General features: G+C 45.5%; 2 protein-coding genes and 4 long non-coding RNA genes across 6 annotated transcripts in view; 4 read left to right on the top strand and 2 right to left on the bottom strand.

The window, feature by feature from the left end:
- Positions 1-27,092: 27,092 nt before the first annotated feature.
- LOC135377103 (uncharacterized) lies at positions 27,093-28,873 on the top strand. The gene is made up of 3 exons (XR_010418032.1): positions 27,093-27,264; positions 27,339-27,486; positions 27,627-28,873. It is a non-coding gene; the product is annotated as an uncharacterized LOC135377103 (long non-coding RNA).
- On the bottom strand, positions 27,184-29,676 carry LOC135377104 (uncharacterized). Its single transcript, XR_010418033.1, has 3 exons — positions 29,304-29,676; positions 28,181-28,302; positions 27,184-27,765 (listed from the first exon to the last, which is right to left on the bottom strand). It is a non-coding gene; the product is annotated as an uncharacterized LOC135377104 (long non-coding RNA).
- A 7,650-nt stretch (positions 29,677-37,326) lies between these two features.
- On the top strand, positions 37,327-39,082 carry LOC135377105 (uncharacterized). Its single transcript, XR_010418034.1, has 4 exons — positions 37,327-37,466; positions 37,604-37,698; positions 37,823-37,940; positions 38,947-39,082. It is a non-coding gene; the product is annotated as an uncharacterized LOC135377105 (long non-coding RNA).
- Positions 39,083-42,737: 3,655 nt separating this feature from the next.
- On the bottom strand, positions 42,738-46,248 carry LOC135377106 (ankyrin-3-like). Its single transcript, XM_064609424.1, has one exon. The coding sequence runs from the start codon at positions 45,921-45,923 to the stop codon at positions 42,846-42,848; it is 3,078 nt and encodes a 1,025-aa protein (XP_064465494.1). The 5' UTR covers positions 45,924-46,248; the 3' UTR covers positions 42,738-42,845.
- Positions 46,249-51,187: 4,939 nt separating this feature from the next.
- On the top strand, positions 51,188-66,198 carry LOC135377107 (uncharacterized). The gene is made up of 3 exons (XR_010418035.1): positions 51,188-51,336; positions 62,762-62,836; positions 66,163-66,198. It is a non-coding gene; the product is annotated as an uncharacterized LOC135377107 (long non-coding RNA).
- A 1,985-nt stretch (positions 66,199-68,183) lies between these two features.
- Positions 68,184-72,089, top strand: part of LOC135395624 (death-associated inhibitor of apoptosis 1-like) — a 9,718-nt gene continuing 5,812 nt past the window's right edge. Inside the window, exon 1 of the mRNA XM_064626724.1 lies at positions 68,184-68,436. Within this exon, the coding sequence (XP_064482794.1) occupies positions 68,184-68,436 (253 nt within the window). The remainder of the gene's footprint in view (positions 68,437-72,089) is intronic.

Raw genomic sequence — 72,089 nt, forward strand, 5'->3', positions numbered from 1 at the left:
CGGCAGAACTCCTGTCACGCATGACGGAGTTGTGCTCGTTGGTGGTTCAACGCCTCGATGCCGGGTCGGTTTCGCCGTCGCAGGCACAAGCACCTCTACGACTCAACTTACCGGTGCCTACCTTCTCAGGTTACACCGATAAGAAGTCTGTTGCCGATTTCCTGGATGACCTCACCGCCTATCAGACGGGTATGGGAATTTCGGATGAAGTCCTAATCCAACGCATCCTGCAGGTTGCTTTGGTCGGAGACGCCGCCCGCTGGCTTCGGTTGCAATCGGAGTTTACGTCCTTGCAGGACTTCCAGCAGCGGTTCAAAAACGAATTTCTTCCCCCGGATTACGAATACCGTGTCCTAGAGGAATTGCATAAGCGTACTCAACATCCTGAGGAAAGCTTATCTGAATTCGTCCGGGCATTGCAGGATCTGTACAGCAGAGCGGATCCCACTGCTACGGAAGAGGAGCGCGTCGCACGGGCGATCCGTCAGTGCCACCCGCGCTTCCGGCCCTACTTAAGAGCCCATCGCTTTGAAACACTTGAGGCGTTGGCCCAGGAGGCTCGCTCAATACAAGGCGACCTCCTGGCAGAGCTTCAATACCGGCCCCCTCCGCCCCCGGAGCTAGCGTTGGAACCGCGCTGCGCGTGGTCGGGAGGAGCCGCCTCGGTCGAACGCCTGCATGCAACAGGTTTGGGTGACAACCCCCGTAATTCATACAATGCGGAGTCATCCCACCGATCCCTAGATCCGTTCCTCTATGACCAGAGGATGATCCCCGCAGGAACGAGCCTTGACAGACCCGTCCCGCCCCGAAGTCGCGGTCAACCTGGCCTATCAGCTAGCGAAACCCCACGGCAGCGGGAGCGGCATCGTCCTGCGCCCCCGCAGCCACGAGCGCCCAACGGCTGTTGGAATTGCGGCAGCCCTGACCATTTTCGTCGGGAATACCCGCGACAAAGACCAAACACCCGTAATGTGCCATCGGGAAACGGTCGCAGCCGGCGTCCATGAATGCTCGCTCGACGACGTCGGCTAGTTGCGAAGAAAGCGAGCAGACGGTACTATCCGTGGCCTTGATCAGTCAAAAACTAGCTTTGCAAGCGGTAAGATAACGCAAAGAGATGCTTTGGCGCCTCTTGCTTTTTCTGTCCGAGATTACATCGAGGATAAGGAACCAAACATCGCCGTTCGAATTTTGGGTAAAGATTACATCGCCCTTATCGACACGGGAGCTATGCTTTCCCTTATCGGGGACTGTGTTTACGAACATTGCGTATCACGACATGTGGAATTGCAATCCACAGATGCCACTCTTGGTCTTGCTTCCAATGACGCCATTCCAGCACAGGCTGCAGTTGTGCTCTGGGTACGTTTGGATGGGAGACGACGAAAGCAGCGCTTCGTGCACCTTCCTGGCCTGGCGGTTCCTGTTATCCTGGGCAGAGACTTCATCATCCGGCAGAAGTTGGTGCTGGACCTGCCCAATGGAGGATACGTGTACCACGGCTCGTCGGGATTTTTCCGCTTCGCCGCAGCACGGGAACACTGCACAGCACAGCAAGCTGTGGCAGCGTCCGTTGAAACGTCTGGGCTGCCGACTGTCTTGGGGTCATTCCATGGTCCCGAGGAGCAACGCCGTCAGCTTGAACAAGTACTGCGGCAGTTTGACGGAATCTTTACTGAAAAACCGGGTAAGTCGTCTGTGTTACAGCATAGCATAGACACCGGTAACGCTAGACCCTGGCGTTGTAATCCCAGACCATTGAGTGTGCATAAGCGTGCTTTATTAGACGCTGCCATTAACGAAATGCTCCAAGCCGGTGCAGTTCGAAGGTCCCAGAGTCCTTGGGAATTTCCTGTTGTTCTGGCTCCGAAACGTGATGGTACGGCTAGGTTATGCGTCGACTACCGTCGACTTAACGCAGTAACTGTAAGGGACTCTTACCCCTTCCCGTCCATTGAGTCAATCTTGTATTCCCTGGGCAATGCAACTGTGTTCTCAACGCTTGATTGTAGTAGAGGATTTTTGCAAATCCAAGTTGCCCCGGAGGATGTCCCAAAAACAGCCTTTACGTGTCATAGAGGTTTGTTTGAAATTGTACGAATGCCTTTCGGACTGCCTAATTCACCCGCCAGTTTCCAGCGGTTGATGGGTACAGTGTTGGGAGATGCGAAGTACAATTTCGCAATGGCATACATGGATGATGTCGTAGTGTTTTCTAGAAATTTTCAGGAACACTTGGAACACCTGTCAATCGTCCTTGCAAGGATGAACGAAGCGGACATAACGATCAGCCCCCGCAAGGTGCAGCTGGCATCGTCTAGGATCAGCCTTCTCGGCTTTCTGGTGGACGGAGGGACCGTTCGTCCTAACGACGACAAGCTAAAGGCGATCACGGACTTTCCGGTTCCCGATAACGTCAAAGCCTTGCAGCGCTTCCTGGGTATGGTTGGTTTTTACAGACAGTTCATTCCTAATTGTGCTGAGCTAACGCAGCCGCTTAACCAGTTGTTGCGCAAGGACACGCGCTGGAATTGGGGAGAAGAGCAGGAACGATCATTTCGCGCTCTATCACATGCAATCGCTGATACGGCTAGGCTTTATCTGCCCGACCTTAACAAACCATTTGTTGTGCAAATAGATGCAAGCGATTACGGTGTTGGCGCAGTTCTCTTGCAGGAGCATGACGCTACTCTTTGTCCAGTGGCTTTTGCAAGCCGCACGCTGAATCCGGCAGAACGGAACTACTCCCTCACGGAAAAGGAGTGCTTGGCGATCATCTTCGCTTTCAGGAAGTTCGACCTTTACCTGGACGGCAGTACCTTCACTGTCCAGACTGACTACCAGTCACTTTCTTGGCTGCAGCGGCTCCATAACCCGTCTGGACGACTTGCCAGGTGAGCCCTGATGCTACAAGGCTACTCCTTCAACGTGGAGTACAGGCGGGGCTCAACGAACGTGGTAGCAGACGCACTGTCCCGCGCGCCTCTATCGGAGGGGGAAGAGGAAGGCACCGAGGCGCCTTCTCAACTTCTGGCAGCAGCACAGGTGGCACGAGACGAATCTTCGCCTTGGGGCACGGTCGTGAGCAGAGAGCAGCTCCTAGACGCTCAGTGAGCGGACGGCCTTTGTCAGCGGGTGTCGCAGTGGATAGCTGAGCAAGACTCGGCGGACACCGGAACGACTGACGGATGGCACGACTCCTATCTGCTGGGCGAGGATGGCATCCTGTTCAGATACATACCCCAGGCGGATGAGGACGACGGCTCATCCCCGTTCAGAGTCGTGGTGCCACGGAAGTTGCGTAAGTCTTTCATACGTTACTTTCATGACTCGGCCTTGGCAGGTCACAGCAGCGGCAGGAAAACTTATGAAAAGTTATGTCGTGTTGCGACATGGCCAGGAATGAGGCAGGATGTATCAAAGTATGTTCGTACTTGTCCCGTATGCCAGAGAGCAAAACCTCGTGGTGGTTTACCCCCTGGGCGCTTACAGCCTGTTCAGAGCAATAGACCCTGGCAGATAGTTGCTTGTGATGTGATGGGACCATTTCCCCGTAGTCCTAGAGGTAACCAGTATTTGTTCGTGGTTACTGATCATTTCACGAAATGGGTTGAGCTGTTTCCTCTCAGGACACTGACTTCCCAGAGAGTGTGGGAAAAACTACTCGACACCTTTTGCCGGTTCGGGTTTCCCGCACAGCTGATCACCGACACCGCAACCTACTTTACAAGTAAGGTGTTCTCAGATTCTTGCGCTGTCTTAGGCATTCAGCATAAGAAGACTTCCCCGTATCACCCTCAGGCTAACATTACCGAACGTGTTAATCGGAACCTGAAAATAATGTTTGTTGCTTTTACTAGCCAGCGCCACCGTGATTGGGATCTTCGCCTGGCCGAGCTGGCGTTCGCTACACGGACGACGGTCAACAGGTCTACAGGTTTCACCCCGGCGTTCCTGAACTTGGAACGAGAGGCCCCTTTTCCAGTGGAGAATGCTCTGGGCCTCCAGGATGGTGCTACCCGGCCTCCTTATTCAACGTTTGCTGATGACCTCCGGAGTCGACTGGACGATGCAGCACGGACGGCTCGGGAGAACCTGGACGTCGCAAGGTTGGACCAGGCTCGCCAGTACAACCGTGGACGTCGGAACCTCACCTACAGCGTCGGTGGCCTCGTCCTTCGACGGACTCACCCGCTTAGTGATGCGTCACGAGGCTTTGCAGCTTCACTCGCAGATAGGTGGGATGGCCCCTTCGAGGTAAGTGCGTGCTCCTCCGGCCTCACTTACAGGCTTCGTCGCTGCGACTCCGGCGAAGAGACTGGGCCAGTTCACATCTCGGACCTGAAGTCTTACCATCTCCGAGACCCTGACGAAGAGGAGCCCGATTTGCAACCTGCCTCCCTCCAGGACCTGGACCCGGATCCCGTTCCCGGACCTGCGTCCAGTCGCTACGATTTGCGTCCCCGCAGGCGGCGCACGTAGCTGCCACTATCTCCATCGCTAAGCCTAGTGCTCGTGATATAGTGCTTTATTAGTGTGATTTCTGTTGCACAGTTTTCCGCTGGTTGTCTTAGGGAGTGCCCTTTCGGCGCTCGCGGATTGGGGATTCCCCCTTACCGTTTCCCCTTCTTCTCGCAGATGCAACGACGCAACCAGCAGTCCGCCCGCCGTGCACCTTCCCGCTCCCGTTCCCGCTGAAAGCCGCCAGGATCCGGGTCCACCCCAGCACCACTCCGTGGCCACATGGACAGTTGTGTCCCACGGACAGCCGGTTTCCTGGGCATCCCGCACGCGGTGGGCTCACCAGCCCAGTCCCCTCCGGGGGGCGTCCCCCCGGAGGGGCCTGGGCTGGTGAGCCCACCGTGTGCGGGACCCCACTCAGACTCCGGCTCCGTTTCGCGGTCTGACGCTCACCGACCGCCACCCGGCCGATCCCATACAGCCCCTCACTGCGGAGGAGAAGCGGATCCTGTGCCTGCTCTGCTTGGTCCCCGAACTGCACCGTCCGACACACCGCCGGGGCCCACTTCACCAAGCCCGAACGGAGGCCGCCCGGACAGCCAACGACGTAACAACAGCCCTGTCCACCCTCAGGCGGCTCAGACCCGAACTTCTGGTGGAGACCAGGCCTCCCCCTCCTCCACCGCCTGCCCCCTCTTCAGCCATGGACGACGCCGTACTAGACCTGTCGGACGACCTCATGACCCTGTAAGGGAGGGGGGTGTGGCGATAAGAGGGCGCCACGGGTTACGGCGATAGGGGGCAGCCGTGCTCCAGGGGGGCGTACCCCACGCACAGGGATAAAAGCGGTGATGCGCTGGATAAGGCCCCATTGCGTTGTGCGGTTTTTCGCTGGATGCAAGCTGTTCTGAACGGAGAATAAACCTGGTATGTTTGATTGAATCTGTTGTGCTGCTTGCTTCCTCGCGCACGGAACGGACGGGCTGACGCCCCGAGGTTGTGGGAACTCGGGTTTCCACAGGTTCAAGAACTCACCTCTTTTTACTGTACCTCTGAGTCTGAATTTTCACTTAGGTCAGTTGAGTGCAACTGAACCTTATTCAAAACGAAGCTTAACACCCTCACAGAAAAGTACGTCTCTAGAGTTATCATCAAAATGCAGGAATCCGTGGTTCAACCACAGTCACCTTCGTCTTGGGAATAAAAAAAGAAGCGCTTGTACCGGAAAGCCAGGTTATCTAACGCTCCTAGAACTTGGGAAGCCTATCGGACTGCCGCTAAAATATACTCCAGGGCTGTGACCAGGTCCAAGCGTTTCTTTTTTAGAACCACATTACCTGCACTACTCTCGAGCAATCCTCGTCAATTCTGGAAAGTCATCAACCCAAAGGAGGAACCTGGCACCTATCTCTGTACCACTTCTGCTGATTTCCTCCCTGACGAATCATGTGCATCAGCATTCAACTCCATCTTTCTGTCTGCTTCCACCAGGAATTCCTCGTCACGTCCACCAAGCATACCCGTATGGAACTTTCCTCCCATGGAAAATATCACTGTTAACGCTGGCGGCAATGAAAAGTTGGTCGATTACTTGAAAACATCCTCATATTGAGGATTAGACAATATCCACTCAAAAATCTTGAAAAACACTCCCTTCCTACATCTCTACCGGTTCGCTGGATTTCTACCCATCTACGTTCGCTACTGACGATCCGATGGCCTCAGGAGGTAAGCAACCCGTCCTCTCTTTCTCACATGTCGCACTCCTAGGGGATAGCTGTTACAAGTACATACACGAACACATCCCGCACGGAGAACACGGACCTCACATACACTTCTCAAGCGGCGCAAGAATACGAGACATCATGACACACGTAACCGCCGCCCCACCGAACATCACGCACTTCATACTCCACGTAGGGACCAACGACATCGCACGCTCGACAGCACAACATGTCATCCAGGAATTCGAAACACTAGTTTCCTTCATCACAAACAACAGACCAGGCGCTGAAATAGTACTGACAACGATACTTCCCCGAAGACAGAACAAACACCGAACATACATATACCAGGACACATGGTTACACGAGTTCGACAGGAAGGCGCGCGCTGTCAACAACCACCTCATCCACATGCGTCAGGTACACACCAACGTTATGGTTATCACACACGCAGCTTTCGAATACCACGCTGAAGCACATCTCGCTCGGGACGGCATCCACCCAAACCACGCAGGCGTACGAGCTATGGCACAGAACATCAAACACCTAATGGTCCATAGATGCCGTCCTGCACTGACAAACGCTCAAACACAACATCCTCAACCAGCTTACACTTCAAGTGCCAGCACCGCAAACACGCCAGAACACACGATGGCATCAAAGGGGACCACAACGACCACTGCACCCACGCATACACACGCAGCAAACGACAACACTCTAAACACAACCCGCACACACACAAAGTTCACGCAAACTGTGACACGGAAAACCACAAGCACGCAAACACAGACAGATGACATCGAGGAACACAGCGAGTCTCCCCAGCCACTGACCCCACAGCCACCGACCCCACAGACACGACGCACGCGCACATCACGCAGAAAACACCGTTGACTATCTAATCACCAGCCTACCATGCAGTCAACGAACTTTCTACGAATGCGAAAACTCATGGAGAAACGTAGCCGATACCTACATCATCTACGGATCTACACCTACCACCTGGCTCACAACACAGTACCTAAAGGCCTCACCCCTAAAACAGTTCCTGCATTAGGAAAACTGACACCTGAACTAGAGCTAGAGTGGGCATCAGCCCTTAACAACACAGCCCGTACGTTTCTTGAAATACTAAAGAAACAGTGCCACGCGCAACTCGCTACGATCCAGGCCCATATGAACAATATCAGTCTCACCGACGCGGAGGCAAACACTCTCGAACTACACATTCAACAACTCAACCGCGAGCTAGCTAACAAGGAACACTCAAAACTCGGAAAACCTAATTCCAACAACGACACGGATACCGGACCCACTAACACGACACACGCAGCAGCCGAACAAATCATTTCCAGCACCACAACCACAACTCTCCGCAACATCGCTGAGCCACCCCGAGAAAACGCTGACGCAAGCACCGTAATAGATATATCACGCTCACTAACCAGCGACGAACTACAAGTCCTCTCTAGGGGGTTAACATTCTGCCCTACACTCAATTCTGTTAACGAATACGAAATCCACAAAGACATATCAGACTTTGCGAGACGGCTACGCCTTAGAGAATTCTTCGCTCATACAACACAAGAAAACAACAACGACCTCCGACTACCATCAACCTGGACACCAAATCACGGCCGAGAACCCGCACTAGACCTGTACATTAAACAAGTAAGCAACGACATCCTTCGCGGTATTTCCCAAAGCTCGCGTGGTCACAACCTCACTAAAACACAACGTGACATCATCAATGCGCTAGCTGACAGAGATGATATCATTATCAAGCCCGCAGATAAGGGTGGGAGTATCGTCATCTGGCCCACAGATAAATATATCTCTGAAGCACGTAGGCAACTCAACAATACGCAACACTACCTCAAACTGGACCATGACCCAACAAAGGAGTACACGGCGCTAATAACCCATACCATACAGGACCTCCACGAACGAAAGCTCATCACACGTGATGACCTCAGATATCTCACCCCATCAAACACAGACGCAGGTCGTTTCTATTTACTGCCCAAAATCCACAAGGTACACGCCAACGAGCTCTATACGGCTGACATCCCCGGCAGGCCAATTGTATCTAATAACAACACACCAACAGAAAGACTCTCGAAATTCCTGGACCACTATTTAAACCATATTCCGACAACACTGCCATCGCATGTACAAGACACTCCCCACCTCCTCAGAATAATCAGAGATATAAACAACACTCGTACATTTGGTAGGGACACAATACTAGCCACGCTGGATGTGACATCACTGTATACTAACATCCCACACAACGACGGAATCACAGCCCTCTGCAATACCCTTTCTACTACAAACACCAGAAAAGACACGGAAACCATACTCGCTCTAATGGACTTGGTTCTTAAACTGAACTACTTCGAGTTCAATGGTGAATACTACCTACAAGTACACGGTACAAGTATGGGCACACCTGTTGCACCCACATACGCAAATATCTTCATGGGGTTCCTAGAAAACAAAGTTCTCAGCGCCCTCTCATTAAAACCCACGGTGTACCTTCGATACATCGATGATATACTGATAATATGGGAACACGGGGAACATGAATTTCAAAAGTTCGTAGATCTACTGAACACCGCGCATAGCAACATAAAGTTCACATCACAACAGTCAACTCACTTAATTAACTTCCTCGACACCACGATATCACTAGACAACGGCAACCTCGTCAGAACCCTGTACAAAAAGCCAACTGACAAACAACAATACCTTCACTTCAAGAGTCACCACCCGCGTCACTGTAAGGTTGGAATTCCTAATGGGCAGAGTGTAAGACTACGCAGAATTTGTTCAAACGACACAGATTACGCTGAGAAGCTTGACGAACTCTGCAGTACACTTGCCCAAAGGGATTATCCAGACTCCCTCCTAACCGAATTCCGTCGCAAGGCACTCACACTCGATCGAAACGAGGTTCTGGAAAACCGAAAAAATCCCGACGCGTGCCAAATAAGCTTCATCACAAGATATTCCAACGCACTTCCAAACATCAAAGCCATTCTACAGAAGCACGAGCCCCTCCTCCAAAGCAGTGACCGACTTAACAACATATTCACAAATCCCATACAGGTGACATACCGACGCGCAAGAAACCTGGCAGACTCCTTGGTCAATGCCAAAATCAGCAAAACGAGCGCCCCGTACACGGGAACACGACCCTGCAACCTCCCGCGCTGCAAAACATGCAAGCACGTTCAACACGCTAACTCCATCAAAAGCACTGCGAGCAATTACACCCACCCCGTTAACCACGCATTCACATGCACAAGCTCCAATGTTATATACTGCATTGAATGCGGCGACTGCTCTATGCAATACATGGTGAAACCGGCCAACAAATGAACAACCGCCTTACCGGACACAGAACCGACACGTCCAACAAACTCCCCAAAGCAGTCGCCGAACACTTTAACGTTCCTGGTCACAATTTTGACAACATTAAACTATATATTCTAGAAACCGGGTTTAGATCCACACGTGAGAGACGTGATAGGGAGTCTTATCTCATATACAAGTTCAGCGCTCTTCACCCATCCGGTATCAACAAATCACAAGGCACCCTAGAAACACTTCACAAATAAAATATGCTTTTCCCATCTACCTCCATTATCATCTGTTATGTTCTGCATGGCCACTGCTTTCTGCTCTCTTTATTGCATGCCACAACTTTGTATTACAAATATATATTTAAAAAAAAAATTGCTCGTTTTGGAATTTTCCCCACGTAACCACTAACCTCCTTATCTTTCGCTATGCTTGCGAATTCTTGCCTGTTGTCCCGTTTCGTCCACGTGTTCGTGAACCTTCCATTTTTCTGCAACCGGTCTGTAGCCTAGATCACTACGTTCACATAATCCCCTCCACACTCTAACAAAGCAGCCATTCACTCCCGCCGTAAAAACCCGTACGGACCTTTCTTCCCTCCGGGCTGTTGACCCACAATTCGCATGAACCTTTAAACACGTCACACCTAACCCTTTAAATACCCTCGGCGTCGGGAAATTGGCGCCCCCATCGCCCGGCAGCAGCCGCAGTAGCCCCCTCCTGCACTGACGGTTGGGTCGCCGCAGGAGGGAGACCCCCACGTATGGCTGTGCGTGGCTGTCCCGTGTCTGGGGAAAGGGGGATCCTGGCAGTTGAGTGGACTCGGAGGTTGGTTTGGACCCTTCGGGGCCCCTCCGGGAAAACAACACACTGCTTTGGCCCCTGCTTCCCATAGACGGGTGGTCCTGGAAGGCCCGGCCAGGACTATTCAGCTACTCGCCATCTCACTTTTCATTGCTTTCTCTTTATCTTCTCTCCTCCCTTCTCTCTTTCTCTTTTCACCTTCTTTGGCGGCAAGGGTCAACCTTGGGCAGTTCCTTTCACTCTCCAGAAAGCTGCACTTGGGTATCATGCGGAGGTACCTGCTACTGCGTTGTTTGCGGTCCCCTGGTTGGGCTCCGTGGTGGGCGGCAGGACGTCTGCACCGAATGTCATTAATTATTTCCTATGGACACAATCACCTCAAAAAAACCCGATCGGCGCCCGAAGAGGAGCCGCACCGAAGAACGAACATTGAATTTCTCTGACCTAAGTTGTCCGGAACCTTGGTTTGCCAAGTTCCTGATTCTTCACTCAGATAACGAGACTAAGCAATTATCCAAATTATCTCCTTTTCTTGTTGCTAGGGCACTCGAACACGTAATAGGAAAGTCGTTTCAGGCCAAGAAACTGAGCTCAGGAGACATTCAGGTAGAGGTCAACAATAAACAACAAAGTACAGCACTGCAATCTCTAAAGACCATCGGGGAGATACCTGTCTCAGTTACAACCCACCGAACACTGAACACCGTTAAGGGAGTCATTTCCGAAGAAGAGTTAATCGAGTGCAGCGAAACTGAAATCGAAGAGGGATTGAAAGAGCAAGGCGTCGTCTCTGCCAAACGGATAATTATGCGGAGAGATGGCAAGGAGATCCCGACAAAGCACATCATCCTGTCGTTTAAGCTGCACACACTTCCTTCTACCATCAAAGCCGGTTATGTCAATTGCCATGTCAGGCCATTTATTCCTAATCCTCGTCGCTGTTTCAAATGCCAGCGGTTTGGGCACAGCTCCCAAGTCTGTCGAGGACAGTTGGTGTGTCCCAGATGTGCTGGCAAAGAACATACTTCGGAGTCGTGCACAAAAGACTTCCACTGTGCTAACTGTGAAGGGGGGCACCCGGTCTATTCTCGGTCCTGCCCACGATGGAAAGAAGAAAAAGAAATATTGAAAATAAAAACAGAGCAGAACTTAAACTACAAAGATGCACGAGCACAGCTCGAGTTCAGAAAGAAAGGAAGTTTTTCCGACGTGGTGCGTAGGGGAGTGGCACCACCGAGGAAGTCCGTGGAGACACAGACCTGTTTTTCGGGTTCTGAGTCCCCACTCTACACTCCCCAACCTGAGATGGCTGGAGACACTCCGGTGTCTTCTGCCGTGACGGAGGCCAGCCGTTCAACTGGCCACAGAGAAACAGCCACGGCCTCCTCTAAGGTCGATGGAACACAGTCAGTTTGGGACGGGGTCGTAAAAACCCCTTCCCAAAAAGGCACCCAAGGTATGGAGGTCGACGATGACGACTGCATGTCGCAGAAGTCATCGTCGAGCCTCCCAGCATTCCTTCACAAGGGAAGGAAAAACGAGAAAAAGGACGAGGAAGGAGTTTCAAAGGGAATGATCAACAGAAACAACCCCCGCGAAGGGTCCAACCCCCCTAAATGGTACAAGTCTTTTCTAGTAGGTGTCACCAAGTGCTGCGCTTTCTTTTCCTCCTTTTTAGTGTGACCGTTATGAACCACTTCCTCCAGTGGAACTGCCGTGGTTTACTTTCTAACTTAGACGACATTAACGATCTCTTCGACAAGTACAATGCAGCGTGTTTCTGCCTTCAAGAAACCTATTTAAGCACACACACACCAAATCCAATCCGTAGACACAATGTATTTCGAAGAGATCGAACCGACGCCACCCGCGCATCTGGTGGTGTGGCTATCGTCACACGAGGAACTGTTCCGTCCAAAGAAGTCCACTTGGTTACAGACTTGGAAGCCATAGCTGTGCAGATGTGTCTGGACAGAATTGTCACCATCTGCTCGGTCTATTTGCCACCATCAGGAAGTTTTGCACAGAGGGATGTAGAACACTTAATCGGCCAACTTCCAACTCCATTTATACTCTTAGGCGACTTTAATGCCCACAATCCGCTTTGGGGCAGTGCAAGAACCGACGGCCGAGGGAAAATGCTGGAAAGGGTCTTGTTATCAACCTCCATCTGTCTTTTAAATACAGGAGCACCGACGTACGTCCACTGTTCAAGTCAGTCTTTCTCGGTCTTAGATTTATCGCTTTGCAGTCCATCTCTATATCAAGATATAGAATGGAGCGTGGAAGAAAACCCACTTGGGAGTGATCACTTTCCAGTGGTCTTAAAATACATCTGTGCAGTCAATAGTCTGACAGCATGCCCCCCTAGATGGAAGCTCCAACATGCTGACTGGAATGCTTTCTCTAAAAAATGTGACCTGTCGTTAATCCCTGTGGAGAGGATGACGATTGAAGAGGCCAACAATGTAATTACCAACGTCATCCTCGATGCAGCAACACAATCCATTCCCCAGACTTCCGGTCGTCTACCGAAACGACCCAAGCCATGGTGGAACAGCGAGTGCAAGGAAACTCGTAAACTTCAAAATCGTGCGTGGGGTACATTTCGGAGGTACCCCACATCACAAAATCTTCTTTTGTTTAAAAAGGCGAGAGCCAAGGCCAGATGGATGCGGAAACAAGCAAAGCGGTCATCGTGGCACAACTTCGTGTCTTCCCTATCTCACAGTACCCCATCCAAAGTGGTGTGGGACAGACTTGGCAAAATCAAAGGAGAACACCGCAGTTATACAATCCCTCTTTTAGAAGTCAATGGGCAGGTGTGCGGAAGCCTACAAGAACAGGCGGATGCGCTCGGACAACATTTTGAACGCATCTCTGATTCATGCCATTACAGTCCCGAATTTCTTAGAGTAAAAACAAACGCTGAGAAACGAAAAATTCCAATGAGTGGTGGCGATGAGTACGTATACAATCAGCCGTTCACGATGGTGGAGCTTCAGCGATCTCTATTCGCTGCTAAAGCCACTGCCCCGGGCCCAGACAGAGTAACCTACTCCATGCTGTGCCACCTGTCTGATGACTCTAAAAAAATGTTGCTCCTTTTCTTTAACCGCATTTGGGCAGAGGGAACACTACCATTATTATGGAAGACTGCGACCGTCATTCCCCTTCTCAAGCCAAAAAAGGAAGCATCCAATCCAGCCAGTTACAGACCTATCGCCCTTACGAGTTGTATTGGGAAGACGTTTGAGCGAATGGTCAATAACCGGCTGGTTCATCATCTGGAACAAAATAATTGCCTTTCTGAATTTCAATGTGGTTTTCGAATGGGCTGCTCCACTATGGATCACCTTGTTCGGCTAGAAACCACTATCCGTGAAGCCTTCGTGAGAAGACAACATTGCTTATCCGTTTTCTTTGATTTAGAGAAAGCGTATGACACCGCGTGGCGACACGGTATTCTGCAGGATCTTTACTCTTTTGGCGTGAAGGGCAGACTCCTTAAATGCATTTCAAACTTCCTCCAGCACAGATCCTTCAGAGTGCGACTGGGAACCACTCTATCCCGCCCCTTCGTACAAGAGAATGGTGTCCCGCAGGGATCCGTTCTCAGTGTTGTCTTATTTATTGTGAAAATCAACTCAGTGACCAATGTCATCCCACCCTCCATATCTTTCTCCTTGTACGTGGATGACATTCAAATATCTTGTTGCTCCACGAACCTGTCAATATGCGAACGACAGATGCAGGTGGCCATCAACAATATGGCCAAGTGGTCTTCATCAAATGGATTTAAATTTTCAGCTGAGAAAACTGTGTGTGTCCATTTCTCTAGGATTAGAGGACTGTTTTCACCACCTACACTCCAGCTTAACCGACAAGATATCCTTGTTCAACCAGAAGCCAAATTTCTTGGCATCACTTTTGACTCAAAGCTGACCTTCAAGGCTCATATCCAAAACCTAAAGATAAAGTGTGTCAAGTCACTAAACATTCTAAAAATCATTTCTCACAGATCTTGGGGTGCAGACCAGGAAACACTGCACCAAGTGTATACTGCATGTATTCGCTCAAAACTTGATTATGGGTCATTTGTCTACGGCTCTGCTCGCGAGTCGGTGTTGAAAGCCCTGGACCCTGTCCATCACCAGGGGCTCAGGCTTGTGCTTGGCGCCTTCCGAACGTCCCCAGTACAGAGTCTGTATGTTGAATCGAAGGAATGCTCCTTGCAAAGACGGCGTTCTTACCTCGGTACGTCGTACGCACTTAGAATACGTAGCCTACCCCAAAATCCTGCCTCAACTTGCGTCAAGCACACACGTTTTAAACAGCTGTTTATTAACAAGCCCTCTGTTGTCCCTCCATTCTCTTTACGAATTGCATCAGAGTTTGATTGTCATGGTTTCTCATCCTGTGACCTACAAGTTGTAGAGTGTAGCAGGAAGATCCCACCCTGGGAACCACCTCCAAGATATGACACTTCCTTGGCAAAATACAAGAAACAAGACACTGCTTCATCAGTACTTCAAGAAGAGTTTGCACACTTGAAAGACAGTTTTGATAACCATACTGAGATTTACACAGACGGGTCCAAGTCTAGTGCAGGTGTGAGTTGTGCCATGATTTGTGGCACGCACACAAGGTCTCATCGTATAAAAACCTCTGCATCGATTTTCACTGCCGAGGTTTACGCTATCATCTTGGCGCTCAACTACATCTTTCAAAATTCCATAAAGTCTTCGGTTGTATATACAGACTCCTTGAGCTCCATTAATGCAATCTGTAATCAGCACATAACAAAAAACTTTCTTGTGCAGCGAGCAAGATCCTTAGCCAGTTCGATAAAAACAAAGGGCTACTCTCTCATCCTATGCTGGGTGCCCAGCCATGTAGGCATCAAAGGAAATGAGTTGGCAGATCAAGCAGCTGTAGCTGCTCTCCAAAATGACATCACACCTTTTGATATGTCCGTGCAAGACATGAGATTGACACTCAAGAAATCACTGCACAGAATGTGGCAATCATTTTGGAACACACAAACAAATAACAAGCTCCACTTAATTAAACCTCAAATTCAGGATACAGGAGACCGGCTGGAAAACCGCCTGTTGTGCACTTTACAAGCAAGGTTACGTATAGGCCATACGTACCTTACACACGGGTTCTTACTTCGGGGAGAGGAGCCACCTCAGTGTGCGCACTGTGGTCAGCTCCTGTCCGTTGTACACATACTCATCGCATGCACACATCATGAAATCCATCGCAAACATCACTTCAATGTATTTTATAAATACTTCTTACCTTTTCACCCAGCCCTATTGCTTGGTGACGAGGCTCTCGTCCCTTTTAGAAGCGTCTTTGATTTCCTGAGAGACGTTGGCGTTATTAGCCTTCTGTAGTCTTACACGAATACACTCATCTTTTATTAGTCATCGTGTTTACTCTTAAATAATCATAACATCACCACTGTCTCAATCATACCTCAGTTTATGGCGCATTATGATCTTTGTTGTCAATGCGCCATTAAACTCCCAATCATCATCATCACCTTTAAATACCATGCCAATGATGAGGACGGTGCCCAGAAGAAGAACAGTCTCTGTTCGAAATATCGGCGGCTTCTGTCCTGAGGCAACTCCCTTCCTACATCTCTACCGGTTCGCTGGATTTCTACCCATCTACGTTCGCTACTGACGATCCGATGGCCTCAGGAGGTAAGCAACCCGTCCTCTCTTTCTCACATGTCGCACTCCTAGGGGATAGCTGTTACAAGTACATACACGAACACATCCCGCACGGAGAACACGGACCTCACATACACTTCTCAAGCGGCGCAAGAATACGAGACATCATGACACACGTAACCGCCGCCCCACCGAACATCACGCACTTCATACTCCACGTAGGGACCAACGACATCGCACGCTCGACAGCACAACATGTCATCCAGGAATTCGAAACACTAGTTTCCTTCATCACAAACAACAGACCAGGCGCTGAAATAGTACTGACAACGATACTTCCCCGAAGACAGAACAAACACCGAACATACATATACCAGGACACATGGTTACACGAGTTCGACAGGAAGGCGCGCGCTGTCAACAACCACCTCATCCACATGCGTCAGGTACACACCAACGTTATGGTTATCACACACGCAGCTTTCGAATACCACGCTGAAGCACATCTCGCTCGGGACGGCATCCACCCAAACCACGCAGGCGTACGAGCTATGGCACACAACATCAAACACCTAATGGTCCATAGATGCCGTCCTGCACTGACAAACGCTCAAACACAACATCCTCAACCAGCTTACACTTCAAGTGCCAGCACCGCAAACACGCCAGAACACACGATGGCATCAAAGGGGACCACAACGACCACTGCACCCACGCATACACACGCAGCAAACGACAACACTCTAAACACAACCCGCACACACACAAAGTTCACGCAAACTGTGACACGGAAAACCACAAGCACGCAAACACAGACAGATGACATCGAGGAACACAGCGAGTCTCCCCAGCCACTGACCCCACAGCCACCGACCCCACAGACACGACGCACGCGCACATCACGCAGAAAACACCGTTGACTATCTAATCACCAGCCTACCATGCAGTCAACGAACTTTCTACGAATGCGAAAACTCATGGAGAAACGTAGCCGATACCTACATCATCTACGGATCTACACCTACCACCTGGCTCACAACACAGTACCTAAAGGCCTCACCCCTAAAACAGTTCCTGCATTAGGAAAACTGACACCTGAACTAGAGCTAGAGTGGGCATCAGCCCTTAACAACACAGCCCGTACGTTTCTTGAAATACTAAAGAAACAGTGCCACGCGCAACTCGCTACGATCCAGGCCCATATGAACAATATCAGTCTCACCGACGCGGAGGCAAACACTCTCGAACTACACATTCAACAACTCAACCGCGAGCTAGCTAACAAGGAACACTCAAAACTCGGAAAACCTAATTCCAACAACGACACGGATACCGGACCCACTAACACGACACACGCAGCAGCCGAACAAATCATTTCCAGCACCACAACCACAACTCTCCGCAACATCGCTGAGCCACCCCGAGAAAACGCTGACGCAAGCACCGTAATAGATATATCACGCTCACTAACCAGCGACGAACTACAAGTCCTCTCTAGGGGGTTAACATTCTGCCCTACACTCAATTCTGTTAACGAATACGAAATCCACAAAGACATATCAGACTTTGCGAGACGGCTACGCCTTAGAGAATTCTTCGCTCATACAACACAAGAAAACAACAACGACCTCCGACTACCATCAACCTGGACACCAAATCACGGCCGAGAACCCGCACTAGACCTGTACATTAAACAAGTAAGCAACGACATCCTTCGCGGTATTTCCCAAAGCTCGCGTGGTCACAACCTCACCAAAACACAGCGTGACATCATGAAAGCGCTAGCTGACAGAGATGATATCATTATCAAGCCCGCAGATAAGGGTGGGAGTATCGTCATCTGGCCCACAGATAAATATATTTCTGAAGCTCATAGGCAGCTCAACAATACGCAACACTACCTCAAACTGGACCATGACCCAACAAAGGAGTACACGGCGCTACTAACCCATACCATACAGGACCTCCGCGAACGAAAGCTCATCACACGTGATGACCTCAGATATCTCACCCCATCAAACACAGGCGCAGGTCGTTTCTATTTACTGCCCAAAATCCACAAGGTACACGCCAACGAGCTCTATACGGCTGACATCCCCGGCAGGCCAATTGTATCTAATAACAACACACCAACAGAAAGACTCTCGAAATTCCTGGACCACTATTTAAACCATATTCCGACAACACTGCCATCGCATGTACAAGGCACACCCCACCTCCTCAGAATAATCAGAGATACAAACAACACTCGTACATTTGGTAGGGACACAATACTAGCCACGCTGGATGTGACATCATTGTATACTAGCATCCCACACAACGATGGAATCACAGCCTCTGCAATACCCTTTCTACAACAAACACCAGAAAAGACACGGAAACCATACTCGCTCTAATGGACTTGGTCCTTAAACTGAACTACTTCGAGTTCAATGGCGAATACTACTTACAAGTACACGGTACAAGTACGGGTACACCTGTTGCACCCACATACGCAAATATCTTCATGGGTTTCTTAGAAAACAAAGTTCTCAGCGCCCTCTCATTAAAACCCACGGTGTACCTTCGATACATCGATGATATACTGATAATATGGGAACACGGGGAACATGAATTTCAAAAGTTCGTAGATCTACTGAACACCGCGCATAACAACATAAAGTTCACATCACAACAGTCAACTCACTTAATTAACTTCCTCGACACCACGATATCACTAGACAACGGCAACCTCATCACAACCCTGTACAAAAAGCCAACTGACAAACAACAATACCTTCACTTCAAGAGTCACCACCCGCGTCACTGTAATGTTGGAATTCCTAATGCGCAGAGTGTAAGACTACGCAGAATTTGTTCAAACGACACACATTACGCTGAGAAGCTTGACGAACTCTGCAGTACACTTGCCCAAAGTGACTATCCAGACTCCGTCCTAACCGAATTCCGTCGCAAGGCACTCACACTCGATCGAAACGAGGTCCTGGAAAACCGAAAAAATCCCGACGCGTGTCAAATAAGCTTCATCACAAGATATTCCAACGCACTTCCAAACATCAAAGCCATTCTACAGAAGCACGAGCCCCTCCTCCAAAGCAGTGACCGACTTAGCGACATATTCACAAATCCCATACAGGTGACATACCGATGCGCAAGAAACCTGGCAGACTCCTTGGTCAATGCCAAAATCAGCAAAACGACCACCCCGTACACGGGACCACGACCCTGCAACCTCCCGCGCTGCAAAACATGCAAGCACGTTCAACACGCTAACTCCATCAAAAGCACTGCGAGCAATTACACCCACCCCGTCAACCACGCATTCACATGCACAACACAAGCTCCAATGTCATATACTGCATTGAATGCGGCGACTGCCCTATGCAATACATTGGTGAAACCGGCCAACAAATGAACAACCGCCTTACCGGACACAGAACCGACACGTCCAACAAACTCCCCAAAGCAGTCGCCGAACACTTTGACGTTCCTGGTCACAATTTTGACAACATTCTATATATTCTAGAAACCGGGTTTAGATCCACACGTGACAGACGTGATAGGGAGTCTTATCTCATATACAAGTTCAACGCTCTTCACCCGTCCGGTATCAACAAATCACAAGGCACCCTAGAAACACTTCACAAATAAAATATGCTTTTCCCTTCTACCTCCATTATCATATGTTATCTGCTGCATGGCCACTGCTTTCTGCTCTCTTCATTGCATGCCACAACTTTGTATTACAAATATATATATATTTAAGAAAAAAAGAAACTTTGGTCGTTCTGGAATTTTCCCCACGTAACCACTAACCTCCTTGTCTTTCGCTATGCTTGCCAATTCTTGCCTGTTGTCCCGTTTCGTCCACGTGTTCGTGAACCTTCCACTTTTCTGTAACCGGTCTGTAGCCTAGATCACTACGTTCACATAATCCCCTCCACACTCTAACAAAGTAGCCATTCACTCCGGCCGTAGAAACCCGTACGGACCCTTTCTTCCCTCCGGGCTGTTGACCCACAATTCGCACGAACCTTTAAACACGTCACATCTAACCCTTTAAATACCATGCCAATGATGAGGACGGTCCCCAGAAGAAGAACAGTCTCGAAATATCGGCGGCTTCTGTCCTGAGGCAACTCCCTTCCTACATCTCTACCAGTTCGCTGGATTTCTACCCAAACAAAATATTAGGTATGAGAGATATTCGTTTATAGAAAGTGGATCAAAATGGACACATTTCACAGCCGCGCCGATTTTTCAACATCGGCGGAAGCGGCGGCGGCGCGCCGACAGTTTTAGTACGGCGGCGGTGGCGAGGCCTCGACCCATGGAGGAAGGAAACACAAGGAGCCGCTCTTCCCCCTAGACTAGCGTAGCCACCCTCTGGCGGGTGCTCGTGTCAAAACCGCCATTGCTTCCTGTCCACCACGCGACCTTCCTTCTGAGTTTCGGTTTGTGTCGCTGACAGCTTCCCGGATGCGCCGAAGGAGTTTGCTACGCAGTTCGCGCTGGGCCTGTGTTCGTGAGGTTTTTATCTGACATGAAGGTTGAATCGTGAAAACACAGTGATGGTTACTTGTTCCTGTCCTGGCTGTGGCTCTCGGTCAACAGAAAGTAGCGCAGTCACTGGGATAATGTTTCACTCGTGAGTACATATCTTGTTTCAGTTTGTACAGTCGAATATATATGACAAAGGCGGATTCGTGGGCGATGTTTTTCTTTTCTGTTCTTTTTTAATCGGTAGCTTCCCTTCTGACCCTGTACTACGCAATGATTGGGTTGTTGCCATCGGGAGGATAGGATGGTCCCCAACGAAGTGGAGCGTACTGTGTTCAAAACACTTCCACAACACGGACTTCTATAGAACGTCCCGATTGCGTGTCCGACTCCGGACTGGTGCCGTTCCGCAGGTTATTCCTGTCTTCGGCGCTCGTCAGGTAACTTTCTTAATGCGTGTCATGTGTTGTTTCTCTGTATATATGTTTGGCAATGTGACGCGAGTTGTACTTGCATATAGGATGTCGCCTGCACACAAAGCATATCAGCTTCAACATCAGACGTGACACCTGCTTCAGAATGTGCAGAGGAAAGTCTTGACCTCAGTAATGTGAGTGAAATCGCGTTTGTGGTGGCATATATTTGCAGTATGTTCTTTCTTGTAGGACAGCACTGGATTCACTTGTGATATCGCATTCAACCCTTTTGTAGGGCTTGGTATAGTCCTTTCTTATAATACATTTCGATATTGAAAAAAACGCTAATACAGTGATTTTCTTGAGAAGAGGACTATATATCTGGCTTGTACAATTCCTTGATGCTTCCATTCACATAGAAAATATATATGATGATGACTGTTCTTCCCAGGGCAAGATACGCTATCAAGAAGGACAGCAACTGACTGACGTGGTGAGCTGGCTCTCTGGCACAGTTTTCATTCTTGTGTTCAGCTTAGCAGCAGGAAATTGTAAGACTTATGTTTTATTCTATACCTCAATTAGGACACGAGTACACATGGCCACCCGGATATCATGGAAGTGGTAAGCCACTGTGTGTCATTTTCAGCCTTGCTTTCTTTTACCAGCAGATGATATCGTACTGAAGCTACATTTTATACGCTACCAAAGTGATCTATCTATGTGTGTAGAAGTCCACGCTGCATAGCTAGTTACAGTTGTTCCTTGGACCAGTTGGTACACTTTGATGCCTAAAAAACACTAATCAAGAAAAGATTGCGCATGTAGGATGGACACAATACTGAGCACTCATTTTCAACAGGGGGCATATTCACAATGTCATATGCATTTTTATTAAGCAGGAATTGGACTTCACTTCGAAGCCTTTTCCCAAAACTAAAGAACCTACGCCGACACACATGCCTCCCCTTCTTCAATTTATAGGAGCTAACAATTCACATTTTTAGCACTTTTAAAGACCTCACATTGTTTAGCCAGCCATATGAAATAAAATAGCCCAAATGTGGGGGACACTCATATACTTTGGGCACAATAACATATCAAAAGATAAAAGCTTCAAATTTCAATATCAAGTCTGGTTCTATCATCATGATGTAGACTAGTGTATACGATGAAACAATAATGAAAAAATCTGGACATAAATGAGCGACGAGAAGAGGGATGTCATGAAATGGACAGGTAAGCAGACAGAAAATGTGGGCTCTATTTGGGCTCTGGGAGAAAGTATATCTGATAAAAATTCGAGAAAAACACAGTAACAGGAAAATAATAATGTATGTTGTGCAGTCTCCTTGCAAGTATCTGGACTGAACACTCCAATGTGCAGTACAATTGTCAAACAGAGTATTGGAGCTTGCATTGAACCTGGGAGGGACATTATAATTTCCATGGTCCAAACAGATGGTTTGGGTACATCAAGCAGTGTCACAGAACTGTGGTCCACTTGCACTGTGGAGCATAGGGGATTGTAGACGTATATATCAATGATTAGAAAGTCTTTAGAATACATGCAATGGAGGCTAAAGTAACCAAGTAATGAAGACCATGATAGCTGATGATTTTGGATGGGTTAATGAATGGGTTTGAATGACTCAACCAATTTCACTATAAAGTGGTTCTAATCTTAAAAGATTTGCATGTCTTGAATATTTATACAATGATCAACATACTTTGATTCTCGTTCATTTGCATGCACCAGCTGAAACGTGAAGTGACAGGTACGTGCGTAAATCTTTCTTATAAATTGCATACCATTTTAATTTTCACAAATCTTACAATTAAATGTCTCTCTACAATTACAATGCAAACTCATTTACATTACTTTGTGGGGGCTTTGAAAATTGCCAAATACATACTCACATTGTACCTTTAAAGAAAAAGCCTAATACCGAAGCACTAGAAAATTTGCATAGTAAATGATGTTCAAACTTGTCAGGTCTACCCAAAATGCATTTTCTGAGATTGTTATTGGAGAGAGCCACTGCAATAACTGTCTTGTTTCTAGCATGTGTGGATTACATAACTAAAACTACTAAAACATTCTGTATTAAAAAATTTATTTATTGAATAAAGGTTGCTACACCCTTGATGAACTGCCATTTGTATGATTTGCATGACTCCTGAATCAAACTCTTTCTCACAGACAATTCTGATTACATGACAACATCAGCTTCAATAAAACGAACGTGCTCTTCCAGTGTCACACATTGAATTTCCTTTAGAAACACTGTGGTAATGGGCATGCTCCATACTTCATGCACAGGTTGTCTTTCTTTTTTTACGTTCTGCAGTAGACAAGGCAAAAATTTGGTTGCTGGTTAATTAATTATGGTTATTGATTATGAAAACAAAACAATGGTTACATTCTAATTACTTAAGTGTTCTTTTCAAGTAAAGTTACAGAAAGTATCTACCCACTTAAATACATTGGAAATTTATAATACCAGCAACGTGAGTAACGACACTCTTGCTGCCATCTCCTGCTGTAGGGAGCATCACAAGTTCAGGACATACCTGTCAAAGCCTTCTTGAAAAAGGAGGTGAAGCGGCTAGTCAACCTCCAGACAACAAGCAAAAAAAAAGGATAAAAGCACTACAGCAACAAAGGCGTCGCATGAAGCGCAAGATTGCAAAGCTCGAAAATGTGATTGATGACCCGACATCGAAAAACATCATTCTTGAAGAGAATGCTGATATTCTGTCCAGCCTTGCAGGAGCAAAGAGAGACCTGCTAATGAGGCATGCTGGAAAAGAGACAGCAGCACACAATCAAACAAATATAGTTTAGAACTCAGAGCATTTGCACTGACGCTACATTTCTATTCAAACGTATGACTATGTGAGAGAGACATTCGACACCTGTCTGCCCAACCCACGAACACTCAGAAAATGGTACGAATCAATTGATGGAAATCCTGGATTTTGTAGAGAGGCTAAAGCAGCACTGAAAATGAAGGTACTTGACGCTGCAGCAGAGAACACACCGACATTATGCAGTCTGATGGTAGACGAGATGGCAATTCGAAAACATATAGAATGGGATGGAAAAAGCATGCGTGGTTATGTGGACTTTGGTACAGGTGCCAGAACAGACAACTCTATAGCGAAGGAAGTCTTTGTCATTAAGCTTGTTTCTATCAACAGCAGATGGAAGCTTCCACTGGGGTACTTTCTAGTTAATGGGGTTTCCGGGGAGCAACGAGCAAATCTTGTCCGTCAAGGGCTTTCTGCTGCCCATGAAGGAGGAGCTGAAGTGGTCTCACTCACCTGTGATGGAGCTGCAGCCAATGTTGCCATGCTTAGAAGCCTAGGATGTAGCCTAAACCACGAAACTGGGCTCCAAACAAGCTTTTCGCATCCAGATTCCGGACAGCCAGTTGTGGCGTTTTTAGATGCCTGCCACATGCTCAAGCTTGTGAGGAACACACTTTGTGACAAGCACTGTGTTTTCAACAACAATGGGGGCATGGTGCGCTGGATTCACATTCAGGAACTTCATACACTGCAACAAAAGGAAGGCATCCATGCTGCAAATAAGCTACGACAAGCACACATTAATTGGAGGAAACAGCCGATGAAGGTCCGCCTAGCAGCTCAGCTCTTCAGTACATCCGTTGCTGACGCACTCAAGGAATGCCGTGAGCTCTCACTACCTCGCTTTGCAGAAACCGGAACAACAGAAGAATTTATCCGCATAATCAACAACTGCTATGAAATATTGAATTCACGGAACATAAGACAGCGATCATGGAAAAAGCCACTTTTTCCGGAAAACATTAATGAAACGAGAAAGTTTATCCACGAAGCATCTAAGTATATCTAAACACTTAGAACTAATAGAGGTGGACCACTTCTGCTGAAATCCAATCGCAAGCCAAGCTTCCTTGGATTTCTTGTTTGCCTAAACAGCATTGATCTCCTCTACAAGAATTTGGTGGAAAATACATCCAAACTAAAGTATCTTCCAGCATACAAGGTCAGCCAAGACCATCTGGAACTCTTTTTTTGGCGCAATTCGTGGTTACGGAAGATGTAATAACAACCCAACTGCTTCTCCGTTTGCATCGGCATTCAAAAAACTGATAGTTCAAAATGAGATTGGAAACAAAACTACTGGCAACTGTTTTCCTCTTGACAACATAACAATTCTCCGTGTGAAGCACAACCATACATCGCTCTGAGGATGTCATTAATTGGTCTACACAACGAAACCAACTATCTGCAGATGATGGTGAAGTCCCATTAGCAGTCGAGCATGACCACAGCTATCTCCCGCAACCTGGTGCCCTGTCAGACTTTGCACATAGGGTTGTCACATACATAGCCGGCTATGTAGTACGGTATCTGCAAAAGTACCTGAAGTGTGAAATCTGTGTTTCGGCCCTGATAGTGCCTGCAGCTTGTGTCACTCAACACTCTGTTATTCGTCAGAAGAGTGTCGGTCGGTTATTATACCCTTCTGAGGGCGTAATTGAAGTGTTCATGCAAAGTGAAAAAGTGTTCCGGTCCACTGTAGAACGATCTGGACTCTCATCAAGTATGGTAGTTCAGAGGATGCTTACCAGAGTGCTTGAGCATGTTATTCATGGTAACATATTTGGCTCACTGCAAGATAATTACATGCTTGTGCAGGCACCACTTAAGAACCATTGCTACCATCTAATGAAAAGCAAAGCACACAAGTATTTAGACATACGCCTGCGCCATGCTTCGAGAGAAGCAACAGCCAGCCTGCATAAGGAACACATCCGTCAAATGTTCAGAAAACTGACATTGTTCAAAGGTCAGTAAGTTCAGGTTTCAAGTAGAATGGGGTCTGTACATTATTCCATAGTTATATTTTATGTTCTGGTTTCTCTTAACTTTTTGCTGTAATATTATTCAAATGAAGCATTAAACTAGTGGCCAGAGGTGCGTGTAGCCACAAAGCGTAATAATACGCAGCATAATTCCCAGAGCTGCGTTCACTCGATTTCCTTTCTGGAAACTATGCTAAGGTAGTATTAGTTTGTGGCTGCACGCACCTGTAGCCATAGGAGTAAAACACGATGGTGTTATGTTCCATATATGCCGTGGAGAGAGTATTTTGTAGCCAGCATTTCTTCGTCTCCGAAAATCACGTGTCCAAGACCGTGCTTTGAGTCGCGACACCTGACATGAAACAAAAATAACCTTCCGAAATGGTGGAGCAACATCTTCGAGCGCCGAGCGTGGGATGGTGTGTGAGGATAAAGTGTCCACCTGCCAGAAGGCTGCTGACGTACGGTTGAGCACACGAGTAGCGAGGAACAACTGCCTTGTTACTTCAGAGAAGGTAACATCTTCAGTTCTTGTATCCGATAACATTGTCACGATGAAGTGTCCGCACGACGGGTGAGCCACACACGTGCCAAATTCAGCTATAAATGTTGTCCAGTTATCCAAGCAGAGCTCAAAATATTCACCTCTGAACGACAACATTCAACAGATAAAGTAACTTAGCGCAGTCCAGCTGAACAAGTAACTCTGAAAGCAGAAGACACAGATTCGGGCATGATCTCAAGGGGCCGCCATGTTGTTTGGGTGACGCGCATGGTGACGTGACCTGACCACGTGGTAGACAGGAGTATCCCAGAGTTCTGCGCGCCGGAGGCTACGCGGGCTTCCTATAGAAAAGCAGAGGGAGGGCCGCTCCTTGTGTTTCCTTCCTTCATGCCTCGACCTCCGGCGGCGGCGCACACCTCTACTGCTGGCCCCGCGGTGCGGTAATCTGCCGCGCGGGAACACAGCGAACAACTTGGCGGGACCACGGCAGGATCATGCGCCGTAGGATCCCGCGTATGCGTTCATCGGGAGTGGAAATCTTCATGACGCCAGCTTCTGCGCGAAAGTCGCGGTTGGTCGGAGTCGCATCCTGTGGTTTTCGCCGACATGCCGAGACGATGTTGGATGGTTGGCTTCCCTAATGCACGTCAATATTCGCCGGGCATGCAATGCCATATGCTTCCCAGTGACGAGACGGACAGCTTTTGAAGCCCCGGAGCAATCGGACCGCCGGAATGGAAAGACGACGCGGTGTCATGGGTGCCATCGACTGCTTGTGTTTGTAGCGAACATTTGCATGATTGCCATTACGAAGGGGACGCGGAATCTCTTCAACGTACTGGATAGCGAGCCCAGTGTCGTTTGAATCAAGGTGTAGCACCATCACAGTACGTGTCCACACCGGGGAAAGACCATCCACCTAAACCGTGCAAAAGTGTGAGTACTTTTCTTTATTGGGACTAACAAAGATCTCAGTCCGTGTGTGGTCCAAATGCTATCGCATATTTCAGGATTGCGTAACTGGGTTCATTCTCATCTGACTTGGTGTGCGTATTGTCATCAAGCAAGATAACTACCTATGGCCGCTGACGGCACACAAGAGCGAGAGAGTAAAACAAAGACAAAATAGAAGTTACCGAATCTAACCACTAAACTCAGGTGGTGCACTGTTGATAAAAACATACTTCGTTTAGTATGATCTTAGAAACCATATTTTAACAGAATATTTATGTAATATATTGAGCATATGTATCCGTTCTTTTCTCTTCACTCATCTGCTTTCATGTTCATGTTTACAGGTAACTTGCTCCGCGGACCCTGAAACACCCGAGCAGAAACACCATGATCACTGCAACCCACTATTCAGAGCAGACCAATGTTGTGCAGCCTCCATCCAGGTTTCCTTTTTGCAGCATCGTCTTGCCTACCATTCGGGCCCTGTGTGTTGTTCATAAGTTATTTTCTTATTATTATTTGATTTCAGTCTTCTTCATCATGAGCTCAAATATGATAATGACGGGGACATTTTATTGTTTACACCTGAATAAGCTAGGATGCTTTTAAGAGGGGCACACTTTTGTTCCTTGCCTTATAATCACTACTCAGTTGTATCGCTACATACATTTACATTCACTGGAACCGGAGTTTCATACTGTGTTATTCATTTTCTCCTCTTAAACCAGGGTGGCAGCTGGAGTCTTTCACGAGGGTAACATGCCAGAACAACACCAGCAAGTGCTCTGCAGTTCACCTCTAAAATAAATAAACCCAAGTCTGATGCACTATGCCCTCACGAGATTTTGTTCCTGCTACAACTCTGCACTTTGTTTTACATTACCAAAAATAACCTTACCAACCATTACCATACCATTGGTGCTCTGCTGTGTTCAACCAGTTCAACATGCTCTGGGCGTCCCGTAAAGCCTGTGCAGCGACTTCAGCCCTTATTTGGTCGTAACACTGGTGCCAATACAGCTGCGTGACAGTGTAAAATAGAATACATCCCGTGTCTGCATATGTATACAAATTATGCATGTGTCGCCTATAATACGTATATGTAAATGTTATAGTTATTAGGTCTTATGTATTTTAGTGATGGTACTATTTGAACTAAATGCCGACATTTCAGCTGTTTGAGCCTGGTGCCCTCATCCTTGACACATATACAAGTGGGTCCACATCCTCGGTGAAGCCTGCACAGCTGAGGACTCTGTCCAGGTGGCAAATTGAACAGTTATTTTACAAAGAAGGCAGATTTCCGCCAGATGAGTAAAAAGCAGTTTATCTGGAATAGTACCAATTGCTTCTCGTTTTTCTTTTTTATTGAAAATATAGGGCATGTTATCTGACTACTGGGGCTTTTCGCTTCTTTCCAGGTACCTCAACTGGTGTCTTCAAGCTTATGTAACACAATAATATAAGGTGGCAATGAAGCAGGCGAGCTGGTGTCGTTAGTTTGTGTCCTCAGTCTCGGGGTTATGGACGTATTCATGGTATAGGAAACCAGGTTGAACAATAAATTTGTTAAACAATAAACAGTTCTCGAAAATAAATACGATGTACAGCATGCTCTTACAGAATACGCTGCTGTTGAGTTTCTGTAGGCACGGTTGTCGTTAATGCTAACGGTATCTTACGAATTGACGACTTGGTCAACATTTATAAGTACAAGCTCAACACCTTAATTAAGTACAAGTTCTTGCGTGAAACATAATCTTAGGCAAACAAGTCCTTCGACGGAAGGAAATACAACCAGCCTGTCCCGTCTGTAGACCACGAAATGCAGAGTAAATAAGAACCGCTTGAAAGTGCGAAGCTGCTTTGAATAATAATAGTAATGGTAACAAAGAACACGAGCTGAAACACAGTACAACAAAACATTACGCTACCCAGTCTTGTACGGTACCTCGTGCAAACAAATCGAACAAAAAAAGGGAGGCAGCTTCCAAATATCGCAGTCACACTCCACAACGCACCTGCTTTGTTATCAGATTGCCAACACGTAAATACAATTGCAACGCCAGGCATCCATCAGACACTTTCCATTGGTGACGACGATACAACCAATACAACGCTGCGGTGAATCCCTCGAGGACACGTAATTCGTCAGCAGAAACCTCGTAGCCACGGAGATGCTTGCTTGCTTGTTATTACTGGCTTCCTTGTTGTGAACGGCAGCCGAACAGACGACGATTACATTCGGTGAAAAAGTGCAGCTCACACGTCATACCTGCCAGCGCAAGTGCAGTAAATGATTCACACACAAAAAGCTGTTCATTATAGCGTGTTATCCGAACGTCAGAACGCCGGCGACCAATACAAGCGCTTTACTCCTTTACAAGCTTTACCCCTCAGACGCGACATTCTAGATACGATTGGCTGCAGCCAGCGGCAGCCGGCTCAGTTGCATATGGCGAGCATTACTTGCCATTGCGCAACGTCGGTGACGTAATGCGGATCGAAAAAGTGTCCGTAGTGTTGCTCCATATGCAGGAGAATGCGCGCTGGAGAGGAGGAATGCGGAAGAGACACTTCATTCGCGCGCTTCTCACGGAGAGGAGCGATTTCGCCCGGAAAAATTTCTGGCATATTAGTTTCTCGGCGGGAACAACAGTTTCCTGTAAAGAACCTTTCCACATTCCAAGAGCGCCGAAGTGAAGCCGAAGACGGCGTTGCGTATCACGGGCTGCGGCACGTGACCACTGACGCTCAACGACACAGCACCAGCACGTATAAGCAGCGCGTGAGCCGAGATGAAAAGACAAAAAAAGAAAAGCAGCTTTTACGTCACGCGGGGCTCGTCTCTCTCGCCCGCGACTGTCTTTTGTAAATTGTATTGCGCAGTGACAATACGCCGGAGATCGGAAATACTTTGCATGGTGACTCCTTGTGGACAACTTCACAAATGTAGCATGATTTGGAGTCACGTTAATTGTCACTTCCGCCCAAGCAGCACAAAGGACTGGGATTCGGCTGGGAACGTAACGGGAGTGATGGGTTCGAGGTGGCCGATATCGCCGTCACGAGCCCGACTGCTTCCCGACTATGTGAGGGGGAAGAATTGAGGGAGAGGGAGAATACATAAAATTATTTCCCGATAGATCTCCGTTCGTGTCCCGGTCAGAATTCTTTCCAGATAGATTCCCGTTTGCGTCCCGGCCAGGATTCTTTCCTGATGAATCCCCGTTAACGTCCCGATCTGCTGTGGTGTACTGGCTAAGTATTTCTTCCCGCTCCTCTCCCGATGATTATGCAGATTCGGTAACACGTGTTCGGATAGTACAGCTTGAGACAAAATTTCTGAAACACAGGTATTCTGTATTGGACTTCTCCCAGCCACCTTTGGGGAATGCTTGTTGAACAGAATCCTTGGGAAAAATCTGCTCAAGGATTCTGTTCAACAAGTGTTCCCCTTAGGCCGCAGGGGAGGCGTGGAGAAGTGAAGTACAAAACACCCGTGTTTCAGAAACTTTTGTCCCAAGCTGTACGAGACAGTCAAGCATCCCTTCACGGGAAGGAATTTGGCTGCCCGGTATGAGGTGACTCTTTCAAACATTAGGCTGCAGTTCACTTCATGTGTTGTATAGTTCGCTCAGTTTCAATGACTGAAAACATGCACACCCAGCAGCCTGAACAGAAGTATTAATAGAGCCTCACTGCAAAGCAGGCAAGTACAAGATACCCGGGAAGAGTCGGCCACGCCCGAACGAAATGACCGAATCCCCCGAAACGAAAAACTCACGTGAAACGAAACGAAGAGAGCTTTAGCAAGTCGAACTGATCGGACGAAAACCCGTTTTGCAAAGTTTGGTTCGGAGGGAGTATGTAACGCCGTTTTGTGGTCAACGTGGCCAGAGTGCCTCAAAAATACTCCTGCCGCATTCTGGTCACTGTTATAAGTGTGTGTCCCTGACACCACCAGCAGCTTTTAAGTAGATTCATGGCACATAAGGAACCTGTGATGTACACGATCGCACACAGTCAAGAAAATTGTAGCATTTAACCTTGCTTTCTTTGATTATAACAAAAAAAGAAAGAAAGAAAGAACGCTAGAGAAAGGGTCGGCAAAACAGTGAGTGTTTTGTTGTTGTTTTTTGATTCTATCGATCTCTCGCTGTCAGATTGCACTGCCGATCTGTTGACAATCATAACGAACTAATAGCTTAGCTTTGGCCAATCTCATGTTGCAAGTTTGCTTCAAACACAACATTCAGTGATTCTTATGAAAACAGCAGCATTTCTCGAAAGATCCTGGAACGGCCACTATCTCAAGAGGTAGTACGATTCTACTCGTCATATTTCGTCCCCCAAGCCATTGCGCGGAGATGTTGGCTCCATGCCCATTTCACCACAGGCTCACCCGCACTCGCCCGTCGTCGCTTGTCTTCCATGCCACCAGCCAGCGCTGCCTGTCGCGCTTGCGCTGTTTTTGTTGGGTTTGCTTCAACTGCTGTAACGGTCGTTTCTCGTCGCCGCGTCCCGCGTGTAGTTCGCGTAATTGCGAGCGTTCCAGTAAGTCTAAAGCGTTTTAGAGCCTTTATATTGTTGTTCTCACCTGATGCTGCCGTTCTTGCAACCCGTCTGATATTGCAACTGTCCGTAAGTGGAAGCGTTTCTTCTAACCGCGAGCAGACCAGTCGGTCTCGTTTGACATGTCAAAGAGTGAAGACGCTGCCACGCTGCCTTGCATGTGAAGCCAAATCGTTCTTCGCCCTCAGGATTCTTGCCGTTTCAGGTGTGTAATTAATATAACTGTGAAGTAATATGTTCGACTGCGCCATGCATTCTCATTGTCCGTTTTACTCTATTTGCACAACGACAGGGAGATAGAACGCCAAGTGAAGTCGACTGTATGCTTTGTGCAGACGGTATGTCATATGTCTCTACACTGCTCTACATATAGGTGTCCTGTCATCGTATTTTCTGGAACGATATTTCTTGCATGTTCAGCGTGTATGACGCAGCGGCCTCCAGCAAGAGAAACTCAAGCACCGTGTTCAAATGTGGTGGGGGCTCGTGCTCGACATGACAACGCTTAGAAGTGCTTTTTCGAAAGGACAAGTTGGACCGGAAATGAGGACCTAGGCGTGCTCTTTTGCGTTGTTGTTCACCGTTCGATCATTACCAATTTTTTGTGCCCCCGTGAGTTCAACGCTCAGGTATGTTGATGATAAATGAGTATGCGTTAAAAGGTACGTACTCCGGAGTGGTGAATAAGGTAATTTGTTGCTGCTATCTCCTGTTTCGTGAGGGTTCTTGTCGGTACTCGTATACCGCAGGCATGAGGGGCTTTCTTTGCAGAACATTTCAGGAAACCAAGACTGCAGCATTTTCAAGATTGCCATAACCAGCATCATTGCAGCTCGGGTCAACATCAGCATCAAGACAGCTCTGATGTTAGCATCAGCCAAGGCAGCTCTGATATGATTTGGGACACTGTCTTGATGCTAACATCAGCTGATGTTAGCATCAAGACAGTGTCCCAAATCACATCAGACCTGATGTCGCTTTTTTTCAATAGGGATGCTTCTCCTTGACCATGTTTTTTTTTTTTTTTTGCTTATTGACGTTTTTGTGAAGGAACGCTGGATATGTGCACACCATTGACTGTCAGCTCTAGTCCCGGTCAGCTGTCGTTTTTGACAGTTTTCGTTGTAGTAATTGCTAGTCATTTGCACCAAAGGCGCTGGATGTGAACTATTTTCTCTTTCCTGGACTTGCATTTCTCCCTAGTCGTTGGCTTTGACATTTTTTCATAACTTAAATTTTCTGTTGGTAACTCTTGAGTTTCATAATCGCTACGCTGTGCATTTTACCATTTTTGATAAAGCTCATTCCACATACCGTGCACAGACTATTTTGTGCTGACATGCAGCAATTGTTGTGTTACGTCTAGTATTACATGCCATTCATTTTTGTGTCTCGGCAGTTGAAGCGAGAGCAGATAGGCAGACTGCCTATTACTGCATAACTTTTTCTTTGAGACACCACCACTTGTGCAGGCAGACCGCCTCTTGCTGTATACTTTTGTCTGTCTTTTGAGACACCGTTCACGTGCCAGTGGTTACGCAGGCAGGCTGCATATTACTGTATACCATTTCCTCCCATGCAGCAATTTTACCGTTACGTTTAATGTTAATGCTACAAGCCATTCGATTCTTCCTGGGCCACTACCGAAGTGCAAGTGGTTAGGCAGACTGCCTACTACTGCATATCTTTTTTGTTTCCTTTGAGAGACCACCTCTTACTCTGTACGTTTGTCCCCCTTTTGAGACACCATTGAAGGGCCAGTGGTTACGCAGGCAGGCTCGATATTACTGTAAACCATTTCCACCCTTTTCTGTTCATGCTACATTGCCAATGACAGTAGTTATGCGGACAGGCTGCATATTTCTGTATACCCTTCTTTTTTGTTTTTCATTTCAGACACAATTGGCATGCATTGGGTGATGCAGGCAAGCTGCTAATTTGGTATGCACCACTCGTCGTTTAGTCTATTGAGGTGCTACAAGTGTTGTGTCAGTCTATTTCCTTTCCGAAAATAAAGTGTTGGGCTCTACACACACACTGTTTACACTCGAAATTATTGTAATTCATAAAAATAAGCATATTAATGCTAAAATATGCATGGGGGGTAAATATGCATGAGGGGAGCCCCTGCCAGCATTATCGGGGATCCGTCGGGGACCTGCTGGGACCGAATACTTGCTGCCGATGTCGGTCCTTAATCATCCCGGTGTTGCAAACTGGAGGAAGGACCGGTATCGGCTGGTGGCGTGCCCCCGACTTTGTAGGATTCTTTCCCGATGCTGGACCGGCTTCGCCCCGGTCCTTTGTGCTGCTTGGGCGTGCTCCTTTAGAACAAGCAGTGTCGTGTGTAGAAGCAACATGTTCAGCCTGAAGATTCCAATCACCAGTTGTTTTACGAATAATGATTTCAGAAACGAAGTGATATTACAATGGGGAAGCTTAATCATATGGATGTAGTCCAGACGATATGAAATGTAGTTAGCAGGGACTAGGAGATGATCGCGAGCGTTTGTGTTGTGATACATTTTATGGAAGAGGCACAGCCTGGCTATTAACCGTCATGACGAGAGAAGATCAACGTCAAGGTTTTTCTTTATACGTGAAACACTTGCGCTCTGGAGTAGTTAGACGTAGTGAAACACATTTTGAACTGACTCTAATGCTTGAATGAAGTACTCTTGATGGGGATCCCATATGGCCGATGCGCATTCGAGTTTGGGCAGCACGAATGCACGATATGAAGGCAGTTTTACATGATGTGGTGCAAGATGCCTACTACGATTTAATTTGGTAACTGTAAACATAACTCTACAAACAGCACGCCATCATTGGTCCCATATCGGTCCAAGATTGGCAGCCAATATGAGTTACGTTGCTCCAGTATATAGGCCGTGCAACAAACGTCTGGTAATACGCCGATGAAACTGTCAATATTGTCCAATATTGCAAGCCCGTGGTGAGCCAATGCAGAATACGAATCATCTGTAGCTATAGTAACTGCCACTCGGGTCTAGTTTTAATTGGTTACAAAGGCAGCACGACAATGCGAAGACATCACAGTACAATGCATTTTTTTCGTCTTTTTTTTTTCTTCTTATATTTATCTGCGTAGATACTGAAACACTGTCATGGGTAGCACTGTGGTGAGATAGTAGGATCTCGCTCGGTCTGGGATTCGAGTAGCCCTACAAAAGTACCCATCACTGAGAACATGTCGACCAAAAAAGTAAGAAATAGTTGTTGCCAGAATACTTCGCGGGACCGCAAGTTAAATTTTAGCAATACTATTCTGGTTTTTCCCTTCATATCACGAAATTTCGGAATACGTATTGAAATATAACCATTGGTTGAAAGTTGGCTACATTGGCACTGTGGTTTGACGGCAGACCAATGTAACGCCAACAAACGTCATCGTTCACTAAGCAATTCGAGAAAGTAAATTTATGGACGACATTGCTTCAAACCCAAATAACAATGATATGCTGGTCATTTTATAACACGACGTGCCTCATTTGTCCATTTTTGTGTACCTGCGGTTGAGCCAAGGTAACACAACTTATTGCTCTTCATTGGATTGATTGGCCCTCCTTAGGATCAATGAAACCGGGACAGTGCCAATATTGGACCAATATCGTGTGCTGCTCGGGTAGTTAGAATCCGCAAAAGCACCTGTAATAACAACTTACGCACACATCACAAGCTTTCACAAGCTGGCCATAACTATAACTTGTGTCCCCTCGACGTACGTGTCCTTGTCTGCTATGAGGCCCTAGGACATATCCTGCGCTGTGTGCCGGCCGCTAATTCTGCATCTCGTTCATGACGAAGAACAACAGAAGAACGGTCCAGAAGAATAGCAGTCTCTGTTCGAAATATGGGTCCTCCTACATATTTCTTTACCGGTTCATTTGATTTGCTACCCTTCTGCATCTCTTGATGACATCTAACTGGACACATTACTTCAAAGACAACTGCATGTAATTATTTAATCACACGCACACAAATCCAATTTGTGACGGGCATTTTTGAGTCAGTCGTGATTCCTTTACACAAACCGTGATTACATCAAAGTAGTATCTTCCGTAATCGGTGACTATACTGTAATCTGTAATCACAACTGGCGCAGCAATTTGGAACCGGTACATTTATTTTGCCGTAATGAAAGTACGAGTGTCTCTATGTGTGTTTCGCTCGACAATAGTAACTTTACACAACTCTGTAGCGAAGTGAGCGAGAGTTCCGAAATAATTTGAAATAAGCCTTCTCCCATGTGCGAAAAACACTGTTTTATTTACATTCTTGGATATTTGGGTATATACATTTGATACCAAGGGCGGTAAACTTAGGACCCATATATCTCCAGTGTTGAAGCGTACCGCCCTGGCAGATGGATTGAACTTCACACATCGTTTGACTAACATTTGTGATAAGCAATTACCACCCTAAAAGGTATAAGACTGACCAACTGTGTTTTTTTTTAAGAATGTGAGGTTCAATCGTTGTATTACAGTTATCTGCAGTAAATGTGAGACCCACTATATAATCACATGCAGCACGTATTCGAATACTGTGGTATAACGTAGCTAACCATATAACAAGCACATTAGTAACAAACACGTTTTTACACATTTTCGGACCACCCTATTACCCTACTACGGAACGGCACTTCGTAACATAAGGAACAAGAAGAAGGAAAAACGCGTTAGCCATGACCATCCTAAAAGTGATTTTTTGCCTGTTTTTTTACTTTGGCTAATATTTGTACTTTCTCGGATGAGGGTAATTAAGGACTCAGTATACTGCTGCTGATACCTCTATTAAAACTGCCATATTGTCTGCAGAGCTCGTGTCCACTGACAACTCCGTGCCACTTGGTGCTTAAAGGTCAGATATGCCGATTTTGAAGTGCCGCAGAACTGAGCGATACTCGCGCTGTGTGTTCATTACCGAACACTGAATATGTGTGCGAAATATCTTGCTCCAACTGTTCGTAGTTTTTTAGAAAACAGTTTTTTTAGTTCCCACGCCCGGCCGTCAGACCGTCGGCAAACCCTGCGCACGGGCGCACCGACGTCACTGTTCTCGGTTTATCTGTCTTTGGCTTGGCATGGACTCTTGGCTTGGCTGCTTGGCTTCTTTCGTTTCCTCCCCTGTGCATCGTACATAAGCGAACAACTGTTATGTTGTTGCTAAGCCGGAAACAAAGCATGTGAATGTTTTTTTTTGGCACAGCGTCGTTTGGAAAGTGCACTTCCTTGTTCTGACCTTGCCTTTTATGGGCTGGAGCGATATGAATCGTAAATATGCCACGGCGAAGTTGTCGAAGATGCGAGAGTGCTACGCTGTTAGAACAATTCATCGGTGCATTCAAGTGTTACCTATTATAAGCTGCCAAAAGACCAAGCAGTGCGAAGCTCTTGGCTGACAGTGGTGCCTGCTAATTTCCACTGCAAGGATTTCGTTCACGAATGTTATCATAGGTTACGCGCGACTCCAGAGGCAATTTGGAATCTCGGCACGAAATCGTCTGATGAAAATCTGAGGTGCCCGACGCATAACATTTTGAACGTGCCACGGAGGATCAAGGCAAAAAACGAGAGCAAAAAATGGTAAGTCGAGGTTCAGATATAAAAAATAGCAAGCTTAATGAATCGATTGTGCAGCTGTCCTACTGCGCTTACTCTGATATAACCACGATTAACAACACAATAGTACTATTGATAATCTAACTTCTGAATTATCACAGGTGCACGCTGAAGGCGGAAATGAAGCATGATCTGGCTTGCATCTGGTCATGAAGAAATTGCTGACACGTTAGTTGCAGTCCACCTCCACCAACAGGTATGACAATGTGATGTTATAATTTGAGTATTCATCTATGTTCAACTTTTCATGTGCACTCGCATGCAGACATTTTGACACCACTTTTAAATCTGCCTGATAAAGTTACAACCTGTGCTTCCAGGGTGGAAAACAAAGATCGCCATTCCGATTAGCTGCTATCTCCCAGTTCAAGCACTTTTGTGTCTGGACACTGGTTCCTGTGGATGGGGTGTTACAAGCTTTACTGTCTGATATAGAAGGTACGTTACATTAGTTCAGTTAATTTGTCTTTTGCACATTTTTGTTACTGTTAGCTGGATTACTGTTGGACATACAATCCTTTGACACACCGAAGCTGATGTCGCCTCTGATAACATTTTAGAATTTTCAGTGTCATCAACGTCCATTGAGGAAGGTGCCTTTACTATCTGTGAATCTTCAACAGAAGAATAGCCCAGAATTCATGTTAACATTGTCTACTCTTATTAATTCACTGTCTGTTTTCTGAGAGCTTAGAAAAATGGAAACTATTTATTTGTTTGTTGTTTATAACTTCACACTGGATACTGGTGTGGTACTGGCTTGACATGTAAGCTAAAATACCTGGATTCTACAATAATTGTGTTCAACTTGGTGCATTACCGTGGGCAATGCCACATTCACTACATTTTTAGTGGGTCCGGTGCACAAATACTGTGTGCATACTGCATACATACATACTGTTCGATAGGCAAAAATACCTGAGCAGTGCTGTGTAGTCTTTTTACCCAAAGTCCATACTCTTACTGCAAAGTCACACTACATAGAACAGCAATGTGCAGGTATGCTGCGATAGAGATTCACAACAGAAAGAAGACTGTTGAGAGCATCTAAATTTTAATGAGAGGAGGCTTTCGTGCACAAGGCTGCTCTTGTTAATGTCTGACATGAAGTTACAAAATCCCAGAATATATAAAACATGTTGTAATGTAGAGAGCGAGGGGTGGTACAGACATAAAGATAATTATATAATCGTATATAATAAAATAAAAAGGGGGTACAACTGCCCCCTCAACTCAACTCGACAACTCAATAACTCTACTTATTCTCTACTTTACAACATGTCATATATTCTGGAATTTTGTAACTTGATGTTAGACATCAAGAAGTACAGCCTTCTGTGCAAAAGTATTCCTTCTGTTGTGCACAATCATTATGCAGTAAATGTGACTATCCATTTCTTGTCCATTAAATGCTTTTCCTTTCTTTCTTTCTTTTTTTCTGCAGTGATGAGCATCCATAAGGACACATGCCAGAAAGGGAGTCTCTTTGGGATGACAAACCCTCATCACCTCATGAGGATACAATGGTTGACGAATGGTTCTCAAGCACATCGAAACTTCCAACAAATAATTCATGAAAAAGCCAGTGAGTGCTAGCACCAGGAATTGAACGTGGGCCATCCTGCTACCAGTCAGAGATGTTCAGTGGTGTAGCCACGAGGGGGCTAGGGGGGGCTCGAGCCCCCCCTACCTGCCAAAGACCGACCCACACAAATCGTGCAAATCCGAGAACATAATATATGGGGGGGGGGGGGGGGGGGACCAGTGTGACTATCGCGAAAGTTCTTGCAGTTCATGGCGTCTATCTAAGAAGCATTCTTGAATGGTTTTCAAAGTTCAATGGGTTTAAAAAAAAATGGGTTTCAAAAATGAGGTTTTCAAAATACTTCCAATGTCGTGACACCACTTCATTGGTCATGACAGCCTATACATGTAATCGTACTGTGAACGTCTAAATAAACTATTTTCGTTCCCTTTTTTAATCCTCAGTTTGAAGTGTGCACAAGTATGTGTGTGTTGTCGACACAGGATCAGCGGGGGGGGGGGGGGGGGGTTCGTATCGAGCCCCCCCCCCCCTACCTTTGAGGTCGGGCTACGCCACTGGAGATGTTACATTTCAGGCGCTCATTGACTTTTGGTGAATTACTTGTTGACTTTGTCCCAAGGTGGAGCTCGCTACAGCTCATTTGGTATCTGTTAATGTTGTGGCGTGTGTTGCGTTTTTCTCTTTGTGTGTTCCAGACTCAGAACGGTTAATTTGGATCAGGTCAGGTACGTTTCATTTACACATGGCAAACATAAAGTGGTGTTTCTCAACACAACTTAGCAGTGGTCTTCATGCATTACTGATACAGGCCATTAAGCGTGAATGGAAACCTAGCCAGAGCAGCTGATACACAGAGAGAACATAGCCCGTGTGTGTTTGTCTTTTCCACCGCAGCCCTTGGGTTTCCTCCCTGATGGCTACACATGTCAGGGATAGGTTTCAGAACCGGTAGTTCCCGCCAAGTGTGAATTGCTTTTCAGGGGATCATCACGCTGGCAGATGAAACATGTGGTTTAAATTATTTGCAGGACAGGAATTGCGCAGCTTCACACAAATACTACTACTACGACGTAAGAGTGGTTTAAAATCTATATTTTTTGTGTTCCTGACATTATCGCACAAGATGTAGTATCCACTATGATCCTTTATATGGGGGGTATGTACAGTGCAATCAACAGATGCTATTTACAAATCTGTGTTTTCTACTGTGTTGAAATGGGGTAGTTTGTATCTGAGAGCCATAGTGAAACACAGGCCCTCGAGAAACATGGCAACACATTGCAGGGACCCTGGATGCTGCCTAAATTTCCAGAACACACAGCTCAAGGCAGCGGTTAAATAACAAGTGGTTAGAGAAATCCAAGATAGTTGCATCCGTAAGCAGTCCGCTGTTGGATTTGCTTCTGTCAGAGATACGTTATCTCAAAGGGAACGCACGGACACACTCAGAATGATACTAGGGCTGCCTGTGAAATAGAATGAGGAGAGGGGAAGATATATAACCTTTTTCTTGTCTGTTATTCTATTGGTTAAATTGTCATTTTCTTAGCAGCATATGTGTGTATATTCCAGAGTCTGCTAATAAATATATCAGTTTAGAACTAGCAGTCGCATTGTAGATGTCTCATCCTGTCCTTGGTTGCTTGTGATTCACTATGGCCATGCTTGCTAATGCAAAAACAGAAAACAAAAAAGACAATAGAAAAACACGGAAAGAGCGACCTAAAAAGTTGCCTGTTCTACTGCTCACATGGAGGCAATGCAATGAGGTAACATGTTCCATTCATGAACTGTGCATAGTAGTACATATCACAACGGCAACCGATTAATCAGATTTTTCTTGAAGTACTTTGTTTTTTTTTTAGCTTTGTTTGCACAGTCTATTATTGGAGCTTTATGTGATTCCCCTCTTCAGATACTTTAAGATTGCTGATGCTGTGCAGTTTGTTAATTTTGAAACTGTACTGTGCTGAGGAACAAAAACAGAATTGTCATATCTGCATTTGAGCACATAGGAATAATTTGTAAGTACTTTACTTGTTGACATTAATATTTGCACCAGGTCACAACATTGTTAATTTATGGAAAATGTAAATAAATATATTTATTTACTTTCCAACCAATGCACAAATGTCTTCTTTTCTAGTGAGATATTCCTTGTTCACCAGACATAAATGATGGTAGAGTCTAGCGTTGCTTTTTGCCACTTCACATATATGCACTGTTATTCGTGTGCACATGTAGGAATAGGAAGGTAGAGGATGCGCATAAAAAATTTCGTATGCAGCCACACATATGGTTCAGAAGATTAATTAGATGATGTCCAAGCATATATAATTGTGCTTCATGTGTAATGGGTATGCTAACGGATTGCTTCCATGAAGCCTTTTCATTTATTTTTTATAAATTCTTTTTATGAATGTTATTTTTGATTTTATATAAATTTCATATTACATATTGTATACTTATATTTTTATAAATTTTATACTAAAAACTCAGGTTACACGGCCCCTGTAAGAGTGCCCTTTGCAAATGGTTTGATAACGTGTCTCGAACTGTAAAGGTAAGAGGCAATCGAGAATGCTGCAGACAAGGTTGCAACTTTGTACAATAATTCCTGAGCACGGAATTAATCCCGAGGCTGGCCAGTGATGTCACCCACGACGACAAGTCACATAACTGCCTTTAATACTTTTACACCCCATGGGCTGAGTTGTGAATTGAAAGAGCACTCTACAGAAGGATACGGTGCACCTGATTTCTAGGATCTATGCTATGCCCTAACTCTTCAGACACCACATTTCTAAGTGGCAATATGTGCTCTGGTACTTCTTTTGCGTCTGCATTGTGTGCAACCACATGGCTATTGGAGCTTTCGTGTGCATCTTTCTGTGCGACGGTGTTCATTACAAACAATATCCAGATGTTAGACATAAAATGCAGTAGTTTGTAGCGTACCACACAACGCAGCGTGGCATGGGAGTGCGTGATTCAAAGAAAGCTTCTGGAAAATGCACAGAATCCCACAAAAAGTTTAAAATGTGATTTGTATTTCGTTTTACGTCTTTCGTCGTTACATACCATCGTCGACGCTGTTGCACATTGATAAATCGTACGTAAAACTTGTCCCATAGCAGTATGCGGTTTCTCAAATACATAGCACAATTTTCCTGCAGTAATAAAACGCTGTCGGCACTTTCTTGCTGACACGGCTGTCGAAACGTCAGCCTCTACAATGGGCAAGTGCTGTAAAGGGGCTAACGCAGACGCGACTTGATACAAATTGTACGTGCTCACAAAACACAAACGACGAATTCCAGTCACAACATCGCACAGAGGTTGGTTCGCGAATGAGTTCGCAGCTGCTGCACTGTTTACTTATCGCGGAACGGTGGAACCCGGCTGTCCGCCATCTTCAAGCACAGATACGTGAAGCCGCGAGAAGCCGTAGCTGAAATCCACTGACAAGTACGAAGGCGCGTACACGTCACAATGCCCGTTCGGGCGCATCTACGTCATAAAAATGGCTGCGCCCATGTGTGTTTCGGAATGAATTACCTATTTTTTTTACATGGTACTGTACCGAACTGAGAGAATGAAGGTGTATTTTGGGGAGAGCTGGATGTGGGCTTTCAGAATATCACAACCGTTTCGACTATTTGGGATATCGGCATAGCTGACCTTTAACCAAAACAGTTGCCAACAATCGTCAGCATCATGAATGAAAGTCACTCAAGCGAGCAATTTCTTAGGGAAGCTAACAGAGTCGGGATCGTGACTACTTTCTAGGACATATTCTAATATTTCCTGGACTTCATCGTCCATTTGTCAGCAGAAACATTTGTATGAGGAAGCAAGAGAGAAATATAATTCCGGATTAGTGATTTCTTAGTCTCTTCTAGACGGGGGAAATGATCTCCAACTTCGTCGAGTGTTTCACGGAAACACACGTCTACTGCACTGACATTTGATTGGAGAACCATAAGTTTCAGAAAAGGCGTAGTTGCAGTACTCATATCGTTCTTACAAAATGACAGCAGCGGGGGAGACGTCAATAAACTCGCAGCGTCATAATCACAACAATATGGCAATAATGTCACCAGCTCTTCTCTCATATAATTTTCTGCACAGATTCGCGTTGGTGAATCGCCTATGAAATTAGGACAGTTCATGAGAGAGTGCGGGATGAGGCATCTGAGAACATTCATTGTCCCATTTCTCGCAAAAAGGAAGAGGCACGTTCCTCCAGTGTTGTCGCGCATATTAGCGAAGGAGTGCGGAAGAAGGAAGTTCACGATGTCAACGTCACCACTTTCACATGCCATGTGAAAAGGTGTCCGTCCATACTTGTCACACGAACTCACTCTAGAGCGGGGTAATAATAACTTCACAACATCCAGGTGTCCATTTGAGGCGCACACATGCATGGGCGTCTTTCGATCCATATTCATCACGTCCACTGATGTATAAAAGGGAATCAGACGCTTCACCACATATGTGTGTCCGTTCCACGCGCTCAAGTGCAATACAGTGTTCTCTTTTTCATCGGTAAAACATACGGATGAAGGTGAGAGGTGAACTTCTACAGGTTCCACATTACCTTCCCGTGTGCCAGTTAGCAGCTTTGTATTGCCATCGTCTTCGACCATTTCCGTGACGACATCGTCAATGTGGGGATCATCGGTGTTATTCATGTCCGACCATCCCCGATATAAGGTAACACTGTCGTCATTCTTTACTCTACATTCTACATAATCGTGCATACGCAGATTTAAATGCGGTAATAACAGCTTCATGTAATTAATGTAATTTATTTCTTTGATCTCGCGTAGCTTACTCTTGGCCATATCTTGTAGCAGTCTACGGCTATAAGGATCACCAGCGATGACGTCTAAACGGAGGACGAGAAGTTTCAGACACCAAATTTCTTCTTGGAAATCCTTGATCCTTGTCCGCACAGACACGGAGTTACTGCTGATCCTATCTGCATGCCCAGGGTCAGTGTGTCGCAAATAAGGCCATAGAGTTTGCAACGCTTTTCTTCCACCTTCCGAAACGTACAACGGTGATGAGCCGAACGTTTCGGGTGAGTTCACGAGCGAGTGTGGGATGAGACACCTCATCACAGCTTTCTGCGCCGAACTCAACCGATATTTCCAACTCACTGTCCATGCAAAGTCTAAGCACGTTTTTCCTTCGTAATTAAGCATGTGAGCACTTGTGTGATGTAGAAGAAACATCACAGCGTGAAGGGAATCATTCATAGAAGCCACATGAAGTGTTGTGTTCAATCTGATAAAATGTGCGTCATATATCCGAGTGCGAAGGATTAACAACTTCATGGCCTGCAAATCATCTCTCTTTGCACATATATCCATCAGAGCGCATTGCTTATGATGAAGATCATTCACTGAGGTATAATGAGGAAGAAGTAGTTTCACAATCTCTGCATCTCTACTCAAGTACAAAGGGGTTTGAAAGTACATATTTCTATTGGTAGCGGGTAAATGTGCGAGGTAAAACTTTGTTGTCTCCAGATTCCCTTCTTCCGCGCTAATGTGCAACATTGTGTTTCCATCCTCATAAAAAATTCCAATGTCGCAGTAAGGAAGGAGCATTTTACAAACAGCCTCGGACTTTCCGTAGAAAGGGATAGTTCTATTGCGAACATCTGTTAAACCATCAAGATTTCCAATTAGCGAGGACTCTGCAGAAGATTTCAAGCTTCGTTTCTTGCGTGATTCTAATTGGTCCCTGGTGTCTTTGTCTAGTACTCCTATACTCTCTCTCGGGGCCACATAGCTCAGATACACGTCTAAAATTCCTCGTAGGTCATAGATCACAGCTGTGAATATAGCTCGCTCTAGAAAATGTCTCTTTTGCTCGAAGGTTTCACATGAGCGCAGATTTTCGCTAGACTGCTTCACTGCTTCCTCACTGCATCGAGTGTACAATACGTTGAGTCTCTCTTCGATACGTAGAGCATGATCCCACGAAAGTGTCATCAAAATATTTGTCAACGTATATTCCGTATTAAAAGCATCCCGCAAACATTCCATCCGCTTTGCCATCCACTCTGCGTCCCATGGGGAAAAGAGTTCTACGTACTGGAATGGTGACATCTTAAACAAATCATCCACGATTAGTTCATCATCCATTGGAAGCTTCTCCAATGTCGTTTTATCAGCATGCAGGGCAGCTACGTGCAATGGAGTCCTTCGGAGTTCATCGACAACGCGCATGTCTTCTGTTTGAATATCACGTTGCTCAAAATATGAAGCGTCGTTGTTTATCACAGCAGAGTGAAGTGGGTAGGACGCCGACGCCAGTCCGTCTAACAACAGCATTACTCCCTCGTAGTTTTCTTCACCATACAATCCGACGACTTTCTTCCAAAAGCTCGGTTTTCTTCTTATCTTTGCCTTCTCCAGTAGGTACTGAGCTGCGAAAAATTCGGCGAAAGTCTTGTGAACGAACTCGGGAATTCCTCCATCGTTAATTCGATTGACGAAACCTTCTTTGAGAGAATTGTCCGCAACGCGTTTGATGAAACTTTCTTTGGGATCTAACTGCTCTAGTTCGTCTTCATTCAATAAGGTTTTCAAGACAACCTCAGGAAATATACACTTCATAGCGAGGACACAATGGCTTGTGTTGACTGAAGACTGCGCTGCATCGTACTCCCCACGCACGGAACTTAATGCGATGTTTTCCTTCACCTTTTCGTTTCGGTGCACAAGGTGCTTGTACTCGACAAACATCTTGTAAATGTGTACAGTGTATATACTTCGGCCGGCGGAGACGTCAGCAATTTTAAGCAGCGAAAAGTAATCGTGGGACTTCGTGATTTCCCCGCTCTCTATCTGAGCCATCATATGAAGCAGGAGAGGGGTTTCCAGGATTGTCTTGTTTTTCTGCTTCAATGACGAGTACAGTTGCTGGAATTTTTGAGCAAACGCGTCATTCCTGGTGGCTGGAGTTTCTCTTTGTGCCCTCTATTTTTTTTAGGAAATCATTCTGGTTTTCATCAGAGAAAGGAACGAGATCATATGACACCGTGTGCAAAGCATCTTGGGCATGGGGTTTAAACACAGTGCGAGTAAAAAGGTACTCCTTGTAAACTTTTTTGTTAGCTAGAAACAGTATAAGTTCCAGCACACACTTCCGACATTCCTCGTTAACTTCATCGAAGCTATCCAACATGACGACGATGGATGGATAGGGATGGGGGAAATAAAAACAAGTTTTCTGTGCACACGGTAAACGGTACTCTAGGTTCTTTAGCCATTTGAACTGGGAAAGGTTAAAGGGGTTGGGACGCTTTCATAGATGTGGTTTGTTACATCATGGGTGCATGTTTACCACACCATGACACTGATTAAGAAATGATTATTTTTGTTACACGTTATGACTCGCAAGATAAAAACCCTCGAACAGATAACCGACTAAAGCACACATGCCACATACCTCAGAGCTACAACCAATCCCATTGGAAGCCAGTCTGTGGCATTAGTGCTTCAGGAGTTTCTATATTCACGGTACCATTTCATACACTGTTATTCCCATGTTCGTTGCAACGCACACCTTGGTACAAAGAACCTTCTTTTACGTTCATGTGGAATGATTCTGTTGCAGAATGATTAGTGGGCATGACCTTGTTTTTGCTATTAGACTGACCACAGAACACTTGAACGGCACCGAGGATTTGTTCATCTTGCAGTGTCCTAGCTCACCTGTGGTAAGGACCATGCAGGTCAGTGAGGCAGTTTAATGATCCCTGCTTATGGCAACAAAATTATGTGTTATGCGGAAACAGCTTATTTAAAGCAGGATGAGGCGAAGGTGAGCGCATGCCCCGATGTTTCCTGACGTGACCTGGTACGTTGAAGAGACAAACAACTCACTTAACGAATCTGTTGCTCTTATCAGTGTGACTTTTTTTTCTGTGTTGTTACACACAACTCGAACACTACTTGTTTTTTGTTTCCAGATAACGCTCTCCTGCCGTTGGTCGGCTGCTCTTATGCCTGTCGGCTAGATAAAGCCAGGACTTATCTCTCACTGCAATTGGCGTGCGACTTATTTGTTGTTCGACACACATTGCAGTCTGAAAAGCACTCTTGTCCGACCTATCAGATAAAAAAGCAACGGATTCGTTAAGTGGAGCTCACGCTAAGCACACACAGACACATACACTCACCTTTATCGCATGACACTATCGCATGAGCTATTTCTATTGTAAAGATGTTAAAATCGATAAAACCCCAGTGCGAAGGTAAACAAAGGGACGAGTCGAATACAAACAAACAGACGACACTCAGCACTGACTGCAACCATATGAGTTTATTTCCGTCACTACCTTCCTTTGTAAACTCACATGGTTGCAGTCAGTGCTGTGTGTCGTCGCTTTGTTTGTGTTCGTCTCGTCCTTTTTTTTACCTTCGCACTGGGGTTTTATCGATTTTAACATGTCATGCCAACCCGCCCAAGTTTTAACCTTGTTCCAGATTGTAAAGAATTCTAAAGGTGCTCTACTGTGTGCTACTGCGTCAAAACTTCTTAAATATTTCAAATAGACACTCCCATTTTACAAGTTTATGTTCGAGGTACATAATGACCCACTGAACAGTACAATATAATAAATAGTATAAAATTATTAGTGCGAAATAAGTTGAGTGATCGTTTACCCTCGCGCATGAATACATGTCCAGCACTTGCTAAACCTTGACGTAGTCCCACGTGGAGCACGTGTTGCGTTTGTCATCCTGTGGTACTGCCGCAGCTGTGGCTATGAAATGCATGCAGACATGGAAATATGGAAGAAGACGACCACAGGAAGTAGTGGAGGATAAGATGGTTAACATGGGTCCTGGGCTGACTTCTAGAGTAGCAACTAGAGGATGCGGGCCGCGACATGAGGGGGCTGTCAGTCAGTAAATCAAATACATTTCAATTCGCAATACACCATGGCTACTATTGTTGTTTATATTTTAATCGCTATCATTTTCCTGTTTATTTACACTTTGTGTGGCAACTTGGGAAATGTGGCTATCTGCGCAGTAGCAAGAACAGTGTTGAAGGTTGAATTGGTCTCGGGAACGATTAGTTTTACCCCCATGGTGCATTCTCTCTTTTCTCTTTCTTCGGTGACGTCGAGTTTAACCGTCCCCACGGTTTGTAGTTTTCGTACTACCGAGCGCGCACATGATATGGTTTGACTACAATGTGTTTTCTTTACTGTATCCTACACTTGCACGAATATGAATAGAGAATGTCGCGGAGAACTCGCTGAACTTGCACTTCCATTTCCTCCTTATCGTCAGCATCGCGATAGTTGATCATGATATCAAGACCATTCATCCTCCCACCAAGGCATCTTCATGAGCAAAGCTTGCGCATGCTGTCTTGTCAAAGGAATGCTTCATTAGCCAACACATCGGAACGCCGAGGAGGAACACGCGGAACCTTGCGAGGAGGACGTGGGAGCTCTTGTCGAACTCTTGTAGCCGCCTTTTTTCGCATTTCGGGCACCATTCCACACACAACCGGGAACAAAAGAAAAAAAAAGGAAAACACCGTCGTCAAGCAGGCTCGTGGAATATCATGTCACACGACCGCTTCAATCGAATGTGCATCACGTTTCATCTGTCCTTCCTTTCGCTCTTCCTTCCTTCGTTTCAAGGCTGAACCAAGACTAGCACACTGCACTGTGCATCAGGAAAACGCTATTGTCGATGGTAACGCGATCGCGTGCACAAATCCTTCGTTGTATTAGCGAGGAAGTGTCAATTTAAGAGCAACAGGCGCGCATTAAAGATTGCTTCGAACGTGATTATCATACATTCATTTCAGTTGCTTTGCCAGTGATAAGAGGCAGTACTACATCAATCAAACACGGTGATACGTATGCCTTAAAGCGACAGCCCGGACCTCTGGACAGTATTCGGATTGCGACGGCATTCGATTGTCTTCCACACTTACGTTATTCACATAAAATAGAAAGCTTCCCTGTTTTACAGAACACGAATAAAATCCGTCGTACTAAGGTTTTATAAGCTAGTAGTTTGGTCTCCATCGGATAAGTTTTTAAGGATCGCTTTAGATACCCTTAACTTATCTAAGGCGTTGGAAGTAATTGACTCAATGTGATCTGACCACCCGAGGCGCCACAATGTGCTAAAAGTCGAGTGCAATGGGGGTGGGCGGTATGTGTCTTATCAAAGTACTTCAGTTTCACGAAAGTGTTCAAGGCCTTCCACGTACCCGTCTACCCCCGTTGCACTCGACTTTCAGTACATTGTGCCGCCTGGGACGTCAGCTTATATTTAAATCTAACTCCTAGATATTTTAACGAACGCACTAGTTTCACATTTTGCCGAAACATTTTCTAGTCAAATACCATCGGAGTATTGCGGTTGGAGAACGTAATGGTAAGACATTTGTCAATATTAATTTTCATGTCCCAGTTGCGACACCAATTCAATATCCTATTTAATGATTCCTGGAGAAGGACCTGGTCATTTGCCGATGTGGGTTCGCTATAAATTTCCCAGTCGTTGGCATATAAAAGTATCTTTGTTGGTACTTCCTTTACAATATCATCAATAAACAGTATAAACAACAGTGGACGCAGCACTGATCCCTGGGGTACCCCCGACGTTACAGGAACTTCTGTAGACAAACAATGATTGAACAAAACTCTCTGTGTACATCCAGATAAGTAACAATTCATCTAGTTCTGTTATTATTATTTATCAAACTGTTTAGTTTCGAAAGGAGCTTCTGATGTCAAACTTTATTACACGCCTTACGCATGTCTATAAAGATAAAATCATATTGGTTATTAGCATTAATGCGAGATGCAAGGCAGAACACAAACGCAATCAACTGGGTAGTAGTTGAATATCCTTGCCTAAAACCGCGCTCACGATTAGACAAAAGCGTGCTATCTCCCAAAAAACGACGCCTAATGATTAATCTTAAAATCATATGAAAAGCACGTTTCTTTGATTTAATAAAGGTGTTACTCGTTGCCGTTGCTGCTGTATGTGCTCCCCATAAAGAACACTATAGGGCGTGCTACTAATACCGTAAAACTGGAAATTTTCAGGACAACTTAATTTTATAGAATTTAGCGATCGAACTGTTTTTTCGCGAAATAAGGTTTTATGGTACCACGTAATATAATAGCGGGAATGTAAAAGAATAACCACTGGAACTCGCGAAGAAACGAGCCCCACAAATGGAGACCTACTTATTAACTGTCTTCGTTTCAGAAATTCGTTCTTCTCAAAGATACCACCACTTCAACATCAATAGTTTATTCGCATATTGTATCACTTTGGATTGTAGGCTTGGGGGAGGAGGTTGTAGCGCATAAAGGGCGAGAAAGGGAAATTCACTGTATGGACTGACGCTTCGGGGGCCGACCGCTTAACCCCACCCCCCTCCCGGCACCTGCTTACACAACAACGGGCATTTATGTCATTCTCGCGGCATTAGAGTTCATAACAAGCCTACATAAGCCTGGGTGCATGTAGAGGCTTGATGACACTGCCGGGAGTGTCATGAAGCCCGGAACCCGCGATTTCCACTTCCGTCCGTTTCCACACAGGTTCACGAAATCGCGGTCTCGCGAACTATTCCAGCGACGCACTCCCAGTTTTACAGTACGGGGGAGTTTTAGCGAATATTCGTCTATCAAATGTTTTGTTAACCCTTTCCCCAGGGCTCAACCAGAAGACGCATCGTCTACCCAGTGGTCACAAACGATGCCGCCTGGCCGAAACGATTAATTAAAATTCCCTATAAGCTCTCACACTGGATACACAACCTGTCACGTGGGTACGCTACCTGGGACATTGGGTCGTTTACCGTGCTGCTGCATGCAACTTTGTGCGGCACATCCTACAGGGCTAGAGTACGCTACAGTGAATCCCTCAAAATGCGCGGAATGTCGTGCCGTTTAGTGCAGGTGACACAGCGATGCAGTAAAGTGCTCCTGATTAGATGTCACCAATTTAAGAGTGAACTGTTACTGCCTAACTGACTACAGTGTGGGTATCCTGATAAAGGGGTTACGCTATGAGCAACTGATAAGATCGTTCTGCAATTTTCCCGGCACGTGAAGCAGCTCGCTTCCAACAGTTCGCTATCAGATAATAAGGTGAAGCTGTGTGAGCCTTTGTGACTTATTCGTATAAAAGCGGGTGGTACCCAACGGTCACTTGTGCAGTCGTTGGGTAACGTCAACTTACTGTTGTCCTGACAGGAAGTGGACTTTCAGAGGTGAGCCATTCGCAGCATGTTGTAAGTGAATTATTTCATCTCCAATCTTGCAAGATATATTGAGCATCAGCTTTGCATATGCTTATCTGTTTAAAAATGGTCCAAATGCAGGGAATAATCACGTTTATGTGGTAAATAGGGACAGAGGCATGCACAGCAGTTGAAAAAAATTAAAATCACTTTTCGGGGTCCATACGGATTCCATCATCTTCGTGATCAGAAAGATTCTGTCATCCTCAGAATAATAAAATAATGAAGGAACGAGACTCATCCACTGCGCCGTTTGTAATTAAAACATTAATAAGGGTGTCAGTTTGGAGGTTCCTCTTTGCTTCGTATGAATCGGCACAAAATGGCAAGGGTACGTCTCCACCAGCGCATCTAATTATGAAATCACGCATAGTGCGCGAACTGCCCCTTTCCGGATTTTGTTGTCCAAACAACCAGATAACGGAACTGGTATTTCTTAGAACCTCTCACCAAAAAGAAAAAAAAAAGAAAAGAAAAGCAGTCAGCCGTCGGGACGTTTACAGTGGTTGGAACCGTTACTTTTTTCGGTCCTGGTTTAACGGGTACTGCTCCATGAAAGCGAGCTTACCCTCACCGTACACGGTTGTAAGAGTGCGAGATAACAGTTTCAGGTGAAAACACAAGACTAGTAATAAACACATTGATTAATTACTTATTATTTTACTGCATTGTACTCTCGTGGTCTTCTGCGGAAAACAAAAAGCGAAGTGCCTTTTGGCAGAATCCAGTCAGTGCCATCGTTTGCTCCGACAAAAAAAAATGGCATCACAAAAGTCACAAACTTGTACTCGCATCTGGCATAATACAAAAAATAAATAAACAAACAAAGAAAGGTCGGTCGGTGGTACAATTATTTCACCTCTGAAGTGATTACCGAACCGGTAGCCGTATCAATTTTTTGTTCATTTTCCGTTCGGTTCAGGACAAGCAAAAAAAAACTGTTGGGGTTCGGTTCGGTACGGGTGCGACACAAAATAACGTTTTTTTCCGGTTTTCGGTTTGGGTTCAGTTCCGGTTCCGATCCCTGCAACGAACGCGGTGCGAAGGAAGCTGCGACTTGGCTGAGACACGTAGGAATACACACCTTGTCGCAGGGCATCTGTATGGTGAGCTAGAATGACTGGTGTGCTTACCGGCCTATCCAATGCATGGGAGCGCTTGGTCGCGGCCTTGGCACTCGACCACGTGCGATTGTTTACATGGATGCGCTAAAGCTCGCCGCGCGCCTTGCGGAAGGATTTTTGTGGGGATCCGAGGTACTCTTCTGTTTCGTATCACATGACCTTTCAGAGAAATGCAGAGGACCGCACCGCGCCGGCCGAGAAACGGAACAGTGTCGATGGGTGGTTTATCAAGAGCATCACGAGCTCAGTGCAAGGTCGTTGCTCGCTGAGGTTATCTCTCACTCTCTTGCAATTGATAATTTGTTGCTTACAACAATGATCATAAGTGATGCAACAGTGGTCGGTCTATGCATATCGCCGTATTCTCGCTTAGGCTTGAGGGATATTTGCGCTTCGGGGAACCCTTCGAGTTGGATTGGCAATGCGTTGAGCGTTCGCTCGCAGCGCGTGAACAATCTATAAGCAACTTGTCCAACTTGTACCCCGTCGAAAAGCTGATAGCCTCCTCAGCCAGAATTGAATCCATAACCTGACCCCAAGCAACTGAGGGTTTTAGTAAGGGGGCCTCCATAAATCACTGATTGTAAAATACACGTACAGTTCGTTAGACGAAGTGCAATGGCTATTCCTTGCAATCTAACTGTACTTGTTTTCTCGCATTCGAAATCGGCTATCGCATAAGGACCGCGTCCATGCGCAAGTATGCAAGGATTGTGTATCGAAGGGAAGGGAAGGGCCGTTACAGGACCTCACAGTATTACCCGAGACAGCACGGTGTCAATAGAGAAAGCAGCAGCAACAAATCGTATATTTTCTCATTTCACACAGTTTTCAGAAACCGTTTCTCGCAGTGATTCACAGGTTAGGGCGCAGGAGTCATATTCGTGCGTAGTGCAAGAATTAAGGGTTTGGGATGCGTATTCTTTGGCGTTTTATTAGGCCGGTAAATGGCCGGGATAAGTATAGGGAAGCGCACCAAGTGTGCGGATAAACAGTTTTCCACGGTTTAATCATGGGTCAGATAAACCTTCGTCGCTTCAGACACTGACCGGATGACAAACGTAGGGCCGCGCAGTGCTTTACAGAGGATTGCCTCATCAAATACCGCGATCATATGTACTACACCGCAATGTAGTTGATGCGATATAAATTACATCTAAGCATGCGACACTATCTTCACTTGTTATCCCTTAACGATAGGCAACCCGACGTTTCGTTGCTTTTCTATTCATCCTGTTCTGAACCCCTTAGCTGGTGTACGTACAAGTGGAAAGAACTTCGGCGATAATGTGCCAGCTGTTCACAGTCACATCATAACTAATGCTTGTTGCTCGCTATTTTCAAGAAATGAGACTCCGTGTAAGAACCGAAGGAAGTGTGTTTGGGGAACCCACTCATTGTTTTAGCTCGTACAGACTTATGTGTACATCTCGCGCTTTTTTTATTGTACACACCAGCATATAAGGCCAATAAAATTTCTTTATATATAACTGGTTTGTTGAATGCCAGTATTCAATAGCAAGCAATGGAAGAGCGTCGCTAAAGTTGGAAGTAAGAACGACAAGATAAAATCTGCAATAAAATAAACATTATACCGTCCTTGGTTTCCGAATATTCACCAGATAACAATGCCGAATTTCTGAAGAAAAAGACTATAAATTATGGAACAGCTTCGTTTGCAGCGGACACAGAAAATAGCAGCCGCGCTCGGCATGTATCATGATACCTGATAACAGCGCGACGATGTCTTTCTGGAAATGATAAAGATTAGTGAAGTTACGGGGGGTAACTTCTGAATGCTGTATCAAAATAGGACGGTATACACTGTCTGCGTAGCATAAAAGGTGGTGGATACTTCCGAGCGACCTGCCTGCTTGTCTGGCGGCACATGCTACTCTGGGGCGGGGGAAGGGGGGGGGGGGGGACGTTCTTCATAGGCAATTGAGCTGACATTTGTCTTAAAGTGTACGAGGAAAGCCCATCCTCAGACAGCACAGCTTCCTCCGAGATTCGAACCCGGGTCACCTACCAGTTTCGGCATGCCATGTCAGCAAAAAGGGCACCTCACATTCTAACGCATACTGCGCCCAGCACCAGGAGGGCCGCCGCAGATTTACCAGCGTATACACGGAGTGGCCCGGACTTGACCCGCTTTGGGGTTGCTGGTTCTGCTGAAGCTATCTTCCAAAATTTGGGCGGATTTGTAGGAAGACATCTGCTCCTGAGCACTGAAGTTATGAAAGTTCTCTCTCTCTCTCTCTCTCCTTTTTTTATAATTAATGATGTACTTTGCGAACTTGGCTGCTCTGTGGTGGCGTCCATGAAAACAAAGTACAGGTCACTGCCCAGCATGGAGCGAACACTATAGGAACTGTTGCGCTGAGAATGCGCCCTCGCTTTGAGAGACGCTCACCTCAGCCAGTAGGACAAGCCTATTCTGCTGGAACTGTTTTTGTTTTCCCCTTTGGTACAGGTACCAAAGGGGAAAACAAAACAAGGTATCTACACTGTGTCACTGCTCTCCTCCTTTCCCGGCTTTTCACGATGCAATAATCTTAAACAATATGAAGACCAATACACAAAAATGATCCTGAAATTCTGTTTCACAGTTGATATATAATCAGAATGAGTCAGCTGGACTAGAAAGCATACCATGCTTTCTAATCCAGCTGATTCATACTGATTATATATCAACTGTGAAATAGAAAGCTTGTTGCATCGCGAAAAGCCGGGAAAGGGAGAGAGCAGTGACATAGTGTATAAACCCTGTTCTGAAATCGTAAGCAAAAACCATTGCTTCTACGACGAAAGTATAAAAGAGACAGTGCTCCTACAGGATGTGACTTTCTGTCTAAACAGGATCTCACCTTCTACTACCTCTAGTACGATGTTCGCGACAAATACATGGTGCACCCCGACTTTTGCTTGTCAAACGACGCGATTACATGTTATGAGGTAAATAAGGAGATGCTCTTCAGCTTGCATAATTTGATATCAAGAATTGGGTGAGGTATCTGGCTGATTTTCCAAATACTCTGCATCTATTAGTACACGACGCTGTTTTTGGAAATGGCGCCTTAAACAAAACTTCAGGGGCATGAGTATGGAAGGATTTGTGTGACTTTCAGAGCGTGTATCACGATGGTCAGTCTGTCGCGCCCAAAACTTTATACATTGCGCACCAGTGTATCATTGCATTATACCACAAGCGCATCATGTTGGGTTGTACAACAATGGCGTGTAACAAATCCTGCAGCCAAAATTTTAGCAGTCTTCCAACATGTCTCAAAACGGAGGTATTTTATTACCAATCATGGGCTGGGCATATACAGACAAGCAGCAAACGAGTATGTACCCTGCTGTGAATGCTAACTGTATACCTCAAGTATATCTTTATGACTATCGAAGTCACTTCCATATACATTAATTTATACACAACGTATCTGTGTGATGTACCCAAGGAGACTGGAATGGAATGCATTTGTGCTACCTCACAAAACATGTAAGAGCTTCACACAGAATTGTACATAACAAAAATACTCTACTCAAGTTACTTTACCTTAAGTGCTCTTGGGAGTAACTTGGTATCTTACAAATACTTTTAAAAGGCATTGTTTAGTAACTTGACTTGAATGCTTTTTTAGTATATTCTACAAGCTTGCAGCAGTGAAAGTCCACTCCATTCCTCCCTTTTGTTTATTTATTGCTTTTTTTTCTTTGACTTTCTATATGGCTAGGCGAACACTCTCTCGAAGAAAGTATGTAACTACAAGGTCACTAATTACCTAAAATTCATTAATTAACCTCTTTAGTTAGGGGATTTCGCGCAGAAGCGATGTAGCCGAACCAGACATATTCCTTATCCCAAGAAGAAAATTATCTCCCAATTATCCCAAGAAGGAATCGAAAGGCATTGAAGCACTGCCTTTACCAGAACATTCCAAAACGCGAACTCCTCCGTCCGTCGTAATCGTATCGCCGAAGCGTGACGTATCAGCACTAAAGAATGGGATGCCTCAATGGGCATACACACAGGGAGCTAGTATTCAGTCACCCTACAAAGGACACTTTCGCGAAACGAGTTCCTGCCGGTGATACACGGAAAGAGCGAACCCTTTTTTTCTGTTTGTAAAATATACAGGGTACGTGTTTCACGCAAATCGCCCGGCTGAATAATTCGTGAACAGGGGGCGCCATCGAAGAAATTTATTTTTGGTAGAGATGCCTAGGACATCGACCATGAACTCAGTAGCGAGGGGCTCATTTGCATACGCTCACTAATTAAATAAATGTGCTAACTTTTAACTTTTACTTCGCACGCTTACGGAACTTCTGTTTTACGCATCGGGACCTTCGGCAAAAAATATTCCAAGAAAAAATTGGCGGTGTACGCTTTTTTTGTACTGTCAATTATTCCGAACATAGGGAGGAAAAGCCCCGCATACCGTTTTCAACAAATCGAGCGAGAACGTTGTCGTTCGGTATGATGGTTGGCTAGGAGCGTGCTATGTGGTGTAGCCAATTCTTAACAGTGTACCCCACTTGTTCACAGCGCTCGAGGCGCATTCGTCATCATCCATGATAAGAGCACGCTATCTCACCTGCGGAACGACACAACCGCCAGCGCCCTTTACCATTCGCTTTGTGAAGGAATATCAAACCGTCCCTTGCGGCTGTTCCTAATCTTCCGTCCACCCCGTGTGTGTCAACCAGTCGGATGAACACGAAATTGACAGCCGGATAGCTGATCCAAAGAGCGCATTCCCAAGCAGCACAGTGTACTGAAAGTCGGGTGCAACAGGGGTGGACGGTATGTGTCTTATCAGTGTTCTTTAGTTTCACGAGTTTGTTCAAGGCCTTCCACCTACCCGTCCACCCCTATTGCACTCGACTTTCAGTACATTTTGCTGCTTGGGTTGGTGCACTGCTCCGCGCAATAAACATGTAAACCGAAACCTATTAATTACTCGAAAAAATCACGAAGCGTCGATGTCTTTTTTTTCCTTGGAATATTTTTCGCCGAAGGTCTCGATACTTAAAACAGAAGTTCCGTTAGCGTGCGAAGTAAAAGTTAAAAGTTAGCATGTTTATTTATTTGGTGAGCGTATGCAAATTAGTTGCTCGCTACTGAGTTCATGGTCGATGTCCCAGGGATCTCTACCACAAGAAATTTCTTCGATGGCGCCCCCTGTTCACAAATTATTCAGCCGGGGGATTCTCGTGAAACACCCTGTAAACAGGGTGTCCAAGAAAACGTGTCATTGAATTATAATAAAAAAACTACGCCACCTGGAGAGTCATGGGGTCAACAGCATTTGTTCTTACTAGGTTTTTGCCACCTCCTGACGTGAATGTCGTATAACGTAAGTTTAATTATGCAACTTTTTGAGAGCTTAACAACGAAATTTACCAAGTAAAGTCACTTTTTTACCCCACCACGGCATCGCTGAAAGAGAGAACACCGGTATGGCTTATCGCGTCAGACTTTCGCTAGGATCGCGCTTTCCCTCTACCAATTTTGGGAACTGTCACTTTTTCTACAATCACTCTGTGGGCTGGCTTTGAAACTCCTTTCGTCGGACTGCGAGCGATTGCGCTCAAAAGGTCATCGCGCGTTATCGCGAAAAACTCATCGCGCGGTCCGCTGCTCCGAAAAGCATAATGTTCGCCTATTTTTTCCGATGGCATAGCTCGTGAATATCACCGTGAATTATCATGAATTTGAGTGAATTCCGCACGCTCTTTATATTGATGGGGTAAAAAGTAACCTTTACATGGCAAATTTTTGGGTTCAGTTCGCAAATACTTACATAATTAAACTTACAATACACGAGGTGGCAAAAATCTAGTAAGAACAATTGCCGTTGACCGCATGGTTCTAGGTGGCGTGTTTTTTTTTTTTATTATTATAATTCAATGACACGTCTTCCTGGACACCCTGTATAACGATATATCAGTCGGGTATAGCTAAAAAACAATACAACCGACCGATGACAACAATACGACCAATGAAGATGTGGCGGCCCGTGGACGACGACGACGACGACGCGCCTCTGCTGCCGCGAGCCTCAGCGCCTGGCAGCCAGTTCTACCGAACGGTCCTAACGTGAGGCCAAGACCATCTGCCCGTTGGGGCACTCCATCATCGCCGGTCAGGACTCATGTAGAGGGACTCCACCTCCTCTACATTTCGTCACCCGAACAACGAACATCATGTTCGGCGTAATTCGGCCATTCAACCGAGGATCATCACTTCAACATCGGGGAACATCCACTCAAACGTTGCCTGCCTGCGTACTGTTGATGAGGCCCAACAAGGCCGAAACAGCTGTCCAGTACTGGTATGGCGACGTTTGAGTTACAAACATATGCTATACGTGCAGCCAAAGAGCTCCGGCTATTTTTTTCATTTTATACTTCACTGGCTTTGCACTGGGCTTTCAGTGAGTGAGTTATCTCACCCTGACGGGAGGAATCACGTGTTACGTGACCTTCTGACGCCATCCACTCAAACGTTGCCTGCCTGCGTACTGTTGATGAGGCCCAACAAGGCCGAAACAGCTGTCCAGTACTGGTATGGCGACGTTTGAGTTACAAATATATATATATATATATATATATATATATATATATATATATAAGCAGGAAAAATCAGAAGACGACAAAGAGCTTACAGGAAAACACAAAGGGGAGTTTATTAACACATATAGGGATAGGAGTCGACGTTTCGGCAGTCAGCGCTGCCTTCGACGGGACTGGGGTTTGGTGACAAGAACAAGCTTTATATATGGGAGAGGGTTATGTACAAGGGAAAGAGAGCAGCGCATGCGCTTTTGTCATGACTAACATAGGTTGGTGACTAAGTGAAAGGGGAATGACCGGGTCTGTGCAGCAGGACCTTGAGGAAATACCCGTGAGCCTGAAAAAGAGACAAAAGAGTGTATGTATTGTGCTGGATTAGGAATGCAGGTTGCGAATGGTAGAAAGGATTCCTGGATCTTCGTTTACCTGACACTGGAATTTATGAATGAGATAAGACTCGCGCTGTTCCCTGAGCCGCTGGGAAAGAAAGCCTGACTGCAGGATGAAAATAGATATATTGGTGATTGATTGTCCTGGTTTACTGAAATGGCGCGACACTGGCAGATTAGGTTTCTTCGCGACGTCAGATTTGTGGTTATTGAATCGCGTTCTAAATGAAGTAGCTGTCTGTCCGATATATTGGGCGTTGCATTCATTACATTGAAGAAGATAGACAACATTGGAAGAATTACAGTTAAAGTCGCCATTAATGTTGACCCGATAATTAGAATTGGTACTATCTGCAGAGTTAGCGGCTTGCATTGATTTACAAATTTGGCATCTAGTTGCATTACAAGGGTGGCAACCAATGTTATTTTCTGGAAGTTTGTTAATTTTGGCATTTACTAGTCTGTCTTGGATGTTCCGCGCCCGGCGATAACTTACGCGCGGTGGCTGTGAGAATATTTCCTTCATCCGATCAGATTGTGAAAGAATTGTGTAGTGGCGGTTGAGTATCCGGCTAATGTTAGGAACGCTGCCATTGAATGTGACAGTGAGATTTACTGCAGAATTTCCGTTGGCTCGAGGAGATCTTTGGAGCAATTGTTGGCGATCTGTGGATCTTGCTCTGGCTATAGCGTCTTTAACAAGTTTGTCCGGGTATTCACGATCAATGAAGGCTTGTTCTAGTCGTTGGAGATGGTTGTCTAGTTCGGCATCGTTAGTGCATATTCTGCGGTAGCGCAATGCCTGACTATAAGGTATGGCTAACTTAGTTGCTAAAGTTTAGCTAAAAGTTAGCCATACCTTATAGTCAGGCATTGCGCTACCGCAGAATATGCACTAACGATGCCGAACTAGACAACCATCTCCAACGACTAGAACAAGCCTTCATTGATCGTGAATACCCGGACAAACTTGTTAAAGACTCTATAGCCAGAGCAAGATCCACAGATCGCCAACAATTGCTCCAAAGATCTCCTCGAGCCAACGGAAATTCTGCAGTAAATCTCACTGTCACATTCAATGGCAGCGTTCCTAACATTAGCCGGATACTCAACCGCCACTACACAATTCTTTCACACTCTGATCGGATGAAGGAAATATCCTCACAACCACCGCGCGTAAGTTATCGCCGGGCGCGGAACATCCAAGACAGACTAGTAAATGCCAAAATTGACAAACTTCCAGAAAATAACATTGGTTGCCACCCTTGTAATGCAACTAGATGCCAAATTTGTAAATCAATGCAAGCCGCTAACTCTGCAGATAGTACCAATTCTAATTATCGGGTCAACATTAATGGCGACTTTAACTGTAATTCTTCCAATGTTGTCTATCTTCTTCAATGTAATGAATGCAACGCCCAATATATCGGACAGACAGCTACTTCATTTAGAACGCGATTCAATAACCACAAATCTGACGTCGCGAAGAAACCTAATCTGCCAGTGTCGCGCCAATTCAGTAAACCAGGACACTCAATCACCAATATATCTATTTTCATCCTGCAGTCAGGCTTTCTTTCCCAGCGGCTCAGGGAACAGCGCGAGTCTTATCTCATTCATAAATTCCAGTGTCAGATAAACGAAGATCCAGGAATCCTTTCTACCATTCGCAACCTGCATTCCTAATCCATCACAATACATACGCTCTTTTGTCTCTTTTTCAGGCTCACGGGTATTTCCTCAAGGTCCTGCTGCACAGACCCGGTCATTCCCCTTTCACTTAGTCACCAACCTATGTTAGTCATGACAAAAGCGCATGCGCTGCTGTCTTTCCCTTGTACATAACCCTCTCTCATATATAAAGCTTGTTCTTGTCACCAAACCCCAGTCCCGTCGAAGGCAGCGCTGACTGCCGAAACGTCGACCCCTATCCCTATATGTGTTAATAAACTCCCCTTTGTGTTTTCCTGTAAGCTCTTTGTCGTCTTCTGATTTTTCCTGCTTATTTCATTCTCGTGGTCAACCGCCCTCCTAAGCTTCTAATCTATATATATATATATATATATATATATAAAAGTGAAATAATAAGACTTGGACTACACACTGTTAAAACAGAACTTCACCACATAGCACGCTCCTGACCAACCATCATACCGAATGATATCATTCTGCGTCATGATTTGTTCAAAACAGGGGGGAGGCGCCTATCTGGGACAAGATAATCTGTCCCAGATAGGCGCCTCCTCTCATTTTCCACAAATCAATGCACAGAATGATATCATTCCGAATGACGGTTGGCTAGGAGCGTGCTATGTGGTGAAGTTCTGTTTTAACAGTGCAGATTACAGGAACGTTAACAAAAACTAATTTATTTAATGGGCAATTTAACACATAGATTAAAAAAAGAATGGTCGACGTTTCGACAGTGGCACTGTCTTCGTCAGGACAAAAGAGGTCCAAGGGTTGCATATTGCTTAAATAGGTTTCCTGGGTGACGTCACAATCGGTGCAAGTATGCCACGTGGCAGTTATATATATATATATATATATATGTGAAATAATAAGACTTGGACTACAGATCACAGGAACGTTAACAATTTTTTTTTGTCCTGACGAAGACAGTGCCACTGTCGAAACGTCGACCATTCTTTTTTTTTTAATCTACGTGTTAAATTGCCCATTAAATAAATTAGTTCTTGTTAACGTTCATGTGATCTGTAGTCCAAGTCTTATTATTTCACTTTTATTCAACTTCGTAGCCGTCTGATATATTTAGCTATTTGTTCTATATATATATATGTATATGTGTGTGTGTGTGTGTGTGCCGCGTAACAATGAATCACCCATAAAATGTAGACTATCGCAGGCTAGGAGCGAGCTGCGCTGCGTCATTCCCTATTCACCTTCCAATTCTTGACCATGTTAATCTTGCGTCGGATCCGTTTGGACAGCGCCAACGTTATTTCCAGGTGGATCAAAGATGCTGCGTAACCAATACTAGCAAGAAGTCAGTCGAAGACACGCCGCACGATATCGCAACCAAGCCGTTTTCCATCAATATTGCTATCAAATTAACAATATTAAGCATTCTGACACACTTGCAGCTTACTGTGTTGGTTCTGCCAGTCAAGAGCTCAAGAGCCTACTAAACTACGCTTGTCAACTTAACATGTTTCTCAGTTGTTTTACGGTGCATTTAAGGTTATGTACTTCTGTAAATTTCTGTACTCGACTGCTAAAGAACTACAGAGTTTTAGACTTTTGTACGACTTGATCGAACAGCTCATTTCTCCCTTTAAGGCGAAAGACTGATTGCACGCTTTTCATCAGCTCATGCTATGAATAGAGGCGAGCCCATGGAGGAAATGTCTCAAGGTAACGTGGTATCCTTCTAATCCCGACTAGGTAGGCCAACTATAGACCATAATGTGAGCTGTGTGTCCAAATATTGCGCGTAACAAGATCCCCTACAAAAGAAAAATATAGAAAAAAACATGTCGTTTGATGTAGATGAGGTGCTGGTCAGCCACGAGTTACTGACGTACGCCTTTATTGCGCGAAGCTCTTTACCACACCATGCCTTATGATGCAGTGATACGAATTCTACTGCCTATTTTATGCCCTACGGATGTGTTTTGTGTAGGTAAGACCCCGCTGCAGCTAGAAGCGTCATCGTTAACATCACAATAAACTTCTTCACAGCCTGCAAACACAATATACCATTGACAAAGTTTAAAGGGACTATTGCATATGAAAACATGTGTATATGAACTATACTGTAATCTTCGACTGCATATCAGAAGAAGGAATGCCGACTTCCAAAAGAATGAGTTCTATAACCTCTGGACGCGCAAGAAATTTCATGTGATGTCCTCCACCTTTCCATTGTTGCGATGACCAGCTGCATCAGCCATTCCGTGCTCACATTGGCCGTTCATTGTACTTCGCCACAATCTAGAGGCTGAATCAGATTACTGCATTTACGGCTGCCTACAGCGTCTTACGTGTGCCGTCGTTCCATATAAATGATGTTCGGTTGCCATGATTCGGTGTTAGTGGCCGTAACAGGCAAGCGCAGCCGTAACCGCACAATTGTGAATCAGCGTTAAAGAGGTAGCTTTTAAAACAATCCAAAGTACTCTTTAGCGTCTGCGAGGGCAACCTTAGAGACGACACGAGCAAAAGCAAAGAGGCGCGTACTAGCACGACTGGTCACCTCTCAGCCATCGGATGATTATCACCCAGTCAACGTGAAGAACACCCACATCAATATTCTTAAGGCCAATCAGGAGTAAGGAATCTGAAGCAGCTCTTCCGCATATTTCCGCCAGTGGCGGCGTTGTTCTGCAAGCGGCGCTTTCCGCTGAGCTTCCGGCCACTGGCCAAACGCCCCTCAAGCCGCTGCTTGGTTACAGAGTAAATCATTTTACGCCTGTATTCGCTCAATACAGGGGTATTATCATAGAAACAACCTTTCTATCCCGCAAACTGTAGCAAATGGTGTAAAAAGAGCATTACTAAAGGTGGAATATCGACATACACCACCTTTTTTTCCGTGACGATCATTTAGTGTGTAAAGCCAGGTGTTCAAAGAGGTGTTTACGTCCTATAAGCTTTCTTACACCCTATTTGAACTGGGAATATGGTTTTTAAAACGGCGTTTTAATTGGTCAAAGGAAAATTATACTCATTTCGCAGCTCCACTCAGCAGTTAATGACATTACAAACGATAACTTGAGTCAGAAACACAGTATTTAGCAGAAAATGATATCAGGAATTTAAACGCTATCCTTGACACGTTGCAGGCGTACGTTTTAATTGCAAAGACGAATTCCCGTCACCGTTACAGACGTTTTCCGCTACTACACTTAACGAACGTGCCCCAAACAAATTGTATATAAGTATATGATCCATCCGATACATCAATAGAGGCTACCGAAGGTGACCTCTATTCTTCTCTTCACGCCTTGTCGCATTGACGCATTGACCTCTTCAAGCTTCGGCACTCACGCCTACAGTACCTAACAAGCCGTGCCTGTGACGCATTGCGCTTCGGGTTTGGTTGTACAATGAAACCACGGCTGGAAGTCTGCCGTGTTCAAGGCGGTGGTTGCCGTAGACTCAAGAACATCGAACTGTATGTGTTGGTATGCTGTCGTTGGAGCTTGTATTACACTAACCATTTGTGAGGCAGTATTTGCCACAAAACAATTCCATTCTGAAATGTGTTTTCAACAGAATACTCCCCTTTTACCGGTGTTTTGTTGTTAAACACCCATTATAAGAGTGTCTTATGAGGAAAACACCCTTGAGACTTCAGACCCTTCATTTTTGTGTAAAGGCAACACCAAAAAGTTGTGCGCCATGGGACAAGTCATTTACACCAAAAACTGTAAAAACTTTACTGTGTAGACTCGTCCGCCCAAAGGGCTGATTGGTTTTGGAAGTGTGATGTCTTCTCCGATTTCCAGAAAGGGAATTCCGGGATACTCTCAACAACTGCCGTCTGCTCTTACTATGCATCACATAAAACCGCACAGGAACTACTCCAGAAATTTGCGTGAGACTTTCAGGGTTATCGTCGGTAATGAACGAGGAGTAAAAGAGCGCTACAGTTTCGGAATCGACCGCGACTAGAGTCACTATATAGAGGGCAGAGTAGCGACACTCAGCCACGTCGGTGAGCAAGACCACCATCTTGGGTCCGGAGCGACTGCGACGCCCATCTCCCCCTTCTCCGCAGTAGAACTGCGCGCAGTCGAGTCAGTTCGCAACCAAGGATACAGATTTTGGATGGAGGGGACTCAACATGGGCGACGCGTTCTTAGAAAGAGGAACCACGTGGCACGGCCGGCCCAATTGCGGACACTGAACGGCGGCTTCTGCAGAGAAAAGGAAAGCGATATTCTGTACCCTTATTTAGTGACTCTAACCGCGACGGATGCAACAGTCACTTTAATGCTTGTTAATGCTTCAGCGGCGCCATCCCTTTTGACGATCAACCTGCACTGTAGCGTTAACGGCAATGTGTATTTGAAAACTTTGAAAGAGCGTATGTTTTCTGTGCATACAGGATGTCCAAGCTAAATGCGAACATATATATTTTTTTAAATAGTTGTATCACTTTTTTTCGAGATGAAGTCAGTTGCAATATGGCATATGCTGAAGAGTGCTCCTTAAGAGGGTTCCAATAAAGTCCTGAGGCTATGTTCAAATTAACTTCCAATAAACTTTTTAACTGCAAGAGCTAAGAAGTTGTCCCAATGCGAACATGCGGTCCCCTCGGTCACCTGATACCGTAGCCGTTTTCTGAACAAAAATGGGTTCGATAGATTGTCCGCAAAAGTTCGTGAAGAAACACCCTTTTTTATTATTTTGCTCATTGTGCATCTTCGGAGACGCGTCTTTCTACAGCTTTCTCATTCACACTTTGGCTCTAGTACTTATGGTTAAAACAACAATTAACTTCATTTAAATAATTCATTACAAAACAGAAATGGTTTGAGTGTCCTCACACCGATGGTAACACCATGCAGTCCGTCTTTTTGAGGTGCGACGTGACACAGTTTTACAACTTTGGCCCATTTTGCGTGATGCAGCCTGAATATTGTGTGCAATCGACAAGCATTAGTCCATGATATGTTGTTCCTGCGAACCTTTGGGAGTACGATATTCTAACTGGCCCTTTATTCTTCCTGAAGAAGACAACCATGACTGTGTGTCCTCGAGCAATCCTGCTGGAAGCCCCACATCTCGTAAGATACCTTTCCTACTCTGACAAACATAACACGAACATTAGGGCGTTGTTGTGAGCTGTAAAGTGACCCACTGCAAGGCGTAAATCACAGCTATCGACTTTCGACGCCGATAGAATGATCTCTGAGCGTACCTTTTGGGAAGTTTTGTCCGTATAGATTGCGATGAAAATGGGTGTTCTGAGGCTGGAACACAGAAGAAACAATAACACCACATACAAGTATCAACTGCCTAGGACCCATCAAAGAGTGAAGTCACTCTGAAAGGTTAGCCGACTGTAGGACTCGAACCCACACCATCTTTGTTATCTGTCGAGGGCTGTACCAATTGAGCTGAGCTAACACACCTCCACACAAACGCACACATTCATACGACGCGGCGACGCAAGCAGTATCTGTTGAACACGATGGAAACTGTCGTATAAAACGTGTTGAAATAAACGTATGAATGCGTGCGTAAGCGAGAAATCATGTAAGAGTGAAAGGGGAACGAGTGAGTAAGTGAGTGAATGTGTTTGTCCCTACAAACGACGCAACCTTGGGAGGGGTTGGGGAGTTGTGTTGGCTTTGCTCAACTGGTAGAGCCCTGGGCCGACGGAGCCCTCGACGTCAATATCGAAGATGCGGGTTCGATAATAGGCAAGCCTGTGCGATGGGCAAGACACGTAAACGAACACAAACACGAAGGCTCAAGCTTTCGAGCCTTCGTGTTTATGTTTGTTTGTATGCATTTACGCCATTCTGCCAATGTGGGTTCGAGTCCTACAGCTGGCTAACCTTTTCAAGTACTTCCTCTTTTCATTGTATAGAGTGCTCCCTGACTGCTTTTTATATTAAGACGTATAGCGTACTGCTGAAGGGACTATCAAACGACATATTCTCTGTCTTTTTCTTTTTTGCACCGAAAAGATGTTTGTGAAAGCACGACGAAAGCCGACTCTTTTTTCGTGAACAAGTATAGACGACATACAAGAACCTATACCAACTTTGTTCACGTAGCGACGCAGCACAGTGGGCGATTGCACATGGAGTTCGGTGTGTTATTACCCATTTACCATTTTCCCAAGGTGCCTTCGCCGCATACAGTAGACCACCAATGTTGCACACACAAAGCATGCTTGTCAAACTACCCACAATTTTACTGTTTCGGAAGAAAAAAATACGCGGTAAGTGTCTCACGTGACCCCTACGCTGTTCGAAAAATTGTGCGCTTGCACATTTGTTCGTCCTGGCTCCTTCACTCGTACGTAAAGGAGTATCATTGGAAAACCTTGAGCATTCCATCGCTTGGGCCTTATGACACCACCGTAAACCGCAGTGCTACCAGGATTGGCCTACGCTCCTTGGTGAAAGTCGCTTGCAAACTCAATGTAGGGAGGCACCGATAACACGCGTCAATACCGTTAACAGAAGACAAGAATTGGGAGGAGCAACACGAAAGGAACATGGATGTGCAATGAGGAGGGGGTTAGAACCGTACGTGGTTCCAAAATCGCGCACATTAACGGCGAAGAATTTATGATATAAAAATTTCCTAAGGGCAAGTGCTGTGTTCAGCAAACATTTAACAATGTGCTTTCGGTATAATTTACTGCCCATTAAATACTTCAGCTGTGCCAAAAGATTTTGCCATCATACTGCATAGTAACGTGAAAAAAGGAATGTTCGTTGCCTGACGACTTTGAAACACATATGCCTAATGGGTGTCTGACTCGAAACTCCCGTGTAAGTCGTTTCGGTCGTAGTTGGTTCGCGACTAAAGCCTCGAATGATGAATTATGAACGAAATTTCGTAGAGCAATTATCAGCGCTGCAAGTTTATATCTTCGTCGATATTCAGTCCTTAACGTAACACTACCATCAATATATCGGACGATCCGATGTTATGCCGATGATGCAAATAACTGTTTGCGTAGTTGTGAAGTATCATGCACTCACATATCTTTCGTTTTGGGACAGGCACTGTCATGGTGGATGCTACCTCTGAGATGAGACCTGAACTAGCCTACAGTTCAGAAGACGTCTGTGGAAAGAAGTGCTCATACCTCGCTCGTCCAGAATCGCATGGAAATCGCGTGAAGGAGTATGCTGTGGCCAACACCAGGCCCATACATGAGAGGTACGCGTCGTTCGCTAGCAGAGAATCATCATTCGACCTTCATCCCGCAACTGCGAAGGGAAACGCAGAAAAAATGGCAAAAGCTGGATTCTTCTACACTGGTAATCAACCTTTTTTGTTTCGTCAACTGATGCCTCCGTGTACCAGTTGAGAATTCCCCGGTTCGAAATTCGTGCATAGTTGAAAGTACATGCAACATTCAGATGCTTAGGAAAGAGTGCAAAAGAATAATACGAAGAGGAAATAATAGGATATTCCCCTTTACCCATTTATGGGCACAACGCCTTGAAATAACACTTAACGAAGTGGTTGCCTTCGTCCGCTCTACGGGAGACAACCGTAAACGTGATGGGAGTCTTAGGCGGCGGCAGCATTGAGCCCCCGTAAAAAAAAAAAAAAAAAAAAGAAGAATGGGTCCAGTTTGAAAATTCGGAATTGGTACCAGCTCGTCGTGCTCAATTGGTTCCAGTTGTGTTTTCGGCTACCCATTGGTCTCATCCAATTGGATCCAATTGGCGCCCCCATTGCAATTGACTGGCATACCGACATTTACCAATTGAAAACATACTGGCCTCTCAGCTCGATCCAATGGGTTCTAGCCAACCGAACCGTTTGGACCAGTTGGTGCCAACTGGCCTCCCAGCTCGATCCAATGGGTTCTAGCCAACCGAACCCTTTGGACCAGTTTGCACCAACTGGCCTCCCAGGGCGACACAATGGGTTCCAGGTAACCAAACTATTTGCACCAATTGGCACCAACTGGTCTCCTAGATCAATCCAGTGGGTTTTAGGCAGCCTTGTTGGATGCAACGATTTGGAAGCTATTTGAGCCCCAATGGGGAATAACTGGCAACTCGTGATTTACCGACTGGTGCCTTACTGGTCCTTAAAATAAACCCAAATGGTAAGCTTATTGGGTAAACCCAACTCGAAACAAGTATTGATCAATATGAGCCGACTGACAAAAAGGTGTACTATGCAACTGACTGCTGTCCACACTTCGTTGTCGCCTCGACGAAGGAATAGTACAATGCACAAGTACACCGCTAGGAGATGGTGAAAAAAAAAATAGATGTGAATTTATTATACTGCCTTTTTTGACTAGAGTTAATGACTGTATAGTAGCATATCGATGGAGAGCTGAACCGTGCCACCGGACAAATGAATAGAGTGCTTCAGTGTCTCTTGAAGGCTTGAAAACATGTTTGGCAATTAGAGTTTGGGTACATGCTTGGTTGTCGAGCTGCCAACAAAGCATACTCTGCTGCTGTTACCCTCATATTCGATGTTATTTACCTTTTTGTAGAGTATCACCTATTCCACTGGAGTGCTTCAGTGTCCCTTGAAGCCCTGAAAGTATATACAAGCATGAACAGGACTAGCATATGTTCGCTGTATACATCTGTACACATATATGTAGTGCTTGTGCTGCCTTTATGTTCAGTAGTATCCACCTCCTGCAGCAACCGTTTTAGGCACTGTCATGTGCAAAGACTCTATATGAAATCTAAATAGATTTGAAAGGAAAGTAAAGTGATTTCCACATTGTAAAATCATCAATGTGGCCCGATGGGCATCTGTGGAACGTCTAAAATCCCAAGCGCTGGGAAAAAGACAGAAATAAGGACACGGCGATTCATAAAACGCATGCACAAGCACTCTGCCTGAATATGTGCCGTACCGGAACCCCGTTTATAATAAAGTTTACGAGCACACGATTAGGGTAGTCATTTATCACGAACGCACTGAATTACGCGGCTGAGATGTCACCGCGCCTCTCGTGGCCGTTGGTCGCTCGCGGATTCAAAAATGCCAGTAGCAGCCAGCCGCTTTACACCACAGTTTAGTAAATGGCAGCGATCATGGCATAAAAATAAATTGCTTTTGCTGATATACGTCTAATTAATTATTACGGTATTTTCAAGTACATTGTGTCTGCACTCGGTGAACAATTGGTATCACGAAATGAATAAAAAAGGATGGCTGCAATATATCGGCTGGATATCACTATAACATGGCGGCCGCGGCGGCCCTTTTTTTTTTTCATGGATATTGATTGTTGTTGATGTTGATTTTAATTGATGACGATGATCTGGGTGTTTTGTGATGCACAAACTAGTTTGTTTAATCATATATTTTGAATCACCATCCCCGCGTATCGGCAACATGTATGGAACGTTTACGTGATGACAGTTTAAAATTTGAAAAATAATTGGGAGTGCCAGTTAGATTTCCAGTTCGCAATGGTGGTGTGTCCAATTGAAACTTAGGAAATTAAACCTTAGTTAATTGTTACAAAGTAGCTAAGGCAACTTTGTCAAATTGGGTGGTCAATTGAAACATGTGACGTGACAGACTATATTTATTTTCCTTCTGAAGTATGAGTATTGGAATTTCAGTTACCAATTAGCATGAACCATATGTGACTCCAGCGTCTAATTGGTTATCCAGTTCAACATTGACCGACAACTAATATGGCTAGGAAGCCGGCTGGAGTTGGAATTTGGTTTATGAATTCCAATTGGGCAGCCCAGTTGGAACTGAAGTGCCCAGTGGGTCCCCATTGGATTTTGTATTGGTCTAGTTGATTCCAATTTCAGCTTCCAATTGGACCTTGACTTTCCAATTGGCTGTCCAACTGGAGTCCAAGGAGCCAGTTGGACTTCCCAATTTGTTTTAAAATCCCCAAGTGGACATCCAAGTTGAATTAAAAAATCCAGTTGGCTTTCGTGTTGGTCCAGTTGAGTCCTATTGGTATCAATTCAAATTTCCAATTGGACCTATTCCTTTTTTTTTTACTGGGGCGACAGGCAAACCCAAAGCGAGTGATCCAACCACCGTGTTCGTTCATCTCCGTGTTTGAGGAAAAAAAAAGGGTCTGGATGCTTCTCGTCACACGCAATGGCATACTGGAAATCAGCAGCGTTCGAGCAACCGACGCCTCAAAACTGTGCCTCCAGTACAAAAATCGCCCTTAGCACGAATGGCAGCTGCGAATTACGGTCTCCACTTTATATTCACTTTTACACTGTTTTGTGTGAATGAAATAGAATTCGTCACGCTGATGGAAATTTTGGGTTAACTGCTTTGAAAGTTGTGCACCTACTTTTTCAAGTCATTTTCTTCAAGCAAGGTCCCCTGAGTAGTTCACAATCAAAATGGGAAGATATTCTGCTATCCAACAACAGCAACAAAAAAATCGTCATACCTATCATTTTTTTAGAGTTTAGACAGTCCACAGGCAAAACAAACGATACGCTATGAGAATGTTCGTAGAAACGTCGCAATGAAATGAAAAGGTCGGCACGCGTAAATTAATCTAATTTGGCAGGTTTACCTCGACAGTTAACAAAGTGAACATATCGTTTTTAGTTCACCACCTTGTACCACTGCAATACGAACACTGCCACTTTTGCATTGCATCTGCGAAATTTTTACATATGAAAATTACCTCTTGAGCAAGTGTCGCACGTACGTCGCACTTCACTTTCGCCTGAAGTGGATCCATTGTGGAAGAATTGATATTATTTTCTATTTTTCTAGCTCAGTTAATCGGATTAGTTCAATTAACGCGTGACATTAGAACAATCTGCTGTAGCGTATCTAACAGGCGTTTTGAGCATATAACTCAACGGTCTACACTATTATTAATTGCTAAACTACCCCCTCTAGACACAAGTACGGTCCTCCTTTCTGAGAGATCCCGTCAAGTTCGGACGCCATCCAATCATATTTTTATTGTAAATATATCGTT

This window comes from Ornithodoros turicata, chromosome 1, assembly GCF_037126465.1.
Source record: "Ornithodoros turicata isolate Travis chromosome 1, ASM3712646v1, whole genome shotgun sequence".
In the NCBI taxonomy this organism is placed as follows: Eukaryota; Metazoa; Arthropoda; class Arachnida; order Ixodida; family Argasidae; genus Ornithodoros; species Ornithodoros turicata.

What these genes read in the sequence shown, in the direction of transcription:
- LOC135377106 (XM_064609424.1), bottom strand. Translation starts at nt 45,923, where the DNA reads ATGATGGCTCAGATAGAGAGCGGGGAAATCACGAAGTCCCACGATTAC.